This window comes from Rhinoderma darwinii, chromosome 4 (assembly GCF_050947455.1).
Source record: "Rhinoderma darwinii isolate aRhiDar2 chromosome 4, aRhiDar2.hap1, whole genome shotgun sequence".
NCBI lineage: Eukaryota > Metazoa > Chordata > Amphibia > Anura > Rhinodermatidae > Rhinoderma > Rhinoderma darwinii.
Genome location: NC_134690.1, coordinates 314331513 through 314403601, shown reverse-complemented (window position 1 = coordinate 314403601; position 72089 = coordinate 314331513).

Below are 72089 nucleotides of genomic sequence, written 5' to 3'. Positions count from 1 at the left end.
AGACATAGCAGACGTGCCGCATGATGGGCACGTGTGTAACACTCCTCCTCCTTGCTGTACACAGCACGTGCCGGCAGAGAGGAGAAGGTCCGCGGGAGGAGCGGTCGAGCGACGAGAAGTGATGAGACGCACGAGGTACTTTCCTGCCTTAACTCGGTTGGCCGAAGCTGCTGTGACTGGGACTCGGGGTATACTGCAAGGGGGGTTCTGGGCATTTTACTGACAGCAAAGGGCTTTATGGGGCTGGAATAATCACATCACTATAATGGAAGGATAGGGGGGGGGATCTAAGCGTCTGACTTACTGCAGAGGGCTCTATAGAAGGGGATTCTGCCCCCCCTTTAGTGCAGTCAGTCAGATGCTCAGACCCCCCTAACCTTGCAGTATAGTAACTAGTCAGGGCTCTATGGGGGGGGGATAATTCCCCCCTATAGAGCCCTCTGCTGTCAGTAAAACGCCCAGACCCTCCCTTGCTGTATGCTCCCAGCCACCCCAGCGTTGGCCGACCCCTTTTAAATTAGTAGGGGCAGTAATCTGAGCACTGTATAAGGGCCTGTTCACATCAGCGTTGGCTTTCCGTTCCGGGGTTCCGTCTGAGGTTTCTGTCGGGTGAACGGAAAGTCAAACTGAAACTACAGCTTCCGTTTCCGTCACCATTAGTGCAGTCGACTGCGCTATTGATTCCATCGTAAAAATGGAAACCTGCCGGAATGGTGACGAACGGAAACCATTAGCAATGTTTCCGTCACCATTGATATCAATGGTGACGGAAACGGAAGCTGCGGTTTCAGTTTGACTTTCAGTTGCGGGGTTCTCCTGACAGAAACCTCAGACAGAACCCCGGAACGGAAAGCCAACGCTGATATGAACAGGCCCTAATCCTTCCCCCTAAAAATGCACCCGCTAATTCAAATATATATATATATATATTTATATATATATATATATATATATATATAATGTATATAGCGCTGAATCCTGTATCCGTCAGGTCAGCGGTACTGACTGATTCAGTGTCAGCAGGTCCTGCAGGATGGAGCTGTTACCGATCACATCTAAGTTCATAACTTAGATGTGATCGATAAGAGGCGACCTAATGGATTTAGGTCTCAGCGCTATATACAGCTGCTCTGTATACAGGATACAAAGCAGCTGTATCTCAAAAAGTAACAATCATTTTCAATAAAAAGTAATTAAAACTTGCAGCAATCGCATTGTGCCACTTCATTTATCATCGACTTTCAGCCGAGTGAGCGGTGTACGGACTCATAGACTTTCTATTGAGCCTGTACACTGCTCCAAGGAAAGCCAAACAGAATTGAAGCGGCACACCGCTCACCCGAGCACTTCTGCTGCTTCGTTTTAGCGACTAGTGGAGGGTCTCAGTGTTCGGACCCCACTGATCAAAACTTCTGACGTCAAAAGTTTTTTAAAAAGTTGTTACACTTTAAAGAGAACCTTTCATCTGCCCATAGATGTGCATTTTAGTGCAGCATGTAATAGGGAGGGCTGCACAAACTCTGGGGCACTTTACATTTTTTTTCCTACCCTCCTTCCTTATTTGGATATCAGTGCCGTAATATTTGGTGCCCGATATTTAAATAACCCCATGAACTGCCAATGGGGCGGTAATTGGCAAGGGGGCATGTAACATCGCTGTGACACTGTCCAATCCGCTACGGACAATGTCAACAGCAAGAGCTGGAGAAAGGAGAGCATGTGCGCGTGCACGCTCTCACTCTTCAGCTCTTGGCAGGCAAGTACAAGACTGTGATCTCTCGCGAGAGATCAGTCTTGTCGTTCTTGTCTGCCGAGAGCTAAAGAGTGAGAGCGTGCGTGCGCGCACAGCTCCGATACCATGAAACAGAAGAAGAAGAACGCACTCTCTCTCCAGCTCTTGCTGTGACGCTGTCCATAGCTTATTGGACAGTGTCACAGCGATGTTACACGCCCCCTTGCCAATTACCTCCCTATTGACAGTTCATGGGAGTTATTTAAATATCGGGCGCCAAATATTACAGCACCGATATCTAAATAACGAAGGAGGCTAGGAAAAAAAAGTAAAGTGCCCCAGAGTTTGTGCAACCCTGACCATTATATGCTGCACTCAGCTGCACATGTATGGGGAGGTGAAAGGTTCTCTTTAAAAGAATGGTGTTATAATTTTTTTGTTTTATTTCATATGTTTTATTTTATGGGCCTAATTTTTCTAATTATATTAATATATTCCCCAACGTATCTATTTATTCATATGTTTGTACTTTTGTGGGGGCAGCCATTATTAGTTTTATTTTTCATACTGCTAATTTTTGTTTTGCAGTATCCGCTGGACCATTTGGACTACGTCGTATATTCGTTGAACTACTTCGCTGATTTAAGCTTTTTTTCTATAAAGTGGTTAAAGTGGATGTTGTGGAAGAGTTGTTATTTTAATACAATAAATTTCTTTATGATTTTTTAATACTTCATTACCGCCTTAGTAATGTCATCTGTCTGATTGAAAGCGTCCATTACTAAGAAGAGGCTTAGTGTTAGCCAGTAATAAGGCTAGCGCTAACCCCCTATTATTACCCCGGTACCCACCGCCACCAGGAGTACCGGGAAGAGCTGGGTACGATCCAGCACCCAACCGTCTGAAGGGAAGGGCAGGTTCTGGGGTGGTCGCTGGCTCGTAATATCAGGCTCGGAATGGCCAAAAACCGTGGCCCTTCCCACCCTGGTAATGATAGGCTGCTGGTGCTTTATTGCATCTGGCTGGTTATGAAAAATGGAGGGGATCTCACGTAATTTTTTTTTTATTATTCATTTTTTTTAAATGACGTGGGGTTCCCACTATTTTTTATAACCAGCCAGATACAATAAAGCAGCTGCAGCCTAGCATTACCAGGGTGGGAAGGGCCACTGTTTTTGTCTCTTCCCAGCTTGGTAAAACCAGCCTGTGGCCACCCTGCTGCCTTACCGTCGCTTCAGATGGTTGGGTACTGGATCGTACCCAGCTCTTCCCGGTACTCCTGGTGGCGATGAGTAACGGGGTAATAATAGGGGGTTAGCGCTAGCCTTATTACTGGCTAACACTAAGCCCCTTCTTAGGAATGGACGCTCTCAATCAGACAGCGGCCATTACTAAGGCCATAATAAAGTATTAAAAAAAACAGACATAAGAAATTTATTTTTTTATTGAAATCTAAACTCCCCCATGCAACCCCCTTTCACCATTTTTTATTTTTTTTTAAAAAGTAGATCATCGAAGTAGTCCAATGAATTTACGACGTAGTCCAAACGGTCCAGCAGAACCTACCAAAAAAAAGTTAGCAGTATAAAATTGAAAAAATTTAAATTTGCCACAATAGAAACTAGAGGTCAAGGAGAAATAATTCCCCTTCCTGTCAACTGAAAAGTCATCTGCCAGAGGGAAAAATGTTTCCCCATGGCGGAGTACAAGAAAGTCTAATTCCCTGGTCAGGCTTTCTTGTATTCCACCATCAAGAAACATTTTTTCCTCCTGGCGGATGATTTTTCCATTGACAGGTAGGGAAGAGTTCTTCTGCAGCGATGTTAGGGGGGGCAAACTCACCAATTGCCCAGTGCCCCCAGAATGGGCCGCTACTTTTGTGCCAGTGCTATGTGCTTAGCCCGCAGACTAAAATTTGCCAGCCAACCCCTAGCCATTGGCTCCCTGCTAGGCCGTTTGCTCTTGTAGGCCACAGCCTGGCATAGACCTGAGGCCTACAAGAGATCGGGAGCATGCTGATGACGTCAACTGCCCGGCACGATGATATCACTGCATCATGCCGTCCACGACGGGCCACTGAATTCAGTTAAAAATCATAAGTCTATTAGGTAATAAAAAGGGGGCAAAAAAAGGGGCATACAAAAGGGGACATCCTTATTGTGGGGGCATAAAGCAGGCATTTTTACTGAGTGGGGGTATAAAGAGGCAAAATTACTGCGGGGGGCATTATTACTGAGTGTGGCAGAAAAAGTGGCATTAGTACTGAATGGGGGCATAAAAGGCCGCATTACTAGTGGAGACATTATTTCTGTGGGGACATAAAGGGGATATTAGTACTGAGTGGGAATTCTATTACTGGGTGAGGGCCTTAAAAGTGGCTCTATCACTGAGTAAGGTATAAAGGGGACACTAACACTGTGTAGGGGAACAAAAGTAGCACTTACTGTGTGGGGCCTTTGGGGGAACAAAAAGGTGTGTGTACTATTACTGTGTGGGGCACCTAGTATAGTATGTATAGGAAGTTTGTGTAGAGGTAGGGAATAGTTAGGGAGTGCGCTAGAAAAGCAAGGAGCCAAAGATATCTGTGTCATATTCTGCAGGGCTTAGGAAATCGTGTCCGGGAGAAGTTGTCATTGTGGTCTTGGATGGATGAAGAAGAAAAGGTGAAAGTGTGAGACTTCAATCTGAGAAGACGTCGCACGTGAGTCACTCAATATAACTATACTGTAATCACTTATATGGTCTGCAGATTTCCTGTGTATAACTGGCATCTACCTTTATATGGTCACTGTATGGTGGTAATATTGGTCTATATATCGTGTGTTTTATTCACCAACAGTATCGTGTTTTTTTCTGACACTGTGTTGTAGTAATATGTGATCTTGGTTTTTTCAGTATCAATATGGGGCTATTATTCAGTCACTATATGGTTATGGTGTGGCGGTATTATTCAGTAACTGTATGGGGGTATTATTCAGTCACTATGTGGTTATGGAGTGGTGGTATTATTCAGTAACAGTATGGGGGTGTTATTCAGTCACTATGTGGTTATGGAGTGGCGGTATTATTCAGTAACAGTATGCTGGTATTATTCAGTCGCTATGTGGTAGTAATATGTTCTCATGGAGTGGAGGTATTATTCATTAACACTATGGTGGATTCACTGGTGTAATATATGAGTAAAATCTAACATTTATTTATAACTCTCTAAAAACAGGGGTACAATCACCACTGTGAAAAAGCCCCACCGTGTGTATAAAAATTTATTAAATAATAAACACTGAGTTCTAATTCAATTGTGAACCTCCTATAGCTCAGTGTTCAACAAGAATATCAATACAGAATCAGCATTTGAAAAATGGGCATAACAATAGTCTTGACCCTAATTCACACTAGAGTCCGTGATAACCGCACCGGAAGCTCCTAGTGTTGAGGTATACAAACAATTCTAGTGTTCCCAATGCTAAAAAATTCCTATTCACAACCGACCCTACGCGTTTCAATACTCATCATCAGGGGTCTGTAGCTTGGTCACTCTGGCCGGGATGCCAGCGATATTTAGTTCAGCAGCAGGTACTCTGCTGTACTCCACGGAAGCATGCTCGCATAGATGTCAGCGGCATGCTTCATTCTGGGACTCTGAGTTATTTAAAGCATCTGACTCCTCCCCCTGTCCTCGGCACCGCCAATCGAAACAGCCAATCACACTCACCAATCGAATTCATGACACCTGTCCATGTGACTCCCGGCCATCAGCTGACAGCCAGGAACCAACATCGACCGCATCAAAAGCCGAACGCGCAGGCGCAGTAGAGGCCACAATCGAGTTGCCCATGCTGCCAGGAACTCACCACGGCAAAGAAGGAGTATATCGATATTTAAAGTTTGGGTAAGTGTTGCGGATCAGCTCAAAACCCGCAGCTGGACTGCCATTGATAAAACAACTGCACTGATAATACATATTGTGTAGATAAATGAATGTCTACCCCACTATAAAGTGTCATTATAACACCTACTGAATAAGGAACCATAGCCAGACTGCCCACATGATGATCATTGATAATTAAGAGACCACCTGTCATGTTATACCATCTTAAAGGATAATCCCACAGCACTGTTCAAAAAGGAGCTTTTGGGCATTTTGGGTGATGCAAAAAGCAGGTCCTTGATCAGTGCTAGTGAATTTAATTTCCTATTTCCACAATTTCCCATCATGGCATGTTTTTATAGCCTGCCCAAAATCCACAAAGGGTACCCCCCCTTACGTGGTAGACCCATTGTTTCAGGCATAAACAATCTAACTCAAAATGTAAGCACTTATATTGATTAGGTGCTGCGTCCGTTTGTACTGGGTTTAACATCATATGTACGTGATACCATGGATGTTTTGAAACAAATTGAAGGTATCACTTTGGAACGCAGTACCTTTCTGGCTAGTCTGGATGTAGAGGCATTGTATTCCTCCATTCCACACAAACTTGGCTGTGAAGCAGTAGAGTACTTCTTGAGATCTAGAGGTACTCAATTTGTGGCTCATAACCAGCTAGTTCTGCAGTTATTACATTTTGTGCTGGAGAAAAATGTATTTATCTTTGAAGACAGGATTTTTCACCAGCAATGTGGTACTGCAATGGGGAGTCCAACTGCTCCCACCTATGCAAATTTATTTCTTGGCTGGTGGGAGGAGACAATTGTTTTTGGGGAGAGTTTTTCCAAGTGGACTTCGTCAATAGGGATCTGGATCAGATATATTGATGACGTGCTGCTGTTCTGGAATTCAACAGTGGAAGAATTCAATAGTTTTGTGGCTGCCCTTAACCAGAACGATCTAGGGCTAAGGTTCACATGTGAAATTAGCAATCAGGAACTGTCTTTCTTAGACCTTAAAATTACAAAAACATCAGAGGGTACAATCCGTACTCAAGTACATCGTAAAGAAACAGCAACCAACAGTTTCCTGCAATGGAACAGTTGTCATCCTTATCCCCTTAAACGCGGTATTCCCAAGGGTCAGTTCATGAGAGTACGCCGGAATTGCAGCTCCATGGACGACTTCGAGAGACAGGCTCAGGAACTTACAACCAGATTGAAGGATAGAGGTTTCCCTAAGGGAGTAATCAGAAAGGCCTATGTGGGAGCGAGAGATGCGGACAGGCAGAGTCTTCTTGCTCCTAGACAACGAAGGGAAGAGAGAGTTACGAGACTTATAGGCACTTATGATTCTAAACAATGTGAAATTATGCAGATCCTGAAGAGGTATTGGCGTATTCTTAGTACTGATGTAGATTTGATAGATCAGATTACGCAATGGCCTTCAGTCACATTCCGGAGAGGGAAAAACATCAGGGACAAAGTTATGCATAGTTGTTTTGATCCCATTGTACCTAAAGGAACATGGCTGGACAGACAAATACCAGGCACACACAGATGTGGCAGGTGCAAGGCTTGTGATTTTATTCAAAGAGGTGACAAGTTTAGAAGTGTCGTTACGCAATTGGAATATGACATTCGTGATTTTGTCAATTGTAAAACAGCAGGGTTGGTATATCTGATAACATGTCCATGTCCACTGAATTATGTGGGAAAAACGGTGCGGCAGTTTCGGCGCCGGATCAGAGAACATGTTGGTGACATTGCGAATTCTAGAGATACTCCTATATCCAAACATGTACACGCTACACATCAGGGTCGTGCAGAATGTCTTAAATTTCAAGCAATTGAACTCATTAGGCCTCCCAAACGGGGAGGTGACTGGGATAACCTCATACTACGAAAGGAAGCCCAGTGGATCTATAGATTGGCGTGCACACAACCAGGGGGTTTAAATGAGCAGACAAACTATGCATGTTTTATTTAAACATTCATTTAAACATGCATTTCCATGGCCAGTTATCCCTTCGGGATAGCAAGAGACCCACATGGTTGTCATGACAGGTGGTCTCTTAATTATCAATGATCATCATGTGGGCAGTCTGGCTATGGTTCCTTATTCAGTAGGTGTTATAATGACACTTTATAGTGGGGTAGACATTCATTTATCTACACAATATGTATTATCAGTGCAGTTGTTTTATCAATGGCAGTCCAGCTGCGGGTTTTGAGCTGATCCGCAACACTTACCCAAACTTTAAATATCGATATACTCCTTCTTTGCAGTGGTGAGTTCCTGGCAGCATGGGCGACTCGATTGTGGCCTCTACTGCGCCTGCGCGTTCGGCTTTTGATGCGGTCGATGTTGGTTCCTGGCTGTCAGCTGATGGCCGGGAGTCACATGGACAGGTGTCACGAATTCGATTGGTGAGTGTGATTGGCTGTTTCGATTGGCGGTGCCGAGGACAGGGGGAGGAGTCAGATGCTTTAAATAACTCAGAGTCCCAGAATGAAGCATGCCGCTGACATCTATGCGAGCATGCTTCCGTGGAGTACAGCAGAATACCTGCTGCTGAACTAAATATCGCTGGTATCCCGGCCAGAGTGACCAAGCTACAGACCCCTGATGATGAGTATTGAAACGCGTAGGGTCGGTTGTGATTAGGAATTTTTTAGCATTGGGAACACTAGCATTGTTTGTATACCTCAACACTAGGAGCTTCCGGTGCGGTTATCACGGACTCTAGTGTGAATTAGGGTCAAGACTATTGTTATGCCCATTTTTCAAATGCTGATTCCGTATTGATATTCTTGTTGAACACTGAGCTATAGGAGGTTCACAATTGAATTAGAACTCAGTGTTTATTATTTAATACATTTTTATACACACGGTGGGGCTTTTTCACAGTGGTGATTGTACCCCTGTTTTTAGAGAGTTATAAATAAATGTTATATTTTACTCATATATTACACCAGTGAATCCTTTAAAATATTTATGTTGTGGGAGCACAATTGAATACATCTTTGAAATACAGTGAATTATATTAACACTATGGTGGTATTATTCAGACACTATGTGGTGGTAATATGCAGTCATGGTGTGGGAGTATTATTAAGCCACTATGTGGTTATGGTGTGGGGGTATTATTCAGTAACAGTATGGGGTATTATTGGTAATGTTGGTCTTGCAATCTCTGTAAATTACTGTGGTGTGGGCCGTGGGGAAGTGTGAGTGTGGCAGCAGATGATCAGGCTAAGAGACAGTCTGCAGAGTGGCATGTGATGTACTTTGACATGTAGGTGATATTTACGTGTGGGCTGTGGGCCCATAACTTGTGTTCAGCCCAGGGCCTAAGATCATATAAATCCACCACTGGCATCAAGCCAGCACAAGCAAACCACAACAATACAGAAGGTAGAGAAAATAAACCAGCCCAGGACGTGCCGCTTCAAAACAGCGCTAAGCGCGACCCGTCGTGGACTGGCCTGAATGTAATTGCAGAGAGTAACGCCGCAAATGAGACTGGCTGCCGAGGAAAGATATGGGACTGTGCAGTGCAGACTGTACTATTTGCACTGCACTGATTGGTAGTAAGAAGAATTCTTTAAATCTTTTCTATACTTCAAACAGCACTTTACCAAATAAACATCAAATGTTTTTAAAAAATGTATATATTGCGTGTTTGATGTGTAAAGCTAGTAATGAGAAAACTCAGATAGATTTGGGGAGGCACATTTTTATAGTTCGCCTCAGGCAGCAGAGGGGCTAGGTTCACCCCTGCTCCCTGGGTCTGCACATCTGCATATTTTTTCTTTCCTGACTTATGTAAGCCATAACTTATTTTCTTTTTTCATAAACATAATTCTATGAGGGCTGTTTTTTGCAGGATGAGCGGTAGTTTTTATTGGTACCATTTTGGGTACATGCGACTTTTTGATAACTTTTTATTCCATTCTTTGGGAGGCAAAGTGATAAAAAAAAGCAATTCTTGCATAGTCTTTAGTTTTTTAATGCGCCAATCTCTGTTATGTATAAATTGAATGTTAACTGTATTCTGCGGGTCAGTACGATTATAATCAAATCCATTTAATTTTTATATGTTTTAATACTTTTACACAATAAAATAAAAAAATAAATCATGTCTTTGGGTACCCATAACTTTTTTAAGAGCTATAACTTTTTGGCTTTCCTGGTCCTCCTATGCAGCAGCACAGAAACAAATGGGTTAACTTCCAACTGCTGGTAGGACAGGAGACTAGAAACAATCAAATTCTTAATTAGGCAGACTATATCCTGGAATCTAAAACACACCTCCTTGAGTTTTTTTTCCTACCGTTGGTACTGGCAGGTGATGTTGTGTTTTACTTGGTTGAAGGTATTTTTTTCCTTCCCAGGTTCCTTTTTTTCTGAATAAGCAGGTTTAAAATTATTCCTGGCTTCCGGTCAGCAACAAACAACATCTGGATCGTTTTTTTTCCTCTAGTTTTTTTAGACACTTCTGGGACCCAGCTTCTGTTCTTTGGCAACACGATTGGTAGCATTTTCATGTGGGAGATTTGCAGCCGGGCTTTGCATCTCAGCCCAGGCTAATCTTCCTGTTCCGCTGGCTGCCGCGTAATTGGTCAGCTCTGTGCTAGGGGCGGAGCTGTGTGTGATGTCGGGCGTCCCGCCACAAGCTTAGTTCGGTAGCGTCTTGGGTGCCGCCATCTATTTGGTGTCAGCGACCAGATTGGCTGCTGCTCTGTTCCGGTCAGCAAGGGGGCGGAGCTACAGACAGCGTATGTTCCCTGCTCTCTGCAGGGAAGAAATAGACTATGATTGAAACATTCTCTAGTCTCCCAGATATTAGAGGAGGTTGGTAGCTCCTCTATTCCTTGGAATAGGATTACATTTTCCCTATGTGGTTTCTGGAAAAGGGAGTCAGCTTCCAGGGGGATCTTCCCACTGGGAGTGTTTTTTCCCCCTTGGAGTATTTAAGGCTTCAGTTTGAGGTCTATTGCTGCCTGTGAAGATCTTTTTTCCTCATAGGCTGCAGGGTTGTCTGATTGCCCTTCTAATGTAAGTTTGCAAAGGAGACGTGGTCCCATTTTCTGCATTCAATTCTTTTTTATCAGATGTCCAGTCGAGGTTCAGAAGACTCAAGGAGATATGAGCAGAGAAATGGAAAATCATCTTTTAAGAGAAGGAACTTAATCTGCAGCGACTGTAATACTCCATTACCTGATGGTTGCTATGAGAAATGATGTAGAGACTGTCTACAAAAGGAAGGCGGGACTACAACCGCAATGTCGCGAAAGATGAATGCTTTCATAAAAGAATGTGTGGCCGATTCTGTGAGAGAGCTAGGAGCCTCACAATCCCAATCATCATCTAATCGGATGTTCAACCCTAGAACTCCTAGAGTAGACGCGTCTGTGTTATCCTATGGGTACCTACAGGTATTGGATGAGGTGTGCATGTCAGCCTCAGAGGGAGAGGATGATTCGATGGAGGCTCTGTTCCCTTTAGTAGAACAGATAAACAGACTGATTCGGGCAGTCAGGGCAGATGAACTGGAGGATTAGAGAGTTATCCACCCGTACCCTAGTGTCTGTAGAGGATGGGGCAAGCTTTAGAGGGCCCCTTGATTGTAAAGCCAACTCAGCCTTTAGGAAGTTCTATGATTCAGGAGTGGCACAGTCTAAGGTAGCGATTGCCAGTTCAGCAGTAATTAAAAGCCTTAAGAGTTGAATAGCGCAGCTGCAAGATGACATACAAGACGATGTACAGAGGGAAGATCTCTTGAGGGCTTTCAGGTACATGTCTTTAGCCCCGGACTTTCTTAGTGATGCCTCTGGCAAATTGATAAAATTAACGGCCAGAAATATGGCTTTGTCTGTGGCAGGGTCATACGGCTCAAACCTTGGATTGAGGACTTGAAGTCCAAGAACGCATTATGCGCGATGGAATATAAGCCTGGGAGGCTTTTTGGAGAGGAACTAGACTAACTCACGGATAGACTCTTGTATAAGAAGGGGAGGTCTCTCCCATTCTTTTCAGAGGCCAAGAAGAAGATTCACTCGCAGAGGTTCCTCATCAGCGGCAGGTTCTAGGAAAAACGAACATTTTTGTTTTGAAGAAAGGGGCCCGATTTCCCAGAGGGGAACTTTTCGAAGGTCTCGAGGAAGATCGAATCAATCTTCATCTTCCTATGGATTCTGATGCCAGTCTCCCAACAGTGGGTGGGGGGGGGGGGGCGGGGAAGACTTCTAGCCTTTGCCTAAGTCTGGTGGGATCAAGTGTCACGTTGGGTACGTGGACCCACTAGGCCTTACTGCCTTGACAGTATGGCAGCTGGCAAACAGGACACAGGTTACAGTCTATAGTTCGTGTGGTAGCTCAGACAGTAGCAAGACAGGCTCGGCTGGGACTTAGGCAGCAGGCAGGCACCAGGCGTGGAGTAGCAGGATAGGCGTAGTACTCAGCACAGCATGACTCCAACTCAATATGGCACTTGACCAGGATAGCACAGGATACAGGTTACAGGTAGCAGGAACGGGAAACACAGGGAACTGGAAAACAGTTAGCCTAGTCTGTCTATGCATATGGTCTCCTAACGACAACAAAGCTCAGGCAAGGCAGGAGGGGGCTGAGCCCTTCTTGTAGTAAAGGGTGCTCTGGGAGCAATCAGCTCAACCTCACACCTCTGTGCGCTTTAGTTCCTTAAGCCTGGACTAAGCTTGTGAGCGCACCCTGGTGGTCACTGTGGAACTGGACGGCCGCATGTGCAGACATCTCTGGAGAGAAGGGCGTCGACCGGATGGAAGGAGTTCGTGGTCAGCGACCACGGACGTTACATCAAGGCTTGGATCCCTGGATAGTGGGGGTCGTTTCACAAAGCTACACAATAGATTTTCAATTCCCTCCTCAACCAAGGTTTCAGGGTACTTATTTTTCCTCAGATTGCCAGGCAAAGGTGGTTTCTCAAAATCTCTATCAGCGAATTCATCCACAAATTTGTATTGGATGAAGTCCCACAAGTTTCAAGACTAAAAAAGAGAAAAGGAGACACGGCGCCACATAGTGCAGGTAAAATGAGAGATGTTCGGAGAGCAACTAAATTATTAGAAAATGCTTACCTTAATTGTAGATACTGGCAGGTATCACAATAAGGAAGGTGTAAGAACCATCGCTGCTGCCTGGTCCACAGATACAACAAAACTACGTTTGTTGTCAAAAGTGATGAACAACCAAATTCGTGACACGTGACACGCAAGGGGATACGCAGTGAGAAGAAAAGCAAGGGTTATAGGTTATACTCGCATCGACAGAATGCAGATGTGGACAAGATTCAAATCAAAAGTACACAGAGCCGAAACCAAAATAGGTAAGTAATTTAAATTATTTTGTTTATTTGGGAAATATATAAATATATAGGAAAGACCTAATGTAAAGAGAAAAAAACAAAAAACCCAAAAGGGGAACTAATTGAAGGGCAAAGGTGTGACAACACAATATATATATATATATATATATATATATATATATATATAAAATCATAAAAATGAATACAATATAAACATGTATGAGAAAAATTTATCAAATAGAAGTTTAAAGAGTCTATAGCAATAGATCGATTTATAAAAAATAATTAAACATATATAGTAAAAAATGAAAATATATAGATATAGTGAAAGAAATCATTCCAGAGTAGACTCTGTCAGGTCATTGAGACCATTGGGATGCAAGGTCACCAGCTTATATATCCAATAATTTTCCCTCGGGTGGCGTGGCCAGCAGTCGATGGCGCCGGTCGCATAAGGAAAGAGCTCCGTGCCCTGCTACACATCACCCGCAGCCTACAGCAATAACAGGTGCCCACATATGGGGAAAAGAAGACCCCAAGGGTCTGGACTTACCCCTCCAGCGTCGCATCAGGTCGCTCCTGCTCCACCAACGTTGGACGGCTATTTTCTTCGGCAGCAGACCACACCGCTCCCTCAGCTCCAGCGGCGGCCATCTTTATCAGCCTCGTGCCGGCAGACAGGAGAGATGTCCTTGCAGGGGGACGGCGCAGCTCCCCACTCGCAGGGTAAGCAGAATAGCCAGACGGCTAGAATACACCCTCCCAGCTCCCCCATACTGCCCTCTGTCCCATCCTGTGAACAGCAGAGAGCTGGACCTTCTTTGAATGGGACGATGGCGGCCATGCCACGTGGTGCACACTCACAGCCAGGGGACCCAGTACTTCTGCCGCTTGACCCACCAATGTCACAGCTCTCCACACAAACGGCCCTTCAAGTTTGGCCTGCACCTAAACCCCAACGGTCCACAATCCAGCAACCGGGGATGGGAGATGACCTGGGGGACACACCATCCTTGACCCCATATGCCTGTGTATGCCTCAGATTCAGACCTGGAGGTTTCTGTTTCACTACCCTCAGATGTGCCTCCTATGTGGAGGGAATGTTTTTCACAATTGCCCACTAAAGAGGACTTTAAGAGTATGATGCAAGAGGTGAAGGCAGCTTTTCGCTCAGAATTGGCGGTGGTTTCTCAACATATACAGCAAATTGCTACCAGGGTGGAGGCCCTGGAAGATGACCACGATGACACTAGACGCCATGTTTCTATGACACAATCCTCGGTGTCCTCTCAACTAGCGTCCATTAGAGATATGCAACTGCATCTGGAGGATTTGGATAACCGGGGACGCCGTCACAATATACGGATAAGGGGTATACCGGAGCCCTCAGGGTCGGAAGACCTTCCCATCGTGTTAGAGACTATCTTTAACGACCTTTTGGGTGCACCCCCGTCTAATCGGATACCGCTTGACAGAGCGCATCGGGCGCTGAAACCGAAATCGATCACATCTCAACCTAGAGATATCATCTGCTGCGTCCAAGATTTCCGTACTAAAGAGGACATTATGCTTAAAGCCAGACAGCGTAAAAATTTGGAGTATGACAGTGCTCCGATTCAGCTATTTCCGGATCTCTCCTGGATTACGCTACAGTAACGGCGTCTGCTTCGTCCGCTACTCGCCACCTTGCGGGATCACAATATTATTTACCGATGGGGGTTCCCGTTCTCCCTTACAGCTCGAAGAGATGGCGTCTCTGCAACCCAGGGATACCCGGGGGATTTGCCTCACTTTTGTGACTCCCTTGGTATACCAATGCCCAAAATGCAGAGTTGGGAGATTCCTTTGCCGCCTTCGTCTCCACCACCAGTTTGGCAATCCGTCAGAAACAAGCGGAGGCTCTCCCCAAGACGACCGCCAAGCAGAAGTTCCTCGAGACCTGATCAGAATTGATGGACGCTGCGCTGTTACACGGCACTTCTGTGATATATGTGAAGGAGTCTGGTCACCTATACCAGATGCTCTCTTCACCAGTTGCACTGTTTTAGGCTAAAATGCATTTAGGAATATATTTCTTATTTTACATTGCATCTCTTTATTTCGTTAAAGTAAATTGTGGCAGGGTGCGATTGACCTGGGTTTACTTGGTTCATTCCCCCCTTTTTGTTTTTGGCCTTTGTAATGAAGGGGGTTAGGAAACAGACAAGTGGGCCCTAACCTACCCGCCACTCAGTCCCTGCCTACTTGCAATGACCCGCCCTAGGCAACGGGGTACAACTGGGCGACGGTCCCTATGCTCAATAAGTGCACGACAGACAAACAGACAAGGGTACACAGAAGCAAGGGAAAAGCGGCAGTTGCCCACGGCAACACCGTGAGCAACAAGAGTGGTGAACGAGCCGAGTCAAACCAGGAGTGTACGAGGTACCAAATGCAGAGCAGGAGAGTGGTGAACAAGCCGAGTCAAACCAGTAGTGTACGAGGTACCAAACGCAGAGCAGGAGAGTAGTCAGTAAGCCAGGGTCAGTATGAAGCAGGGTCAAAAAGTACAAGAAGCAGCAGCAGGGCCAGGAAACCACACGAGAAGAATCACAAGCAAGGAGGAACAGGAAAGGCAGGTATAAATAGACAGAGGGCGGGAGCTAGCTCCGTCTGGCCAGGCTGTGATAGGCTCTCCCACTCCTAAGCCTGCCATCCTGAGTGGTGGAAGATGGAGTCAGTCTCACAGACATAGAAGCAGGTGCAGACTGATTACCTGTGGGCGTGGATACAGAAGCTGTGCCTGGCAGATCCTTAACACCTTTACGTATTGATATGTACTTTTGTACCAGGTTCTCTGACTGCTGAGACCCGACCTCCTCTTTTGATAGGGGTAATATTTTTGCAGTTCTCCCTCTGTTTTTAGAGAGAGTTGCAAAGGGTAATATTGTATTACCAGCTTTTACTTGCTTTAATACCACCCGCGCCAGGGTATAGTATTCTCCCTGGTAGTACATTCTGTTTTTGATTGAAGTACACTGATCTCATGCATTTTTCTTTGTTCTTACTGCAGATATGTGTTTTGTTTCCCTGGTACGTCTCTATCCCAGTGTCTCTCCCTTCCCTCTTACTTTCGTCCGAGATAACAACTGAGACGATATGGCGTCTTCCACAAACCTCCACGGTACAAGGACATTACAGAACACTGCTTGCTCTGAGACCGGACTGTGACCGGCCCCGACGTAACTGTGAGCTGTACACATCCGCACTTTCCACATCCTTCTTTGCTCTCTCATACATCTTTGATCATGGTTAAATTTGTCACACTTAATGTCAAGGGCCTCAACTCCAATGTGAAGAGACGCTTGCTTCTCAGGGAGCTGAAATCGCTTGGAGCAGAGGTCGCTTTTCTGCAGGAAACACACTTAGATTCCACCGGATCTTTTCAATTCGCTCAAGGGGCGTATCCTGCTGTGTATTCTGCCTCATCAGGTCGTAAGAGGGAGGGGGTGACCATTCTGATAGCCGCAGCCTGTCCCATACAGGTTCACACCTCACATTTAGATCCGAGAGGCAGGTATGTTATCTTGGAGGGGACCTTGTGTGGCCAGCCCATTGTTTTATGTAACGTCTACTCCCCTAATACTGTGCAGATTCCATTCCTATGCAGACTCCTCTCAAAGCTCCAAAAGCTTCCTAGGGGTGCATGGCTGGTTGGGGAGATTTTAATATCCCGTTCTCCACGACCATGGACAGGGCTTCTCTTACACACGCTACTCTGCCCCCCCACCCTTGCAGGACTTTCTACTCGCTTCAGGCAACTGATTAGGGAACATCATCTCTATGACCTGTGGCGGGTGGAGCATCCGGGTAATAGGTCCTATACTTTCTTCTCCCATACGCATAACACTCACACGCGCTTAGATTACTTCTTTGGTAATGTTCCTGCCCTCCGTTTGCTTCAAATGTTGGTTATAGACCCCATCTCCTGGTCAGATCATGCGCCAGTCTCTGTGACTTTGCAAATAGGGAAACCATCCACGAGAATATGTCATTGGCGCCTAAACGAAACTCTGATTAAGTCTCCTGCTCTTAGGGATAGCCTGGCGAGGCACATGCGTGAATTTTATGCACTTAATGAGGGTTCGGTCCCTTCTATATCCACTCTCTGGGAGGCGCATAAGGCGGTGATGAGGGAGCAGTGCATCGTTATGGGTTCTAGACTGAAAAGAGACTCTAGGGCCAAACGGGTGGCTCTCCTTCTGACAATTGCTAAACTGGAGAGGGAAAAGGGGACTAAACCGGCGGTGCCGACATTACGGAAATTGATAGAGGCTAGAGCACAACTTAAGGATTTGGCTATGAAGGGGGTAGAAAAGTCACTCTTATACATGAAAAGAAAATATTATGACAAAGGCAATAAGGCGCATTCGCTTCTGGCCAGGCTATTGTGGGATCAGGCGACTGCTCGTACGCCACAGGCGGTTAGGGATAACGCGGGCATCCTCCAGCATCATCCAGACACAATAGCCACACTCTTCCACGACTATTATAAATCCCTATATCATTTACCGACTACCTTACCACCTGATCCAGCCCGCTGGCGGGAAACGCTTCAAGCCTATCTTTCTTCCTGTACTCTCCCTAGACTGAAAGATGAGGAGCTTTCTTCTTTGAATGCCCCGATCTCTGCAGATGAATTGTCTGATATACTGAAGGACCTCCCTGGTGGTAAAACCCCTGGGCCAGGCGGCTTCACGTATGAGTCTTATAAAACATTTGCAGAGATCCTGGCTCCAAAGATGGCTTCGTTATTTATCGACTTCCTGCAGGGTTCTCCCATCCCTCAAACGTTTCTGCATTCTCACATCACGCTGATCCCTAAACCGGGTAAGGACCACGCAGATTGCTCCAATTACAGACCCATTGCTCTTTTGAACTCTGATCTCAAAATTTTCACTCGTCTTCTTGCAAATAGACTCAATGTTTGGCTCCCATCTTTGATCCATAAAGATCAAGTGGGCTTTGTGCCTCTTAGACAATGGGGAGATAACACACGAAGGACCCTTGATCTCATTGATGCCCACCAAAAGCAAAAGGAATCAGCGATCCTTCTTAGCCTGGACGCAGAGAAGGCGTTTGGTTTGATCGCTTGGGATGGTCATTTATGTTTGAAACTCTAAAATCATTTGGGATTTCGGGTCCTTTGTTGAAGGCGCTGCGTGGTCTTTACTCTACCCCAACAGCGGCAATTAAACTTCCGCACTCCACCTCTCCCCCGTTTCAAATCTGGAATGGTACACATCAGGGGTGCCCCCTGTCCCCGCTCCTGTTTGTGCTCTGCATTGAACCCCTAGCAGCTCAAATATATAAATCCATCGATATAGAGGGGGTCAAGATACAAGATAAAGAGTTTAAGGTCTCCTTGTTTGCGGATGACGTCCTCTTGACTATCACTAAACCTCATACCTCCCTTCCTACCCTTACTACTGTTCTCCGTAGGTATGGGCGGCTCTCAGGGTATAAAACTAATACATCTAAAACAGAAGCGCTCCCTCTCAATGTCCCACACTTGGAGCTCATGCTCCTCAAACAAAACTACACCTACAACTGGAAGGAAACTGTAGCGTCCATGGCCGCGGGCCGTCGGGCTCACTCACTCCCGACGCCCACGGCCATGGATCTGTGAGCACTGGTCCCCATCTCCCTCCTAGGAGACACCAGCTCTCACTTCCGCTCCGTTCGGCTGTGTCCCGTAGGGTGCGCGCGCACGCTCGCGCCCGGCCTTAAAGGGCCAGTGTGCGCAATAAGGAAATCGTCATCATCATCAACTGCCACGATTTCCTGGCCTATAAGAAGGCCCCTGGCCTTCTAATCCTTGCCTGAGCGTTGTTAGTTTTCCCAGTCTGTCTTGCAAATGGTCCCTTAGTGTTTCCCGTTCCTGTTGTTACCCGTGCCTTGTTCCCCGTTCCTGTTTTCCTGTGCTTTGCCTTAGTATCAAGTCGTGCCACGTCCAGAGGAATCTGCCACGTCCAGAGGAATTTGCCACGTCCAGAGGAATCTGCCACGTCCTGTGTCATCTGCCACGTCCAGAGGAATCTGCCACGTCCAGAGGAATCTGCCACATCCTGTGTCATCTGCCACGTCCAGAGGAATCTGCCTCGTCCTGTGTCATCTGCCACGGTCAGAGGAATCTGCCACGTCCAGAGGAATCTGCCACGTTCTGTGTCATCTGCCACGTCCGGAGGAATCCGCTATGTCTTGCGCAACTTGCGGCTTCTGTGTCATCCGCCACGTTTAGCGCCATCTGCTGCACCCATCTCATCTTTGCCAGAGCTGCGGCCACCATCTGGACTATTTAGGTACCCTTGTGCGGGACATTGTATTTCTGTGGTTTCCTATGGTTTGGCCAGCTGCCTTCCCGCTACGGCGGTACGGCCTAGTGGGTCCACTAACCCGCTTCGTGACAGTACGCTCAGGCCATGAACCCCACTGGTCAACCTGAGACTTTGACGACACAAGCCATGCTGGCCGAGATAGAGGATCTCCAGTCACGACAAGACCAGCTCCTCCTGTCGGTGAAACGCTATTGCCCATCGGCTGCTTGCTCCAACCAAAGTCGTCACTGCACCCGTTCCTGCGGTTCCGCCTGCTACACTTCCTGTCTGTACCGGTACCAACCCCCTGTGTTTTTTGCCGCTACCTCCACGCTATGACGGAGATCCGAGGTCCTGCAGGGGATTTTTGAATCAGTGCCTGATCCATCTCAGACTTCATGCCAAGTCCTTCTGTTCGGATGACGTCAGGATCGCCTTCATCATCTCTCTCCTTACTGGCAAAGCCCTGGCATGGGCCAATCATCTGTGGGAACATCAGGGACCAGAGACCCGGGACTTGCAGTGCTTCTTACGGACCTTCCGCTCTATCTTTGAGGAACCTGGAAGAGTTTCTTCGGCTGCTGCATCCCTGCTGACCCTACATCAGGGAGACCTCTCCGTGGGCGAGTATGCCATCCAGTTCCGTATCCTGGCTGCTGAATTGACCTGCAACAACGAGGCTTTGGTGGCTACATTCTGGCAGGGATTGTCTTCAGGGATCAAGGACGAGCTGGCTGCTCGTTATCTGCCATCCACCCTGGACGATCTTATCTTACTCGCCTCCCGTGTCGACATGAGGATCCGGGAACGTTCTGCCATCCACCCTGGACGATCTTATCCTACTCGCCTGAGGATCCGGGAACGTTCCCAAGAGGTTCTCCGGGGGAGAGAACTCCCCAGGCTGGATTCTGCTGTCCCGCAATCCCCCTCAGTCATCCCACCAGAGGATCCGATGCAGGGCAATTATGTCAAATTGTCCACCCAGGAGAGACAATGCAGACGCACTTCTGGACTTTGTCTGTATTGCGGCCATGGAGGCCATATTGTGCGTCTGTGTCCCCAGAAGCCAGAGAGACCCCCTTGCCTAGGATTGGTTGGAGAGACGACCCTAGGTGGAACGGAGCCTAACAGAGCATTCGCTTCCAAATTGACTATTCCTGTGACCCTGGTATCCGGCGAGAGGACACATCAAGTCTCTGCCTATCTTGACTCTGGCTCTGCTGCAAACTTCATCCAGAAAGAGCTGGTGGATCATCTTCAGTTGCCCACAGTTCCCCTGGAGACATCTCTGGTTGTTGCCTCAGTTAATGGACTGCCTCTGCCTGATACCATTATCTTTAAAACCAAGCCGTTGAAGCTCCAGGTTGGAGTACTTCATTCTGAATATATTTCCTTGTTTTGCCCAAGGCCATCAATCCTGTTCTGCTGGGCCTGCCTTGGCTTCAACTACATGCCCCAGTCCTGGACTGGAATTCTGGAGAGGTTCTCCAATGGGGCTCCAAGTGCCATGGTCGTTGTCTGTTGCAGATCCATCCTGTCTAGCCTCCTCTGCCTCAGTCGTTGGCGGGATTGCCTTCCCAATTTGCTCAGTATGCAGATGTTTTCAGCAAAAGGGAGGCTGAGACGCTGCCTCCACATCGGACCTATGACTGTCCCATTGAACTGGTTCTTAATGCCTCTCTCCCCCGTGGACGGGTATATCCTCTCTCCTTGCCTGAGTCTCTATCCATGTCGGCCTATATCAAGGAGAGTCTGGAGAGGGGTTTTATACGAAAATCTTCCTCCTCGGCCGGGGCTGGATTCTTCTTCGTTAAAAAGAAGGATGGATCCCTTCGTCCCTGCATTGACTACAGGGGCCTCAACCTGATCACAGTCAAAAACAAATACCCGCTGCCTCTCATCTCTGAGCTGTTTGATCGCATACGAGGGGCCAAAATTTTTTCTAAGCTAGACCTGCGTGGGGCTTACAATCTAGTCCGGATTCGCCGGGGTGATGAATGGAAGACAGCATTTAACACCCGGGACGGGCACTACGAATACCTAGTGATGCCCTTCGGCCTGTGTAACGCTCCCGCAGTGTTTCAGGAGTTCGTTAACGAAATCTTCCGGGATCTACTCTATGTCTGTGTTGTTGTTTATCTCGATGATATTTTGATTTTCTCCCCAGATCCGACGACTCATCGGAGGCATGTCCGTCAGGTTCTACTACGATTGAGGGAGAATCATTTATACGCCAAGTTGGAGAAGTGCGTCTTTGAGAAGAACTCTCTGCCCTTCCTGGGCTACATCATCTCGGATCAAGGTCTCAAAATGGATCCTGAGAAAGTGAAGGCTGTCCTGGAGTGGCCACGTCCCCAAGGCTTAAGGGCCATACAGCGGTTCCTGGGATTCGCCAATTTCTACCGGCACTTTATTCCTAACTTCTCTTCTCTGACGGCTCCCATCTCGACCCTTACCAAGAAGGGTGTGAACGCCAAAGTGTGGACTCCAGAGGCAGAGTCTGCATTCATTAGCCTCAAGAAATCCTTCACTACAGGCTCGATCCTCCATCATCCTGACATATCTTGGCAGTTCTCACTGGTAGTGGACGCTTCCTCTGTTGGTGCAGGCATAATTCTGTTCCAGAGGAGCTCCAAAGGAAAGGCAGTAGTATGTGGCTACTACTCAAGACTGTTTTCCTCTGCTGAGCGCAATTACTCCATTGGAGATCGGGAGCTGCTGGCCGTCAAGTTGGCTCTGGAGAAGTGGAGACATCTTCTGGAGGGCGCTGCTCACCCCATCCTGATCTTCACCGACCACAAGAATCTTACTTACCTTCAGTCCGCTCAAAGACTTAATCCTCATCAAGCCAGGTGGTCGCTGTTCTTCACCCGTTTTCAGTTTCTGCTCCACTACCGTCCCGCAGACAAGAATGTGAGGGCCGATGCCCTGTCCAGATCGTTTGAGACGGAAGACTCGGTGGAGTCCCTTCAGACCATCATAGACCCGTCCTGCATTGTCACTGCTAATCCTCTGCAGGTTAGAGACATCCCTCCTGGGAGGACTTTTGTTCGGTTGGCAGACAGGAGAAGAATTCTCCGCTGGTGACATAGTTCTAAACTTGCTGGGCATGCTGGTGTCCGTAAAAGCCGAGACCTGATCACTTTTGGTGGCCCACGCTACCTAAAGATGTTCTGGACTTTGTCTCTTCTTGCACGGTGTGTGCCTCTAACAAAGTGACTCACTCCAAGCCTGCCGGCCTGCTTCAACCTCTGCCTGTACCCAATGCCCCCTGGCAGCACATTGCGATGGACTTCGTCACTGACCTTCCCCCCTTAGCAGGATGTAACACTATCTGGGTGGTGGTGGACCGGTTCTCTAAGATGGCTCATTTAATCCCGCTGACCGGCCTACCTTCTGCTCCTTGTCTGGCGAGTTTCTTCATTCTACACATCTTTCGCTTGCATGGCTTGCCTCTTCACATCGTGTCAGATCGGGTGTTCAGTTTACCTCTAAGTTCTGGAGAGCCCTCTGTAAACTCCTGGATGTGAGTTTGGACTTTTCCTCTACCTATCTCCTCCAGTCCAATGGGCAAGTTGAGAGGATCAACCAGATCATGGAAAATTATCTCCGCCACTTCATCTCTTCACAGCACGATAACTGGGTATAGCTTCTTCCATGGGCCGAGTTTTCTTACAACATTACAACAACCACACAAGTGAGTCCACCACTTCTACTTCAACATCCCAGAGTCCCTCTTCCTGTATCAACTTCATCTCAGGTACCCGCTGCTGACTCTTCATATGGGGACTTCCTGCAAATCTGGCAACAGACCCGGTCCTCTATTTTGCTGGCGGTAGATCGCATGAAGCGAAAGGCAGATACTAAGAGCAGAGAGCCGCCTCAGTATCTTCCTGGGACTAAAGTCTGGCTGTCCTCTCGGAACATTCGCTTGAGGGTGCCTTCATACAAGTTTGCTCCCAGGTTACTTGGTCCTTTCGAGATCCTGCAACTAATCAACCCTGTCTCCTATAAGCTGCGGCTGCCTCCTACCCTCAGAATCCCTAACTCCTTCCATGCGTCCCTCCTGAAGCAGTGGTCCTGAACCGCTACAGCAAGACTTCTAGTTCCACAGTTGCTTCCAGCAGTCCTTCTGATGTATTCGAGGTAAAGGAGATCCTGGACTGCAAAAGGGTAGGAGGAAGGACTTTCTATTTGGTGGACTGGAGAGGGTTTGGTCCTGAGGAGAGGTCCTGGGAGCCAGAAGAGAACCTCAGCGCTCCTGCTCTTATTAAAAAGTTCCTCTCTCACTCTGGCCCCAAGAAGAGGGGGCGTAATAGGGGGGATACTGTAGCGTCCATGGCCGCGGGCCATCGGGTTTACTCACCACCCGACGCCCGCAGCCATGGATCTGTGAGCGCTTGTCTCCGTCTCCCTCCTAGGAGACGCCAGCGCTCACTTCCGCTCCATTCAACTGTGTCCAGTAGGGTGCGCGCGCACGCTTGCGTCCGGCCTTAAAGGGCCAGTGTGCGCAAATAGGAAATCGTCATCATCATCAACTGCCACGATTTCCTGGTCTATAAGAAGGCCCCTGGCCTTCTAATCCTTGCCTGAGCGTTGTTAGTTTTCCCAGTCTGTATTGCAAATGGTCCCTTAGTGTTTCCCGTTCCTGTTGTTACCCGTGCCTTGTTCCCCGTTCCTGTTTCCCGTGCTTTGCCTTAGTATCAAGCCGTGCCATGTCCTGTGTCATCTGCCACGTCCTGTGTCATCTGCCACGTCCTGTGTCATCTGCCACGTCCTGTGTCATCTGCCATGTCCGGAGGAATCCGCCACGTCCGGAGGAATCCGCCACGTCTGGCGCAACTTTCGGCTCCTGTGTCACCATCTGCTGCACCCATCTCATCTGTGCCAGAGCTTCGGTCACCGTCTGGACTATCCAGGTACCCTTGTGCGGGACATTGTATTTCTGGGGTTTCCTGTGGTTTGGCCAGCTGCCTTCCTGCTACGGCGGTACGGCCTAGTGGGTCCACTAACCCGCTTCGTGACACAGTATGGGGGTAAAATTCAGTTATTATGTGGTTATGGTGTGGAGGTATTATTCACTAACAGTATGGGGGTATTATTCAGTCATGTAGTTATCCAGTAACAGTATGTATATATATATATATATATATATATATATATATATATATATATATATATATATATTGTAGCAGTGCAGCTACTGGACAGTGCAGAAACTCAGGTTTTAAGCAACCAGGGAGCATGTACAGCAGCGAGGGTTTTCTCTGCCGTTGCTTGGGTGTAGAGCCTGGAATAGGGCCTGGTTTGCTGGAGTGTGAAGGAGAAGGGCGGGCTTCCACTCCATACAGACAGTCCATGTCTTGGGCTGTCTGATGAGCTTAGTTAGGCTTCACCTGAGACGGCTCTTTAATTCAGGTGCGTACAGTTCACACAGGGCTCTCAGTCTGGGGAAGACCGGCATGCTAGCCTGTGAGAGTCACCACGTTGTGAGGTAAAGCTGTGAAGGTTTTGAGGTGCTGGGCACAAGGCTCAGTGTCTTGTAGTGAGGGACACTGAATGTGTTAGTTAGAGTCTGGACGGCCTAGGGTTTATTTTTTATGTTTATTGTTGTAACACTGATTGCTGTGGTGAAGACAATAAAGCTAGCTGCGGCTGATTTAAACCTTTTATTCAAGGAGTTGGAGTGAACTTGCTATGTGTGCCAACCATCTCACCCTGGAGATGGTGATCCTGTGAGCTAAGTGGTCCCCAGGTTGTCACATATGGCGGAGAATTGCTTTGGGCAATAAAATGGCACAAGAAGTATGCAGTGAAATTTAAAGGGCCAGAAGCCAAATTAAAGAGAGTGTTTTTCCATTGCAATGGGTCTTATGGGTCTCAAACAAATGGTGCAGATGAATGCAGAGCTGCAGGAAACAAATGCCAAACAGAGGGAGGATAACCAAAGGGTCCTGGCACAGTTGGAAGCAGATAGAGAGGCTCTAAGGGCACCAGTGCTGTCCAGGGATACTCAGCCTTCCAGGCCAAGTGGATGCTTTTCAACGCCAGCTGCATTGACGCCGGGTACGCCGGAGGTGGTGCAGACAGCTTGCAGAGAAGAGCACGGAGCGTGCATACCTGTTATACAAGCTGTGAGGACCGTTGCTAAGGGCAATCACCCGGACTCATGGTGGGAATGTTTGCGAGCGGATTATGTGAATTTAAAAGGTATTCCCAAGCAATGTGGGGCAGCTGTTAAAAAGCCAAGTGTGCTGAATTCCCCAGATGTGGTTGCTAGGAGCAACCAAGCCCGACAGCATGTGGTGGCTGTTGTTCAGCAAAAGGAGCACTGTTGGAGATGCCATCGAGCAGATGGATGTGCTCCTGATTGTTCTCTGGTCAGGAGGCCAGAGATAGCGCAAGAGAAGACACTTGAAGTGTTGGTTGGTGGGATTCCACTACTGGTCAGTCTGGATCTTCGCCAATAGTTCTCGAGGGTGCATCCGGACATTTTGCTGTTCGTCAAGAAGGATCCTGAGATGGGTGAGACCGTTCTGATTGACTTTGAAACTGATGTTGGGACTGTGCATCACAGACTTATAAAATGTCAGGAACTTGATGAGGAGTTTGTACTGGGAAGGGACTTCCCTCACTTTTGGCAGTTGTGGGAGAGAGGCAATATCTCCGATAAGCATTGTTACTATTACAGGGAAAAGTTCTCTGCAGGGTGTCCTGCTCCACTGAAAAAAAGGGAAAATGCACCAGTTGTAATGATGTCAAGTGATAATGTGATTCCGGAAATGCCTGCTAAAAATGACGCACATGTATTTGATGCACAGCGTTTATGTGATGACACTAGTGAAATGTCAAAAATTGTGCCTAACATGTCTTTAAGCCATGAGTATGTCACACAGCCTGAGCAGGTTAATGTATTGTGTGAACAGGCTGTTAAAGAAACAGCAGCCGAGACAGAAGAGGGGATTAGTTCAAGTGTGCCCCTTGAGGCTGTAGTTGAGAAAGTCGAGCGTGTCACATGTGATGTGCGTACTGTTGCTGATGGTAATCCAGAGGATGTGTCCTTGGAAACAGATGTGCCAGTTGTATTTGAGATTTCCCTGGAGGTTGGGATTGTTGATGGTGGTAACCTGGAGTACAGCCCTGCCATACCTAGTGATGGTGATGAAAATGTTCCTGGTGCAATAGAGGTGACTGCAGCACCTTTAGAAATGTTGCCCCCTACAGGTCATTCCTATGCTGTAGAAACTGAGACTGATGTAACACTCACTCATTCCATGGGGATGGGGGAAGCACAGAAGGTAGACTTCAAGTCGTGTTCAGTGGAGGCTACTATAGTGTATGCTTCTGTCCCTGATATTACATGTGATGTAAAACAGGTTACTAATGGCTCAAGTGTGCCCCTAGAGTTCATGTTTCAGAATAACAAGACTGTTGCAGGTGATGTGTGCACTGTTCCTAATGGCAACCAGCTGTATACTGCTGTGATGTGTGAGTTGAGTGGTGATAAACTCTACAGGTCTGAGAATGTGGTTGGGGTCACCTCAGAGTCAGCTGAATCCAGCAGCAGTGATCCACCTTTTTATTTGAGCGACCACATCAGTGTGAATGTAGCCCTAAGTGATGCACATGAGTTCCTGGACAGTGGAGTCAGTGAGGTGTGTGCGCTGGTGGCTGTGGCCTCGGTCACTAATGAACCGCCTAGTAGTGAACCAGATGTACATGAAAACATTACCCTAGAGGTTGGGGCTGTCAATGCTACCAATGAGGACACTACTGCCATGTATAGTGTGAGAAGGGTTACTACTTCGCCCTTAGAAGTTCTGCCCCCTGCAGGTCTTTCACATGTAGACGTTGAGACCCATGTAGCGCCCACACTAGCCCAGGAGGTAATGGGAGCAATAGAGGGGATCTTCCAGGCTGGTTTAATGGATACTAATGCAGAGTGTGCTTTAGCCATGTAAGCTGCATGTGACACAAGACAGGTTGCTAAGGACAACAAGTGGTGCTATACCACTAAGCAGGATGCGGGCCCTAACGCTGCTGCAGAGACGGCCACTACCGGGTCTGATAGAAGTAACCAGAGGGGTCGGGTCAGTGCGGTGAAAAATTGTCTCTGGACGGACAGTCTGAGCATTTAAGTGCTGAGATAAAAAACTCCAACTGTTACTGTAGAAGTGACCCTAAGTGTAATTATGTGCCAATGTAGGAGCTTTGACCTTGGAGGGAGGTTGAAATGTGATCAGTCCTACGGCCTTTATCAAAGGGGGGGATATGTAGCAGTGCAGCTACTGGACAGTGCAGAAACTCAGGTTTTAAGCAACCAGGGAGCATGTACAGCAGAGAGGGTTTTCTCTGCTGTTGCTTGGGTGTAAAGCCTGGAATAGGGCCTGGTTTGCTGGAGTGTGAAGAAGGGCGGGCTTCCACTCCATACAGACAGTCCATGTCTTGGGCTGTCTGATGAGCTTAGTTAGGTTTCACCTGAGACGGCTCTTTAATTCAGGTGCGTACAGTTCACACAGGGCTCTCAGTCTGGAGAAGACTGGCATGCTAGCCTGTGAGAGTCACCACCTTGTGAGGTAAAGCTGTGAAGGTTTTGAGGTGCTGGGCACAAGGCTCAGTGTCTTGTAGTGAGGGACACTGAATGTGTTAGTTAGAGGCTGGACGGCCTAGGGTTTATTTTGTATGTTTATTGTTGTAAAACTGATTGCTGTGGTGAAGACAATAAAGCTAGCTGTGGCTGGTTTTAACCTTTTATTCAAGGAATTGGAGTGAACTTTCTATGTGTGCAAACCATCTCACCCAGGAGATGGCGATCCTGTGAGCTAAGTGGTCCCCAGGATGTCACAATATATATATATATATATATATATATATATATAAATATATATATATATATATTAATTAATTTGTCGGGATCCGGGTGCAGGGTGGATCAGATAGCACGCAAAACAGTTCTAGAGGTAGGCACGTCTTAGCTGTGACAGTTTATTTGCAAATAAAGTTTAACAAACTTTCACTCTTTACAGCAGAAATCAACATTTCATCCTTACGTCAGGTATTAAATCGTAACAAAGAAATACAGGTTTCTCTCACACAGAGATGGCCACGACAGTCCAGTCTTTGGTTAGAGTCTCAAACAGGAGTCCTTTTTCCTCTCAGGAGCATTTAGCACACATAGCTCTGCATTCTCAGAGCAGAGTGAGAGACAGCACCCCGCAGCTCACACACACATGAGCAGCCTAATTAAATAGAGCAACCTAGGTGGGATGTACCCGCTCTCAACAATTAACCCCTTCGGCCCCTGACACTCCCCACCTTGCTCCAGACCCGGGGACTGGACACTTGAAGCCCAAGTACAGTACACTCTGGTAAGCGCATCTGCGTTTTGGTGATCCTTACCAGGTCTATGTACAACAGTAAATTTAAAGTCCTGAAGGGATAAGAACCACCTGGTGATTCTTGCATTATTTTCTTTGTTTTGAGACATCCAGGTCAGAGCAGCATGGTCAGAAACAAATCTGAATGACCTACCAACAGGTAATACCTCAAGGCATCTAATGCCCACTTTATAGCAAGACTTCTCCACTATTGAATAATTTTTCTCTGCTGGGGTTAATTTACGACTTAGATAGATGACTGGGTGTTCTTCTCTGCCAACCACTTGTGACATTACTGCACCTAAACCTACATCTGAGGCATCAGTCTGCACCAAAAGTCTTTGTTGAAGTTTGGGGCTATTAAGACCAGTTGCTGACACAAAGCAGATTTTAATATTTGAAAGGCACTTTCCGCATTTGAGCTCCATTGTACACTGGTGAACGTACTCCCTTTTGTGAGGTCAGTCAATAACGTTGCCAGAGTTGCAAAATTGGGTATAAATCTCCGATAGTACCCCACCATGCCCAGGAATGCTATTGCCTGTTTCTTGGTGCAAGGGCGGGGCCAACTCTGGATAGCATCTATTTTGTTCAATTAAGGTTTGATTACCTACAACTAGCTGTCCTCCCTGTAATGCTTTTTACCCTCGCCAAGGTGACACAATAAAGTTAAGAAGATATGCAAACGGGTGAGTGCCGCATTTTCATTTCTTTCATCTATATTAGGGTATGTTCACACGGCCTATTTACGGACGTAAATCGGGCGTTTTTGCCCCGAATTACGCCCGAAAATAGCGCCTCAATAGCGCTGACAAACATCTGCCCATTGAAAGCAATGGGCAGACGTTTGTCTGTTCACACGAGGCGTATATTTACGCGCCGCTGTCAAATGACGGCGCGTAACTAGACGCCCGCGTCAAAGAAGTGACCTGTCACTTCTTTGGCCGTAATTGGAGCCGTTATTCATTGACTCCAATGAATAGCAGCGCTAATTACGGCCGTAATGGACGCGGCGTTCAAGCGCCTGCACATGCCGGTACGGCTGAAATTACGGGGATGTTTTCAGGCTGAAACATCCCCGTAATTTCAGCCGTAACGGACGCCCTCGTGTGAACATACCCTTATACTACAAGACAGTCTGTTTTTATGCTGAGCACCGCCCGAAGTTTGCTTAAATGAGGAAACCCTGACTCCACTTGCATCTATCTGCCTGTTCCATGCTGTGAAGATTGAGAGTGGTGCCGACTTCTTTCTACTGTGCAAGGTTTGATTACTCCTCTCCCCACAATATAGCCCAGATATCGGGCATCCTGTAGGCCAATAGCACACTTCTATGGATTGACTGTGAACACCGCCTTTCTGACAGAATCAAGAACAGCCTGTACTTTACTCAGATGACTTGCCCAGTCTGTACTGAAAATGACAATGACATCTAGATATGCTGCAGAAAATTCCCTATGGGGTTTCAGTATCCTATCCATGGCCCTCTGGAACGTAGCTGGAGCTCCATCCAAACCAAAGGGCATTTTGTTATATTGGAAAAAATCTTCAGGGGTAGAGAAAACAGTTTTCTCTTTTGGCATCCTTATATAGAGGTATCTGCCAATACCCTTTTGTTAAATCAAGGGTTGTGATATACCTTGCTGGACCCAACTTCTCGATTAACTCATCTACCTGAGGCATTGGGTAAGCATCAGATTTGGAGACCTCATTCAATTTTCTGAAATCATTACAAAAACGCCAGGTACCATCGGGTTTGGGCACTAACACAATGGGACTACACCATCCACTTGTGGACTCTTCAATGATCTAACATTTTTTTTAACTTCGGCAACTATCACCTCTCTGCGGGCCTCAGGAATTCTGTAAGGCTTGAGATAGAACCCCATGTCCGGGTCAGTCAGAGTCTCATGTTCAATTACATCAGTAACCCCTGGCAACCCAGAAAAACATCCCTGTTTCCTTGTAAAAACTATTTTACTTCCGGTTTCTGATGGTATGAGAGAGCATCCGCTACATTAACCTTTTTAATTTTTTCATTAGGGTCCTTCTGATGTATTTGGGTTGCAGCTAACGACTCCCTATTTTTCCAGGGTTTTAGAAGATTTACATGGTACACCTGACATTGCTTCTGTTTAGAGGATTAGTACACCTTATAGTTAATTACCCCCACTTTCTCCACTATCTCAAAAGGCCCTTGCCACTTGGCAAGAAATTTACGTAAAAGGAAAGTGAGGCAGCACTACCAAATTCGTGAAAAAAATTATCCTTTTATTCCACGTGTGTTGAGGTTTGAAAGCTGTCATACTCATCCAATGATTGCTTCCATCCCTTTCAGCCAGATGTTAAGTGTTAATAGGATCATACAGGATCCTTCCATGTTCGAAATCAGGCTGAGAGATATGTCCCAGAAATTTAAAAACTGTGGATATCCTAATTAAGAACAACCCTTAATAGTCACAGAATTGAAATTGAACAACAAAAGAGGAAGAAGTTCCAGAGGGATTTGGAAGACTACAACAACCAAAGAGTTTACAGATGGCATGAAGGTTATCCAGGCAGCAGACAAGCACGGAGAGGGGCATATATTTCATCAGGATCGTCGTACTCAGGATCAGGAGGCGAAGGACAGGAATACCATCAACAGAGAGCCTATGGGAACCGTTTTTTAGGCCAGCGACGGGGCAGACGCCCAAGAAGAGGACGAGGAGAGGCGGAAAGCAGTCAGGACGACATCAATCGGATGATGGAGACGAGATCGCAAGTATGACCTCAACATCACAATCACTGATTGTTAATATCTCGTCGAAAACCCTAAGTCCAGCCCAGTTACTCCTCCTCCAGAAGGGCCTTTCCTTCTGTCCAACCTACAGGTACGATTTGTTCCAGCTTGATATGGATCTAAATCGTTTTTTCAGATCCCTACGCCTACGGATTTACTTTTCCAATATGGAAGAGCCCCGTAGGAACGAAGGGTCAACTGTTAACCCTTCTGAGGGCCCTGCAATTACCTCTCGAGACTTTGGATTGAGGAATAAGAGCTTCTTCAACCCTCCAAAGAACTCACCTGCGTTGGAGACATTTATTAATCTGATCCACAGAGATGTGGACAGATTTAATCATGACTTTAGACTAGGCCAGTTTAAAAGTCAGGCCAATTTGAATAACTTGGATAGACAAGCACTATCCTCCCTTACTGGGGACAAGGATTTAATCATAAAACCTGCCGACAAGGGTGGGGCCATTGTGGTGATGGACAGGTGTTCGTATGTAAGGGAGATACATAGACAGTTACAGGATACTTCAGTCTATCTACCCGTGAATCAGGACCCTACTAACAAAATCGCATTAAAAATTAAGAACACCCTAGAGAAACATATGGCCCTTGGTACAATAGATCAGGAGACGGTAGTATATTTGACCAATAAATATCCGGTCATACCAGTGTTCTATATACTTCCAAAAATACACAAAGGCCTCGATAATCCTCCTGGACGGCCGATAGTGGCCTCCACAGACTCACTTTTCACACCCCTGTCAAAATTCATGGAGAAACTCCTGACCCCACTTGTCAAGAATACAAGGTCATTTTTATTGGATACATCCAGTTTCCTAGAGACTATCCACACACTTGGTACCTTAACCCCAGATGTCATTTTGGTGACACTGGATGTTTGCAGCCTCTATACTTCAATCGTACATACAAAAGGGTTAATTGCAGTCGAGGAGATTCTCACTAGGGCTGGAAAGGACAGTAAGATCATAGACTTGGGACTTGACCTCCTAACCATTATCTTGACTGACAATTACTTTCTATTTGAAGACACATACTACATCCAAAAAAGAGGCACAGCTATGGGATCCAATGTGGCACCACCATATGCTAACTGCTACATGGCTCACTTCGAGGAAAACTATATATACCCTACGACTATGTTTGACGAACACATAATACTGTGGTCCAGATACATAGATGACATATTCTGCTTATGGCAGGGCACTGAAGAAGCTTTGCTTAAATTTATTAGTACCTCAATAGCATCTGGCCTGAACTAAAATTCACATTGAATTTCAACAGATCCAGAATTAGTTTTCTGGACACAATGGTCATCAAGGATGACAACGGCCATCTTAGCACTGATCTATTTACAAAAGAAACGGACCGTAACAGCCTCCTACATTATGACAGTTGCCACCCTATAGCAACTAAGAAATCTCTCCCTAAATCCCAATATACACGCATATCCAGGATAGTTGACAATGCTGACAACAGGACTAATCGCATGGCCAGTATGACTCGGAAATTTAGGGATAGAGGTTATCCAAGCCAGATACTGAGGGAAGCAGAATTGATGACTACCAATAGGAACAGAGTCAAACCTAAGTGTATACCTTTTGTGCATACCTACCACCCTTGTGCCTATAAGGTACATCACATTATTAGAAAGCACTGGCCACTGCTTAAAGAAGCGTACCCAAAGGTTCTAGAGTTTCAGACCCTGTTTCTTCCATGTTCCAAGAGACCCAAGAACCTCAGAGATAGGTTAGTGAGAGCGGACATAGGATCAGTGATTAGACCATCTAGACAAACCTTCCTCAATACCCCAAGAAAAGGGACTTTTCCATGTCGATCCTGTTTACAATGCTCCCACATAATCAAAGGTGACACAATACAACATCCTCAGACCGGTGAACGCATACCAATAAAGGACTACTTCACATGCAACACGAACTTTGTCATCTACTTGATAAAGTGCCCATGCGGACTAGCGTATGTGGGCGAAACAACGCAGCGCATTCGTGATAGAATTAGTCAACATAAGAGTAACATCCGATGCAGTAAGACCCTACTACCAATCCCAGCCCATTTTTTATCCAAAACACACAACATCTCTCAGCTACAATTTCAGGTCATTGAGCACATATCAGCCCCACGAAGAGGAGGGGACAGGATAAGGACACTTAAACGCAGAGAGGCGTATTGGATTCACAGACTACAAACACTGGAACCGAGGGGGCTGAATAGGGAATATGAAGTAAGCAGTTTCCTGTGAGCATGTTTAATAATCATCATTTAACGTGACTAATGTCTCTTTTCACAGACACGCTGACTTAACACTAGGCATGATGCCCAACTACATGCGGTACAAAGATTTGTTCTTTTGAGTTTAAACTGTGAACCGATCACTCTGTTGCTATGAGATTCCTACGAAGTAACTACATACCTGAATACACCATTGTGCCTGGGATGAGAATGTCGTCCACTCACAGTTCCTGGTTGATGATGACTATTATTTTTGCGGTTCTTTATACCACAATTCTGCTTTGAGTTATGTAAAGATTTAATTTGTCCTTATTTATGTCTCGTTTTGATTTCATTTTTATTTATTTATTTTTTCACACATGGATATGATGCTAATAATACCTATATATGACAATAATATATATGTTCTGTATACCTGTAGTGCCCGACGAAGGTCGTTTGACCGAAACGTTACGTTGCACGCACCAAACCCTTGGCATCTATCGTAATAATAAAAATTTCAAGAAACTTGATTTTGACGTCTGTGTGCCGAATACTTCTTCCAATATTGTACTTTATGTTAGTGAAAAAATTTGGTTAATAAATTCAATATTTATTTGTAAAAAGATTTGGAGAAAATGTGCAAAAATTAGCATTTTTTTCTACATTTAAATGTATCTGCTTGTAAAACAGATAGTAATACCACACAAAATAGTTACTAATTAAAATTTCCCATATGTCTACTTTAGTTTGGCATCATTTTTTGAATATTCTTTTATTTTTCTAGGACGTTACAAGACTTACAACTTTAGCAGCGATTTCTCATATTTTCAATTTTTTTTCAAAAGGACCAGTTCAGTTCTGAAGTGGCTTTGAGGGCCTTATATATTAGAAAGTCCCCATAAATCACCCCATTTTGAAAACTGCACCCCTCAAAGTATTCAAAACAGCATTCAGAAAGTGTTTTAACCCTTTAGGCGTTTCACAGGAATTAAAGCAATGTAGAGGTGAAAGTTACAAATTTCATTTTTTTTTTTACAAAATTCATTTGTAATAAAAAAATTTCTATACCACAGAAGGTTTCACCCGAGAAATGTAACTTATTATTTATTGCACAGATTCTGCAGTTTTTAGAAATATCTCACATGTGGCCCTAGTTTGCTAATTTACAGAAACACCGGCCTCAGAAGCAAAAGAGCACCTAGTGTATTTTGGGGCCTCCTTTTTTTTTTAGCATATATTTTAGGTACCATGTCAGGTTTGAAGAGGTCTTGTGGGGCCAAAACAATATAAACCCCCAAAAGTTACCTCATTTTTTAAACTACACCCCTCAGGGAATTTATCTCGGGGTATAGTTACCATTTTGAACCCACAGTCTTTTTGCTAAATTTATTTGAATTAGTATGTGAAGATGAAAATCTACTTTTTTTCTGAAAAAACGTAGAAATTTTTAATTTTTTCAAGCAATAAAAGGGAAAAAACACCCCAACATATGTAAAGCAATTTCTCCCGATTATAGCAATACCCCATATGTGGTAATAAACTGCTGTTTGGACCCACAGCAGGACTCAGAAGGGAAGGAGCACCATTTGGATTTTGAAATTCTGATTGTGTTGGAATAGTTTTCAGTGCCGTGTCGCGTTTGAAATGCACTGGAGGGAACAAAATAGTGGAAACCCCCGGAAAGTGACCCCATTTTGGAAACTACACTCATCAAGGAATTTTTCTAGGGGTAAAGTTAGCATTTTGACCCCACAGTTGTTTTGCTGAATTCATTGGAATTATTCTGTAAAGGTAAAAATCTACTTTTTTTCAGAAAAAAAGGTAGCCAATTTTAATTTTTACAAGGAATAAAGGAAAGAAAGCACCCCAACATTTGTAAAACAATTTCTCCCGATTACGGAAATATGCCATATGTGGTAATAAACTGCTGTTTGGACCCACAGCAAGGCTCAGAAGGGAAGGAGCGCTATTTGGCTTTTGGAGCTCAAATTTAGCTGAATTGGTTTTTGGGTGCCATGTCGCGTTTGCAAAGCCCCTGAGAGGCCAAAACAGTGGAAACCCCCCAAAAGTGGAAATTATACCACTTAAAGAATCTATCTAGGGATATAGTGGGCATTTAGACCCCACAAGTCTTTTGCAGGATTTATTAGAATTAGGCCGTGAAAATGAATATCAACATTTTTTCCACTAAAATGTTGCATTTTTTTCAATTTCACAAAGGATAAAGGGGGAAAAAACTGGCCAACATTTGTAAAGCAATTTCTCCCGAGTACGGCAATACCCCACGTGTGGTCATAAATGTTTTTTTCATTAGAAAGTAATTAACCCTTTCTGGACTGATCCATTTTTTTCTTTTCCTTTTTTAGTTTTTTTCCTCCCCGCGTTCCATAAGAGCCATAACTTTTTATTTTTCAGTCAATAGAGCGGTATGAGGGCTTATTTATTGACGGACGAGCGGTCGTTTTTATTGGTACCATTTTTTGGTACATACAACTTTTTGAGCACTTTTTATTAAATTTTTAGGTAGAGCGAAGGTGACCAAAAAACAGCGATTTTGTCGTTTTTCAATTCTTTATTTTTCACGTGAGACGCTCCATACATCACCCCCCACACTAAGACATGCTATGTCGTGGTGCGCAAAGGGGTTAAGGTGCAGCAGATGGTGCAGAGTGAAAATTACAATTTTCCACTCCTATGCCATTTTAGTGCACTACATGTTATGCCCAGTTTGTGCCACTGAAGACAAATACCTCATAAAATATTAACCGGGTTCTCCCGGGTATAGCGATGCCATATCTGTGGACGTAAACTGGTGTTTAGGCACGCTGCAGGGCTCAGAAGACAGGGAGCGCCATTTGGCTTTTGGGGCGCAGATGTAGCTTGGTAGTTGTTCTGTTTGGGCTTTTACTGGTGTTTCAGTTTTATAATGTGGGGGCATATATTATCTGTGCGGGGTACATCAGGGCATAATAAGAGGGTACAATAATGCAGTAAATAAATAATAATCCGCAGATTTGTGGCCGGTGTTGCACTGATAAATGGCGCCCGATCTTATCTGCTTTTGGAACACTCTGCACATTTTGCATCGCCATAGAGCCAGAACTTTTTTTATTTTTTGTCTCCACCGGAACTGTGTGAGGGTTTATTCGTTGCGGGACAATCTGTAGTTTTCATTGGTACCATTTTGGGGTACCAGAAATTTTTTTGATCACATTTTATTCCATTTTTTGGCAAGCAAGGTGACCAAAAACCATCAATTCTGACAATGTTTTTTATTCTTTTTTCTATGGCCTTCACCCTAGGCTATAAATGGCCATTTTACTTTATTCTGCGGGTCGATATGATTACGGCGATACCATATGTATATAGTTTTTTTATGTTTTGCAGCGTTTGTGCAATAAAATCACTTATTTATAAAATAAATTTTTTGTGTCACCATATTCTGAGAGCCATAACTTTTTTATTTTTCAGTCAAAAAAGCGGTGTAAGGGCTTGTTTTTTGCGGGATGGGTTGTAGTTTGTATTGGTACCATTTTGGCATACATGCGACTTTTTGGTCACTTTTTATTGTATATTTTGGGAGGGTTGTTAACCAAAAAATTGTGATTCGGGCACTGTTTTTCGTTTATTTTTTCGCGGTGTTCACCGTGTGGGAAAAATAATACTACAGTTTTATAGATGGGGTCGTTACGAACGCGGTGATATGATACCAAATATGTGTACTTTTTTTAACGTGTTAATTTTCCTATAATAAAAGACTTATTATAGGAAAAAAAGCATTCTTTGTTTATGTCACTTCTAACTTTTATTTTTACACTTTTTAAAAACATTTTTATTATCTTTTTTTTACTTGTCCCACTAGGGGACACTTAGACTTGCAGCTCTGATCGCTGCTAGAACACATTACACTACCTACGTAGTGTAATGTGTTCTAACTATCATTGTGACGTAACTGTCACTCTGACAGGAAGCATCGGAGGACCGGCCGGAGGGTGCTCCTCCGAGGCCTCCGTACATGGCAGCCCGGAGGCCATTTTCTGGCCTCTGGTTGCCGTGATAAGGATCGCCAGCCCCCGCAAATGCATGTGGGGGGCTGCCGATGCGCTGTAAACCTCTTCAATGTGGTGATCGCAATCGACCACCGCATCGAAGGGGTTAATTGCCGATTTCAGCGGCGACAGGCCGCTGATCGGCAACGGGGAGAGCAGGGCAGACGCCCTGCACAGTTAACCGCTGCTGCGGTGTAACACTGCGCGGCGGTTAACTGTTAAAGCGCGGACGTAACTGCACGCCCAGGTGCGCGAAGTTACTGTTCACCTGGACGTGCATTTACGCCAAGGTGCGGGAAGGGGTTAAGAATATATATATTTGTTCATATTATGAATATTTGAGACTACTCTCAAATTTTACCTCTAGGATCGGCTGAATACGCATATACACTGTTCCTGGGGGGAAAAAAAAAAAGACGTGGAATAAAAGGATAATTTTTTCACAAATTTGGTAGTGCTGCCTCACTTTCCTTTTACTTGTATTGAAGGGTCATTGGACTGTAACCTAAGAGGCTTGCACCCAACTTATATCTCTTTGCCCAGTGCTGCTGATCTATACTTGGCAAGAAATTTACTTTCCACTGTGGGAACTAATACCAACACTCTGTCTCCTGGGCTGAATTCTCTGACATCAGCATTCCTATTGTACAGCCTACTTTGGGACTCCTGCGCTTTCTGCAGATGTTCCTTTACAATAGGCATTACATTTGACATTTGCTCTTGCATATGGATTATATTCTCACCCACACTTTTAAAGGGGGTAGTTTCTTGTTCCCAGGCCTCCTTAACAATATCCAGCAATCCCCGGGGGCATCTACCATAAACTAATTCAAAGGGTGAAAACCCAGTGGAGGCTTGAGGCAGCTCTCTTATAGCAAATAACAGAAATGGTAGTAAATAATCCCAGTCCCGTCCATCTTTTGCCACAACTTTCCTTAACATGCCTTTTAAGGTCTTGTTAAATCTCTCAACCAGACCATCTGTTTTCGTGTGGTAGACAGATTTGCGGAGATGTTTAATATTAACATTTTACACCATTCCTTCATTACCCTTGCCATGAATGGTATTCCTTGGTCAGTAAGTATCTCTTTAGGGAGACCAGTTCTCGTGAACATATGGAATAACTTGCGAGCAATAGTTTTTGAGGTGTTCCTTAAAGGGATAGCCTCCGTATACCTGGTAGCGTAATCTAGAACCACAAGTATAGATTGTTGTCCTCTAGAAGATCGAACTAAAGGGCCTACCAGGTCCATGGCTATGCATTCAAATGGTACTTCAATAATTGGGAGCGGCACCAGAGGGCTCTGAAAATGAGACATGGGAGTGATTATTTGACAGGTGGGACATGATTCACAGAATTATTTTACTTCTGTGTACACCACAGGCCAGTAGAATATTTGTAAAACCCGCTCCTGGGTCTTATCGGCTCCAAGGTGTCCCCCTAGTGCATGTGTATGGGCCAGGTCTGAAACCTGCCATCTGCATGACTGGGGCACAAGCAGCTACTCTACCACTTCATCGCGTATCTTGGTTACTCTATATAACAGATCACCATTGAACGAAAAATGAGGGAAATGGGCATCAGCTTCCTGCTGTTGTGGTAGACCATTCAAGATCGTTATTTGGTCTATAGCATTCTTTAAAGTAGGATCTTTTATCTGAGCCGTACCAAAGTTATCATGTGACACTCCTAAATCAGAGAGGTTCTGCTCAGAGGAATTATCCACAATATCCTCACCAGCAAACACAGCTAGTGGTGACTGACTGCTCATCAGGGTATACAATTTCTAGAGTTTCAGGTAGACTACTGGTAATGTTTGCAGGTTCACCAGTATTCACCAACACAACAACCACGTGGTTACTATTGACTCAAGAAAGAGAGCTCGTGCCATGTTCCCAAAGTTGCCAGAACAAGACAGAGTCCCGACCTATAATTAGTTCATGCCACCGGTTTTCTACAACCCCTACTTCTTGGTCATGAATACCACAGGGGGTTTCCAAGGTTATCTTGGTAATGGGGTACTGTTTGGTGTCATATGCAAATCACTCTCACATGCTTGCGGGGAGCACAAACTTCGTGGGGAACATTTGCATTAAGTAAGGTAACTAGACTACCAGAATCCAGTAAGGCAACTACTTCCTGGCCATTTATGGCCACCAGATATTCTTGGGAACCTGCTGTAACTCCGAGTTTCGCAGGGTGAGCACACAACAATCGCCGCTGAGCCATACCGCAATCCATTGGCTCTGCCTCTGTGGGGCAGTGGACTGCTAAATGCCCAGGTAGGTGACACCTCCAGCATAGACGATCAGTTGCTCCCCGGGTTCGTGGTCTATTAGACTTTGGCGCATCCTGTCCTTGTGGCCGGACACTGAGATATTGCCCAGAAAATCGATCTCCCTCATGTGCTGGTTCATCTGGACTTCTCTTTGTAGAAATAGGGGAAGCATGGGTGCGTCGCACAAACTGCTGCGCTTTTGGTTCAGGGCCAAGAAAACCTTTAGTAGTAGTGTAACACTCCACAAGGGAAACACGCATAGTGGTCCAGTACTATCTTATCCACAATGTCAGAGGGACTCAAAGTTTCTGGTTGGAGCCACTTGCGCACTAGTTGTAAAAGATCAAACATCTGAGAACGTGGCGATTTGCTTTTTTTAAACTGCCAGTCATGGACTCTGTGAGCCTGTACAGCTAAGGTGACCCCTAGGCGAGCCATTATCTCTGCTTTAAATAAGCCATATGTAAAGGATCTGCCAGGCACAGCTTCGGGGTTAACTCCCATAATTAATCAGTCAGCACCTGAATCTACATCCCTGAGACTGACTCCAGCTTCCACCACTCAGGCTGGCAGGCTTAGGAGTGGGCGAGCCTATCGCAACCTGGCCAGACTCAGCTAGCTCCCACCCTCGGTCTATTTAAGCCTGCCCTTCCTGTCCCTCGGTGCTTGTGATTCTTTTTGTGTGGTTTCCTGGCCCAGCTACAGCTCCTTCTATTTTGATCCTGCTCCATACAGACCCTGGCTTACTGACTACTCTTCTGCTCTTCGTTTGGTACCTCGCACACTCCTGGCTTGACTCGGCTCGTTCACCACTCTGGTTGCTCACGGTGTTGCCGTGGGCAACTGCCCCTTTCCCTTGCTTGTATTCCCTTGTATGTTTGTCGTGTTTGTCGTGCACTTACTGAGCGCAGGGACCGCCGCCCAGTTGTACTCCGTCGCCTAGGGCGGGTCGTTGCAAGTAGGCAGGGACAGAGTGGTGGGTAGACTAGGGCTCACTTGTCCGTTTCCCTACCCCCCGTCATTACACCATAGTTCTTAGCTTGTTCCAAATTTAGATCAAAATATGCCTTTTATGGCTCACCAGTTAAATAGGGTGCCAGAACCTCTGCCCATTCACCGAGTGGGAGTTTTTCTCTTTCAGCAAGTCTCTCAAACACAGTGAGGTAGGCCTTTACATCATCATCAGATGTCATCTTTTGTAAAGCACGTTGCACAGCGTTCCTCCCTATTAGAGACACAGGAGGCCTTTCTTTCCTTCTCTCTGGGTGATATACTGTATAACAGTTTTTCTAAGCACAGCAACTTCTTCCAACAATAGGCGGTTGGTTTCTTGTTGTGCCGCTGTTGCTTGCTTCTGCTGCACGTTCGCCTGCATGAGTTGCTTAACAAGGTCCTCCATCACGCTTGACTGGCTTTGTAGGTTAGTTCCATCCTTCAGCCAGGACATAGCTTGCCAGGACAGTAGCTTGCAGATTTCAAAACAGGCAAGTTTTCATGCCTTTGTCCCTAGCAACACCGCCCGTATTCTCCACCAATTGTCCAGGACCGGGGTGCAGGGGGGGGGGGGTCAGATAGCAGGCAAAACAGTTCCAGAGTTAGGCAAACCTTAGCTGTGACAGTTTATTTGCAAATAAAATATAACAAAGTTTCACTCTTTACAGCAGAGATCAACATTTCAGCCTTAGGCCCTGTTCACACTGAGTTTTTGAAAATTCTGCCTGGAAAAATCAGCCCCGGTTTTTTTTAAGTGGTTTTGCACCACACTCATTTTTTGCCGCGATATTTGACGCGTTTTTTTTTTAGCTGTCTCTTCAACAGAAAGATGGAATAACTGCAAGCGTTTTTTGCAGAATAAAAGCATAAAAAACAGCGTAAAAAATGGTGTAAGAAATCGCGTAAAAAAAAAACGTTTATTTCCGTCTCCCATTGATTTCAATGGGGTTTTTGAGGAGGAAAATTCCTCAAGATAGGGCAGGTTGCTTCTTTTTCCGGCGAGCGTTTCTTATTTGCTCGCGGTAAAAAAACGCCTCCACCTCCCATTGAAATTAATGGGAGTCAATTTCGGCCGTTTTTGACGCATCTTTTGCAACGGTTTCCGCGGCAAAAACCGCAGCAAAAAACTCTGTGTCAACAGGGCCTTACTACAGGTATTAAACCGTAACAAAGAAATACGGGTTTCCCTCGCCCAGAGATGGCCACGACAGTCCAGTCTTTGGTTAGAGTCTCAAACAGGAGTCCTTTCTCCTCTCAGGAGCATTCAGCACATATAGCTCTGCATTCTCAGTGAAGAGTGAGAGACAGCACCCAGCAGCTCATACACATGAGTAGCCACACCTAAATAAATAGAGCAACCTAGGTGGGATGTACCTGCTTTCAACAATTAACCCCTTCGGCTCGTGACAAAATATATATATATAAATTTTAGTATGAGAGGGGGGACATATGCTTTGGGGCTTGCAGTTCTCTACACAACGCCTTCCAGGGGTGGGATCCAGCCGGTTTGCCCCGGTTCCCCCAAACCGGTTATTAAAATTACAGCCGTTTCGCAGAACCAGGGTGAAGCGGGAAACCGGAACCAAACCGGTCCCCTGCACTCAATTGTATCTGCGTCCTTAGGACGCATATACAATTGAATTGACTAGCGCTGCCCTGGCGAGGCACATTACGCCTTGTAAAGTGGTAATATTACATCCCTGTCCCGCGAGTCCATGCCTCTTTTAATACACGACAATATCTTGCTGGCCCTTGAAGGAGCTGATTGACATTGCATGCTGTTATTTAGTTTACGATTTACAAGTACACCCAGATCCTTCTCAACAAGTGACTCCCCCAGTGTAGCTCCCCCTAGGACATATGATGCATGCAGGTTGTTCGTACCCAGGTGCATAACTTTACATTTATCTACATTAAACTTCATTTGCCAAGTGGACGCCCAAATACTCAGTTTGTTTAAATCCGCTTGCAATTCACGAAGATCTTCCATAGACTGAACATAACTACATAGCTTGGTGTCATTTGCAAAATAGAAATAGTGCTATTAAACCCATCCTCTATATCATTAACCCCTTCCCGGCATTTGTCGTAAGTATACGACATGGAAAGCCAGTGCTTCCCGCAAAATGTCATATACTTACGACAAATGTTTGGCACCGGCTCAGAAGCTGAGTTGGTGCCATAATCGCCGGATCTCAGCTGTATCTGACAGCTGACATCCGGCTGTAATGGCAGGGACCAAAATTAGCTTTAATCCCCGCCATTAATCCCTTCAATGCAGCGTTCAAACGTGATCGCTACATTTAAGCTGTTTGCAGCTCATCGGAACCCCAGCAATGAAACTTCCGGGGTTCCGGTGGCTCCAATGGCAACTGGAGGCCTAATACTGGCCTCCCGGTCTGCCTAGCATGGAAGCCGGTCAAGATCCGCCCAGCGGCAGAGCCTGATAATCTACCGTAGCCGCCGGCAAGATGGCGCCGGCTCAGGAGCTGATCCGGCGTCATCAGCGGTGGATGTCGGCTGTATGGCTTGCTGCCAGTGAATAACTGACAGATCTAATACATTGCACTACGTAGGTAGTGCAATATATTATAAAAAAAAAATCTGACAGTTGGACCTTCAAGTCCCCTAGTGAGACTTGAGAAAAAGCGTAAAAAAAAGTATAAAAAAGTTTAAAAAAAAGGTGAAAAAAATAAAAGCTTGAAAACAATAAAAGTTTCAAGTAATAAAATAAAACACAATCCCCCTTTTACACTTATCAAGTCCTTTGTTATTGAAAAGTAATAATAAACCATACGTATTTGGTATCGCCGCGACCGTAATGACCTGAGGTATCAAAATATTATATTATTTATTGCACGCTGTGAACAACGTAAAAAAAAACGTAAAAAACGTTACCAGAGTTTCTGTTTTTTGGCCCTATAAATATTGGAATAAAAAGTGATCAAAAAGTCGCACATATCCAAAAATGGTACCTATAAAAACTATAGCTCGTCTCGCAAAAAACAAGCCCTAATACAGCTCCGTCGACAAAAAAATTCAAAAGTTATGGTTCTCACAACTTGGCGACAGAAAAAATACATTCTTTTTACAAAAGTAGTTTTATTGTGCAAAAAGTTGTAAAACATAAAAAAGTGCTATAAATTAGGTATCGCCGGAATTGTACTGACCTGCAGAATAAAGTTAACATGTAATTTATAACGCGTGTTGAACGCTGTATAAAAAAAACTAAAAAAACTATGCAAGAATTGCGTTTTTTTGTTTACCTGGCATCCCAAAAAATAGGATAAAAGGTGATCAAAAAGTTGCATGTACCCCAAAATGGTACCAATAACTACAGCTCGTCCCACAACAAACCAGCTCTCATACCACTATGTCTATGAAAAATTTTAATTAGTTAAGGCTCTAATAAGTAAGGAAATAAAAAATAGGCAGTTGTGCCGACCCGAGGGGAACATTTCTGCTGTTTCAAGAGGCGATTTATCAAGGACCTAAAATTAGGGAACCAGGAAGGGGGAGAGCCCAAACATATCTGCTGGAAGCGACGGTGCCCGTATTATACCAGGACAACACTTTCCCAGCAAAGTTCCCCAAACTGCAAAGGTGCGGAGTGTGGACCAAAAAGGGGATAAGAAAGGACATTTATCAGTGTGACACCAGCCTGTGCAGAAAGGATTGCTTCACAGCGTAACACACATCTATGGATCATTTTATTATTTTTTTTACCCCATTATTATACCACCTGACTATGCCCCTGATATACTCTGCCCAACTTACATGTACCCCCACATTGTAAATGGAAACACCAGCAATAATCAAACAAATCTACTACCAAGCAAAATCCGCTCTCCAAAAGCCAAATGGCGCTCCCTCCGCTCTGAACCCTACAATGTGCCCAAACAGCAGTTTCCTTACACATACATGGCATCGTCATACCTGGGAGAACCCTTTTAACAATTTTTGGGGTGTGTGTCTCCAGCGTCATAAGCTGGAAATGACAAATTTGCCACTGAATGGTATATCTAGGGAAAAATATAAATTTTTAATTTGCACCATCTGCAGTGCAATCATTTATGGAAAAAACCTGTGATGTGAAAATGCTCACTACACCCCTTAATAAATGCCTTGAGGGGTGCAGTTTCCATAATGGGGTCACTTCTCAGGGGTTTATTTTTATTATTTCACATCAGAGCCTCTGCAGTTGTGAACCAATACTTTGTAAATCGCCAAATTAGGCCTCAATTTTGCATGGTACGCTTTCACTCCTGAGCCTGGTCGAATGTCCAGGCAAAAGATTAGTGCCCCATGTAGGGTATTTCTAAAACCAGGAAACCCAGCATAATAATTAGAGAGCTGTCTTGTTATGGTGGGACAAGCTGGGCACCACATATTGGCATATCTATGGAAAATAAATCCCATTTTCACTCTGCAACATCGAGTGCACACTAATTTCTACAAAACACCTGCAGGGTTAAAATGCTTACTACACCCCTAGGTAAATGCATTGAGGGGTGTAGTTTCCAAAATTGGGTCACTTGTGGGGGGTTTACACTGTTTTTGGCCCACAGGCGACCAGAAACCAATCCAGCAACATCTGCACTCCAAATGGCGGTCCTTCCCTTCTGAGCCCTGCCGTGTGCCAAAACAGCAGTTTATGACCACATATGGGGTATTGCCGTACTCGGGAGAAATTGCTTTACAAATGTTGGGTTCTTTTTTCCTTTATTTGTTGAGAAAATGAAAAAAGTTGCGCTAAAGCTACGTCTTATTGTTTTTATTTTCACTGCCCAATTCTAAGAAATTCTATGAAACATCTGTGGGGTAAAAAATGCTTACTACACCCCTAGATGAATTCCTCAAGAGGTGTAGTCTCCTAAATAGTGTCACTTTTTGGGCGTTTCCACTGTTTTGTCCCCTCAGGGGCTTTGTAAATGTGACATGGCCTCCGCAAACCATTCTTGCTAAATGTGAACTCCGAAAGCCAAATAGCGCACTTTCCCTTCTAAGCCCTGCCGTGTGTCCAAACAGCCGTTTATTACCATGTGGGGTATTTTTTTACTCTGGAGAAATTGCTTTACAAATTTTGCAGTGCTTTTTCTCCTTTAGTCCATTAGTAAAAAAAATCGCTAAACCTACATGTTCTTTGAAAAAAATGTCGATTTTAATTTTCACGGCCTACTTCCAATAATTTCTGTAAAAAACCTATGGGGTCAAAATGATCACTATACTCCTAGATAATTTCATTGAGGTGTGTAGTTTCCCAAATGGGGTCACTTTTGGGGGATTTTCACTGTTTTGGCACCGCAAGAGCCCTTCAAACCTGACATGGTGCCTAAAATATATTCTAACAAAAATAAGGCTCCAAAATCCTCTAGGTGCTCCTTTGCTTCTGAGGCCGGTGCGTCATTCCAGTAGCACGCTACGGCCACATGTGGGATATTTCCTAAAACTGCAGAAACTGGGCAACAAATATTGAGTTGCATTTCTCTGGTAAAACCTTCTGTGTTATAAAAAAAATTGTATTAAAAATTTATTTCTGCAAAAAAATATGAAATTTGTAAATTTCACCTCTACTTTGCTTTAATTCCTGTGAAATGTGTAAAGGGTTAAGAAACTTTCTAAATGCTGTTTTGAATACTTTGAGGGGTGAAGTTTTTAAAATGGGGTGACTTTTTGTTGGGTTTCACTTCACAACTGAACTGACCCTGTAAAAATAGCCTTTTGACATTTTCTTGAAAATGTGAGAAATTGCTGCTTAAGTTCTAAGCCTTGTAATTAGAGATGAGCGAACTTATGAAAAGTTCGGTTCGGCTGGTTCGCCGAATTTCATGAAATAGTTCGATTCGCACCAAACTAGTTCTGACCGAACCTGTAATACAAGAAAGCCCCTAAAAATCGTGTATAACACTGTTTAAAAGCCCTATAAGCACTGTATAACACTCTTAGGTCACCCATGAGTGTATCCAAGTACTTTTGAGCTGTCTTTAAGGCAAAGTTAGTGTCAAAGTTACGCCAACATGTATGGCTATAGGAAAACGGATGGGACACGGTGATAACTAACAGAAACCACTGCACTTGTGCATGTTGTATGCTTAATGCATTGTTAAATAAGGTACAAAAATTAACCATTTTAGGCGGCTGATGCCTGCCAGGGTTCATACATATAAGGTGGTAAAAGAAAAAGCAATGGCTTTTGACAAGCCCTCCAAAAATTTACCCTTTTTAGTGGCAGATGCCTGCCGGGGTTCATCCATACATGGATGTAAAAGCAACAAGCAATGGCTTTTCACAAGCCCTCCAAAAATGTACCCTTTTTATTGGCAGATGCCTGCCGGGTTCATCCATACATGGATGTAAAAGCAACAAGCAATGGCTTTTGACAAGCCCTCCAAAAATTTAGCCTTTTTATTGGCAGATGCCTGTCGGGGTTCATCCATACATGGATGTAAAAGCAACAAGCAATGGCTTTTGACAAGCCCTCCAAAAATTTACCCTTTTTATTGGCAGATGCCTGTCGGGGTTCATCCATACATGGATATAAAAGCAACAAGCAACGGCTTTTCACAAGCCCTCCAAAAATGTACCCTTTTTATTGGCAGATGCCTGCCGGGTTTCACCCATACATAATTGTAAAAGCAACAAGCAATGGCTTTTCACAAGCCCTCCAAAAATTTAGCCTTTTTATTGGCAGATGCCTGCCGGGGTTCATCCATACATGGATGTAAAAGCAACAAGGAATGGCTTTTGAGTGCAAGCCCTCCAAATATGTACCCTTTTTATTGGCAGATGCCTGCCGGGGTTCACCTATACATAATTGTAAAAGCAACAAGCAATGGCTTTTGACAAGCCCTCCAAAAATGTACCATTTTTATTGGCAGATGCCTGCCGGGGTTCATCCATACATGGATGTAAAAGCAACAAGGAATGGCTTTTGAGTGCAAGCCCTCCAAAAATGTACCCTTTTTATTGGCAGATGCCTGCCGGGGTTCATCCATACATGGATGTAAAAGCAACAAGCAACGGACAGCAAGGGTGGTAGTAGTAGTAGCAGCACATTAAAAGGCACTGGACAGTCACAGGACAAAGCCCTGTGGTGGGGCAGGCCTGCTTGCAGCAGACGGCACTGGGGGTGGATTGGTGGTGGTTGACTGGTAGCAGTGGTGGTGGTGGACTACTGACAGCACGGGTGGTGGTGGTAGTAGTAGCTGCATCAACAGCACAGCAGCACATTAAAAAAGAGTGGACAGGACAAAGCCCTGTGGTTGTTTTTCTGAGACTTGTCAGAGGTACTGCGGATGGTGCTGTGCTGTGTATGAGGACCGGCGTCGGTTACTAGGCAGACACAGACAACTTGGAAGATCAAGCCAAGGCTTCCTTTGGAACAAAACATAAGGAAAAAAAACTGTGGCAGAATTTTACAATCCCCAAGATAAAAAGAGGACATTAAAAAAAGACTGTGGTGGGGTAGGCCTGCTTGTAGCAGACGGCAGTGGAGGTGTATTGGTGGTAGTAGAGGTAGCCAACGGACAGCAAGGGTGGTGGTAGTAGTAGTAGTAGCAGCACATTAAAAGAGACTGGACAGTCACAGGACAAAGCCCTGTGGTGGGGCAGGCCTCAGGCCTGCTTGCAGCAGACGGCAGTGGAGGTGTATTGGTGGTAGTAGAGGTAGCCAACAGATAGCAAGGGTGGTAGTAGTAGTAGCAGCACATTAAAAGACACTGGATAGTCACAGGACAAAGCCCTGTGGTGGGGCAGGCCTGCTTGTAGCAGACGGCACTGGGGGTGGATTGGTGGTAGAATTAGTAGCAGCATCAACAGCGGCACATTAAAAAAAGAGTGGACAGGACAGAATCATGTAGTAGCAGGCGGAAGCGGCAGCAGCAGCAGCAATGTCAGATCTAATCAGTGGCATCAGGCACAGGGGTTTTAAAATCCTCACCGATCCACGCTTGATTCATTTTCAGAAACGTGAGATTTTCCAAGCTGTTGGCGGACAATCTTGTTCGCTTAGGGGTGACGAAGCCCTGCTGAATACCCTCTCTGACGCTACACTGGAGGGTGGACAAGACAGTACACCCATGGCAAACTGGGCCAGTTCTTGCCAATGAACCAATCTGCTGACGCAGAAGTCCGTGGGGTCTGGGATCAGGATTTCTGACGGAGAAAGGGCACAGTCCAGGTACGAGTGAACCTGTTTTTTTAGGTGCTGGACCTGGTGATGGTGAACATGCCTTTGGTGACTACGATGTGTGTCAGGTCGGGGTATTGGATGTAAAAATGTTGTCATCATATTTTCCAAACTGAATTGGCTGCTGCTGCCGCCTATTGCAGAGGTAGCTCTGCCAGAGGCGGTGGAACGATGAGACAGTGGGGAGCGGAGAGTGGCCCCCCGGTCAGACATGCTTGCAGCAGGTTTTTGCCGTTTGAAAGCCGTGACAAGCTGGCTGCATAGCTTCTCTCGATAATAAACCAATTTTGCCTCCCTCTCGGAAGGCGCAAAAAACTCCCCCATTCTGGCTTTATACCGAGGGTCTTAAAGTGTGGCTATCCAGTACTCATCTCTTTGCTTCATGCTAACAATACAACAGTCAGCGCGCAAGTAACGAAGCATACAGCTCGCCATCCTGGCCAGCATTTCAGAGGGCCCGGTTGGTTCCATCTCCGCCCCATTATGCCATGGTAGTCCATCATCAAGGTCGTCGTCAGACTCGTCACCACCATCACTGTCATGTTGTGTGGCTGCCTCGTCCCCTATCCCTTCCTGTGATTCCATCTCCAAATCCAGCTCCTCTTCAGGTCCTGTTTCCTCATCCTCCTCCTCCTCCTCAACATCCATAGCCAGATGTGATCCTTCCTCCATCCTTTGCTGAATCATCGCTGTGAGCGTTTGCTCCATAATGAATATCAGCGGCATAACATCGTTCATTCCGCTAGCGTCACGGCTCACAAATCGTGTGGCCTCTTCAAAGGGCCTCAAAACACGACATGCGTCTCTAACCAGCTGCCAGTGCCTGAGCTCGAAATTACACTGGCTACAAACGCTGCCCGTCTGCTGCATCAGGAAATCATTCACGGCTTTCCGCTGTTTGTACAGACGGTCCAACATGTGCAGGGTTGAATTCCAGCGTGTTGGAACGTCGCAAATCAGGCTGTGTTCTGGGAGATTGTTTTGACGCTGCAAGTCCAGGAGGGCGTGCTTAAATGCATACGAACGTCTAAAGTGAACGCAAACCCTCCTGGACATGGCCAGCACACCCTTCAAACCAACATATGACTTTAAGAAGCGTGTTATGACCAGATTGATCACATGTGCCATGCAAGGAGCGTGTGTCAGGTGACCTAGACGCAGTGCAGCCACAACGTTCTTCCCATTATCAGAGACAACATTGCCCAGTGTGAGTTCCAGAGGAGACAGCCAGCGTGCGATTTCCTCCTTGATGCACAGCAGCAGCTCCTGCCCTGTGTGGCTCTTCTCGCCCAGGCTCAGCAGGTGTAAGACAGCGTTGTGGCGCTTCACCTTGCACCTTTGTAAAGAGGAGGGAGGAGGAGTGGAAGATACGCTGTGTCCTGTCGGGGACTGGAAGACCTCCATTGAGGAGGGCGAGGAGGAGGAGGAGTAGAAGGAGGAGGATGGTAGGCGCCTGGTGTCCGGAGTTGAACCAGAAAGATACAAGCGTGGAGGTGGTAATGCCTGGCATTGCTGCGGTGGTGCATCGGACTGCAAAATATTGACCCAGTGGGCCGTGAAAGACATGTACTGTCCCTGCCCATAGTTGCTGCTCCACGTGTCGACGGTGGCATGTACCCTGCTGCACACTGATAATTGCAAAGACTGGCCCACCTTTTCCTCCACGTGCTTGTGCAAGGCAGGGACAGCTGTTTTGGAGTAGTAATGGCGGCTAGGTATTCGCCACCTAGGCTGAGCGCACGCCATCAATTGCTTGAAGCCGGCGGAGTCGACCAGGTGGTACGGCAGCGACTGCACCACCAACAGCTTAGCCAGGTGTGAATTAAGCCGCACGACAAGTGGATGACTGGGTATATATTGTTGCTTATTGGGCAACGATTCCGTAATGGATAACTGACGGTAGGAGGAGCACTAGATGACAGTGATGATGATGATGACAATGACATGGTGGATAAGGCCTGGCTACTACTTAGATGACAGGGACTCGGAGCAGCAGCAGCAGCATCAGAGGGGTCTTCATTAGATGTACATGATGGTGGGGCATGTCGATTGTCCCACATGGCCTTGTGATGCCGCTCCATGTGTTTACGTAGAGCGGTAGTTCCTACATTGCTGCCCTGCCCACGCCTTACTTTTTTCTTGCAGATACGGCACTGTGCCATGTTTTCGTCCTCCGGGAAGGTACAGAAAAATTGCCACACGGCAGAGTACCGTAAAGAGGTAGTACCACGTCGTCCACCACCACCACCACCCGAGCTTGCCCCTTGTCTGGCAGGCTTTTTTCAGGAGCCTACACCAGTAGCATCAGTGTCGCCGTCACCGGCTCCTGAGCTGACCCTACCGCTGCAACGTTTTGAAGATTGACTTCTGCCCCTACCTCGGCTTGGCTGTTTATCACTGCCAGTGCCGCCACTACTACCCTACTCCTCTGACGCCGTCATCACCTCGTCACCTGGTTCCCACGTCCTGTCTAAAACAACATCATCATAGCCCTCCTCATCATCCCCACCACTTCTGTCACTGTGTTGTGAATGTGATGTGACATCATGGCGGGCTCCATGCCCCCCCTCATTACTGCGTCTGCCTCCACGGCTACCACCAACACCCCCACTACCACAGCTATGCGTTTCGGACATCACTTCCACCTCCACCACCGCCGCAACACACTCTGTTGGCTGACTCGCGGAAAACAAATCATCATCACTATGTTGTTCAGTATCTTCCTTCGCACCCGAGGAGATGTCTCTTACGACTTTCAGGAAAGATGGCTTCCCGCTAGGAAGGGGGAGTGAAGACATAGATGATGGAATGAAAACGCTAGAAATACCCATATTACTACCGTCACTGTGCCAAGGAACTGTAGAGGATCTGGAATCCAACGAAACCTGGCTTGAAGCCAGATCGTCAGAGTCTTCCTGCTGAGATGACCGCGAGCCAGCCAACCAGTCCACAATGGCCGTATTGTCTAAAGTAACCCGCCCACCGGAGGAGATGGACAATTTTGGCTTGCTGATACTGCTACTACTACCAGCAGGCACATGGCTGCTGCTACTAGTGGAACTGGGCACATGTCTTGTGCCACAAATTCTGGTACTGGGTCTGGCACCAACAGATGCAACATTTAGACTGGAAGAGGACATGGCATGGGTGTTTTTTCCTCTACCCCGTCCTTTCACAACCTTTTTTTTACCAGACATTTCACTGCTGTGCTGGAGTGCAGCAAGTTGAATCAAAACCCCGGGGATGAGCCCCTTCTAAAAGCGTATTTCCTAGAACAAAAAAATATTAGCTCCTATGTGTAGAAATTTTTCCTTCCCTTTTCCCTTCCCTTGGTTGAACTTGATGGACATGTGTCTTTTTTCAGCCGTACTAACTATGTAACTATGTAACTATGTAACTATGTATTCACACACTGGCTTGGCAAATGGCAATGAGAATTTCTATCAGCTACTGTGCACTGACTCAGGGAATGCTGGCGCCCTGGGCGAACTTGTAGTACTACAAAGGCTGCCTCAGCTGCCTGTATTGCAAGTTGGATGCAACGGGGATGAGCCCCTTCTAAAAGCGTATTCACACACTGGCTTGGCAAATGGCAATAAATGAGAATTTCTATCAGCCACTGTGCACTGACTCCGGGAATGCTGGGCGTTGTAGTACTACAAAGGCTGCCTCAGCTGCCTGTATTGCAAGTTGGATGCAACGGGGATGAGCCCCTTCTAAAAGTGTATTCACACACTGGCTTGGCAAATGGCAATGAATGAGAATTTCTATCAGCCACTGTGCACTGCCTCAGGGAATGCTGGCCCTGGGCGTTTAGTACTACAAAGGCTGCCTCAGCTGCCTGTATTGCAAGTTGGATGCAATAGGGATAAGCCCCTTCTAAAAGCTTGTTCACACACTGGCTTGGCAAATGGCAATGAATGAGAATTTCTATCAGCCACGCCCCGGTGCACTCAGGGAATGCTGGGCGTTGTAGTACTACAAAGGCTGCCTGTATTGCAAGTTGGATTGTTATGTTAACCCATGCAACGGGGATGAGCCCCTTCTAAAAGCTTATTCACACACTGGCTTGGCAAATGGCAATGAATGAGAATTTCTATCAGCCACGCCGCGGTGCACTCAGGGAATGCTGGGCGTTGTAGTACTACAAAGGCTGCCTGTATTGCAAGTTGGATTGTTATGTTAACAGGGATGAGCCCCTTCTAAAAGCTTATTCACACACTGGCTTGGCAAATGGTAATGAATGAGAATTTCTATCAGCCACGCCGCGGTGCACTCGGAATGCTGGGCGTTGTAGTACTACAAAGGCTGCCTGTATTGCAAGTTGGATTGTTATGTTAACAGGGATGAGCCCCTTATAAAAGCTTATTGACACACTGGCTTGGCAAATGGAGAATTTGTATTGCAATTTGGATGTTGATTGTTGAGAGTAGAGTAGACCCCCGCTGTAGTGGATGAGCCACTTCGATTGCTGGATTCCTGGCTTTTAGATTCCTAAAGCTTTCCCTAACTGCACAGAGATGCTATCCCTACAGCTACTGTCTGTAAAATGGCCGCTGAGCTCCGTGCATAGACTTTTATTGCACGCTTGAGCCCGCCCCTATGCTGCCTCCCGATTGGCTGGGAGAGCCGTTTGCAAGGCATTATGGGGTAGCCTGATGTCAGGTGATATTGTGAAATCCTCCATTTTACATCTAACATGTGGCAGGCGCCAAAATGTAGCCGGGTTCAGTCAAAACGGGTTCGGCCGAACCCGGTGAAGTTCGGATTCGCTGCGAACCGAACTTTTCCCGATGTTCGGACCGAAACCGGGTTCGGTTGTCCCGGTTCGCTCATCTCTACTTATAATGTCCTAGAAAAATAAAAGGATGTTCAAAAAACTATGCCAATCTAAAGTAGACATATGGGGGATGTTAGTTAGCCACAATTTTGTGTGGTATAACTGCCTGTCTTACAAGCAAATACATTTAAATTGATAAAAATGCTAATTTTTGCAATTTTTCCACAATTAAATACAGAATATATCGAGCAAATTTTGCCAGTAACTTAAAGTGCAATGTGTCACGAGAAAACAATCTCGGAATCACTTGGATAGGTGAAAGCATTCCAACGTTATTACCACATAAAGTGAAAAATGTCAGATTTGAAAAATAAGGCTTTATCAGGAAGGTCAAAAGTGGCTAAAGAGGGAAGTGGTTAATAAATAAGTTGAATAATAGTGGTCCCAGCACTGAACCCTGTGGTACACCACTTATAACCGGGGACCATTCAGAGTAGGAATCATTTACCACAACTCTCTGGATACGGTCCTTGAGTCAATTGTCAATCCAATTACAAAGTATGCTTTCTAAATCTATAGTGCTTAATTTACCCATTAGACGTCTATGAGGGACAGTGTCAAATTCCTTTGCAAAGTACAAAAACACTATATCCACAGCGGCCCCTCTGTCTAGGCTTCTGCTCACCTCTTCATAAAAACAAATCAGGTTGGTTTGACAGCTTCTGTCCTTAGTAAATCCGTGCTGGCTGTCACTTATAATACTATTTATTGTAACATAATTCTGTATATAGTCCCTCAATAGCCCCTCAAACATTTTCCCCACAATGGATGTTAAAGGGAATGTGTTGCCAGAAAAACATGTTTTTTTTTTTTTAATTAAACATTTAGTGTGTAGGTGATTAAACATTGTTCAAATTTTTTTTATTTTTTTCACGAGTCAGGAAATATTATAAATTAGATTCTAATTTATAATATTTCCCATTGCTGGTCACTAGATGGAGCTATTCCCAAAATTGCAGCATTGCATGTGGTAAAGCAACCACATTGCTTTATGCTGCAAAATTGGGTAAAAAGCCCTCGCTCTAGTGAGCTCTCAGCATCCCCCCCTCCTTTATCCTGGCTAGTGCCGGGATAAACGAGGGGTTTGAACGGTCTAACCTCCTACACTGTGTGTCGCCATTTTTTGAGCTAACACACAGTGTAGTAGGTTTACATACAGTAGTAAACGTACACAAACACGAACATACATTGAAATCTCTTACCTGCTCCTGCCGCCGCGGCTCCCTCCGGCCCGTCCGCTCCGTCTGCTGCCGCTGGTCCAAGTGCACAAGTCCGGAAGCCGCGACCGGAAGTAGTAATCTTACTGTCCGGCCGCGACTTCCGGTCCACAGGAAAATGGCGCCGGACGGCGCCAATTTCAAATTGGACTGTGTGGGTGCGGTGCATGCGCAGTTCCCACACAGACGGCGTACACAGAAGTGGATGGGACGGGAGCCGTTCGCAGTCCCTATGGGACTGTGGCTGCCGTATTCCATGTCTGTATGTGTCGTTAATCGACACATACAGAAATGGAACAAAAAATGGCAGCCCTCATAGGGAAGAAAAAGTGTAAAAATAAGAAAAAGTAAAACACAAACACACAAATAAATATAAACTTTTTTAATAAAGCACTAACATCTTTAACATATGAAAAAAAAATTTGTGATGACACTGTTCCTTTAAGATTACTGGTCTATAATTACCAGGGGTAGACCTAGAGCCCTTTTTGAAAATAGGCACCACATTTGCCCTGCGCCAGTCCCTTGGCACTATACCAGTCACTAGAGAATCTCTAAATATTATGAAGAGGGGGACAGAAATATCTGAACTAAGCTACTTAGGAACTCTAGGGTGTAACCCATCTGGTCACGGGGCCTTGTGTACATTTATTTTGTTTAATTTAGCTTGGACCATATCTACATTCATCCAGTTCAGTATATCAACTGATATATTAACAGCACTGGCACCACATACATCAGCTGCTCTTTCTTCTGTTGTATAAACAGAGCTGAAGAACCCATTTAGTAACTCTGCCTTCTCTTGAGCCCGTGTGACCAACTCCCCATTACCATTATCTAGGGGTCCTACATGTTCAGACCTTGGCTTTTTTGCATTTATATACTTGAAGAATTTTTGGGGATTTGTTTTACTATCCTTGGCCACCTGCCTTTCTTTTTGTATTTTTGCTGATTTTCTTACCTTTTTACAAATGTTATTAAGCTCTTTATAATTTACAAAGGCTACACTGTACCCTCAGATTTGTATTTTTCAAATGCCCTTTTTTTGTCATGTATTGCCCTTTTTACAGAAGGTGTAAGCCATATGGGGTTTAATTTTAGTTGTTTATACTTGTTACCTATAGGAATAAATTTTGCACTATAATTACCCAAAGTAGATTTAAAAATCTCCCATTTATCATTTGTACCAATATTTGACATTAGTTCTTCCCACTCTATATCCTGAATTGCAAGCCTCATCCTGGGGAAATTGGCCTTCTTAAAATTAAGTGTTTTTAGCTCTCCCAGCCTGTGTATGTTTTTTACAGTATAGGTAAAATGTAACTATATTGTGATCACTGTTACCGAGGTTTTCACGAACATTGACATTCCCAACAAGATCTGCATTATTAGAAATTACCAGATCTAACAGAGCTTCTTCTCTAGTCGGGTCTTCCACAAACTGGCCCATAACATTTTCCTGCAACAGGTTGAGGAAATGTCTCCCCTTTGCAGTTGAAGCCAAACCATGACACCAATTAATATCCCGGAAATTAAAATCTCCCATTATCACTACTGCACCAGCCTGTGCAGCCCGCTCCATCTGTTTATATAGCTGACCTTCCATCTCCTCAGTTATATTGGGGGGTCTATAGATTACACCAAAAGTAATTTTTTTCGTGATTACCTCCCTTTCTAGTTCCACCCACAAGGTTTCAACCTCCTCACATATTACATGTCTCCTGGGTTTATATATTGTATACACTATGTGGATCACTGAATGTGCTTTTATGGTTGCAGTTACTCCAAGCCTTACTCCTGATACTTTAAAAACACATATATATGTTTATTTATTATCCAACTATTGACAACTGTGTGGCCTCAATTGCTTCACACTGTGGTAATCATCTTTGATTTTAATGTGTGTGTTTTTTATATCTGAATATGTTATAAGTCACCACTAATGTCACCCGTAGTCATGGACATTTTCTAATATATGCCCTAGCCCCATATAATATATTATATATGACCTACTGATATCTATTTAGTTTCTTTATAGAGGGGTATTTAGGTTGTCCTCCATATTGGTTAAGAATAGTCTGACCCCTCTCTAACCTAACTACCCCTTTATTTTCTACATTGACCTCCCTCCTCAGCCTTAGTTTAAATACTCCGCCACCCCAGCTAGAATTCTCTCCCCCAGCATAGCAGACCCCCTTCCATTTAGGCGCAAATTATCTGCAGAATACAGTTTGTACCCCAATGAAAAGTCAGCCCTGTACTCTAGGAACCCAAAGCTTCTCCTCTACACCAAGACTTAAGCCATGCATTTAACTCGCTGAGCTCCCGCTGTCTTTCCTGTGATGCCCATTCCTGAGAATACTACTTTGAAAGTCCTTCTCTTCAGCTTGTAGCCTGGTTCTTTAAAATTATTCTTAAGGCTCCTCCACCTACCACTTATTCTGTCATTGGTACCCACATGGACCACTACAGCTGGATCATCACCAGCTCCTCCCAGCAATTTGTCCACCCGTTCCACCACATGCCGAACCCTGGCACCAGGGAGACAGCAAACTTTTCAGTTGAGGCGGTCTTGGCGACAAATTATTCTATCCGTCTTCCTGATTATAGAATGCCCTACAACTATCAATTGTCTTTCCCTACCTGCATTACCATCCCACCGATTACTAGCTGGGCTGTTCTCCCGGCTGTTAGGGAGATCAGTATCCACTAGGGCTGCCATTTCTGAGACCGACACCCTCACATCATCACCCAAGTTGGCAATTTTGCTTGGAATATCAGAAACAGGATTGACCTTCCTTTTCTTGGACTCCTTTTTACTACACCTAACTACATTAACCCAGCTACTTGCCTGATACTGCTCACCCATGTCTTCACCCTCCAGTTCTACCCCACTAACTGCGTGCTCCGTGAGCAGCATGCCCTGCTCAAGATTGTCTATCGTCCTCAGTGTTGCATTCTGCTTCTCCAGATCTCTAATGCGAGCTTCCAGGTGACCAACATTCTCACATCTGCCACAGAGGTATTCACCCTGGAACTCCGGCTCAAGTCATGCATACATATGGCAGACTGTGCACTGAAGAAAACCTCCGATCTTGCTGTCCATTTTCCCAGTTACAAAAAAACAGTGAACAATTGAAAAAGTAAAAGAAGAGTACTTACTGGGGCTTTAACTCCTTTTTTTTAAGGAGGCTCTGTCACCACATTATAAGTGCCCCATTGTGTACATAATGTACATAATGGGGTGGGCGCTGTAATATAGATTACAGCAGTGTTTTTTATTTAGAAAAACGATCATTTTTGACCTATGACCTATTTTAGCTTTATGCTAATGAGTTTCTTAATGGACAACTGGGCGTGTTTTACTTTTTGACCAAGTAGACGTGATGTCTATTCAGAATACTGAGATTTTTGTAGCGTCTGTGTGATATTTACAGCAAGGCAAGCGTAATCTCGCTGTAAATATCACACAGACACTACAGAAGTGTCAGGATTCTGAATAGACATCACGTCCTGGCTGGAGGTAATGTATATTCACTGTCAGGACACTTGAGTAACGTTATAGTGTGTTTATGTGGCTGCACATAGCGATATAGGTATATCGCTATGTGCTCTGTAAATGAATGGGGAGAAGTGTATGACGCTGATTGGTCAGCGTCATACACTTCTCTCCACAACGCCCACTTGGTCAAAAAGTAAAACACGCCCAGTTGTCCATTAAGAAAGTCATTAGCATAAAGCTAAAATAGGTCATAACTCCGTCAAAAATGATCGTTTTTCTAAATAAAAAACACTGCTGTCATCTACATTACAGCGCCGATCACATTATGTACAAGATAGGTCACTTATAATGTGGTGACAGAGCCTCTTTAACTCCGGTTTTATAACTCCACTTATATCACAAGCTACTTAATTCACCAAGCTCAGAACAGAGCCAGCCCCAAGCTCAGAACAGAGACAACAGAGTTGACTCTGGACTTGATATAACACAGTGGACCAACACCAGCAGATGACATGGTTCCCCAAATCATCACTGACTGTGGAAATTTCACACTGGGCTACAAGCAACTTGGATTGACTGCCTCTCAATTCTTCCTCCAGAGTCTGGGACCTTGATTCCCAAATGAAATGCAACATTTACTTTCATCTGAAAACAGGACTTTGGACTACTGTGCAACAGTGTTGGTCCACTGTGTTATATCAAGTCCAGAGTCAACGCAGCCATTTACCAGAAAATTTTAGAGCACTTCATTCTTCCCTCTGCTGACAAACTTTATGGAGATGCTGATTTTATTTTCCAGCAGGACTTGGCACCTGCGCACACTGCCAAATTTACCAATTCCTGGTTTATTAACCACAGTATCACTGTGCTTGATTTGCCAGCCAACTCGCCTGACCTAAACCCTATAGAGAATCTATGGCGTATTGTCAAGAGGAAGATGAGTGTCACAAAGGATGGGTGGACCCACTGGGCCGTAACGCCTTGGCGGTAAGGCAGCTGGCCAACAGGGAGCAGGTGAGGGTCTATAGTTGTATAGGTACCTGTGGCAGCTCAGACAGAAGCAGGGCAGTCTCGGCTGGGACCTGGTAGCAGGAGGACGTCAGGCGAGGTGAAGCAGGTCAGACGTGGATGCAGCACGGCATGACTTTGGCACAGCACAGTGCTAGACCAGGAAGGTATGGATTGCTAGGCACAGGAACTGGAAACAGGTATAGGTACAGGGATTGGAACAGGAAACACACTAGGAGGCCAACACATAGACAAACTAGGGAACACAAAAATGCTCTGGCATAGAACTAGGGGACTGGACCCCTCTTATAGTCCAGGGTACTCACGGGTCAAAGTTCATCAACGAGGTCCGGTGCGCGCGCTGCCCCATGGGATCTGGCTGAGGTGAGTGGACATGAGAGCTGGCGTCTCCTGAGGAGGAGGCTGGGGCCAGCGCTTGCCGACTCGTGGCTGCGGCTGTCAGGGGCAGGTTGGATCTGACAGCCCGCAGCCACGGACATTACAGTATCCCCCCTCTTATGCCCCCTCTTCTTGGGACAAGAGCGAGAGAGAAACTTCTTCAGAAGAGTAGGGGCATTGAGGTTCTCCTCTGGCTCCCAGGACCTCTCCTCAGGGCCAAACACCCTCCTATTCACCAAATAAAAAGTCTTTCCTCTCACTCTCTTGGTGTCCAAGATCTCCTTGACCTCAAAGATGTCTGAAGGGCCGCTGGAGGCAACCGCAGGGCTGGGAGTCTTGAAATAGCGGTTCAGGATCACTGGTTTCAGGAGGGAGACATGGAAGGAGTTGGGAATCCTGAGGGTAGGAGGCAGCCGAAGCTTGTAGGCGACAGGGTTGATCTGCTGCAGGACCTCAAATGGTTTGAGGAACCTGGGGGCAAATTTACATGACTGCACCCTCAGTCGGATATTCCTGGACGACAGCCAGACCTTAATGCCAGGAAGAAACCGAGGAGGCTCTCTTCTCTTTGTGTCAGCCTTCCGTTTCATGCGGTCCACTGCCATTAGGATGGAGGATCGAGTCTGCTGCCACATCTGCAAATAGTCTCTAAACATGGAGTTAGGTAGTTCGGAAGTATCAGGCATCGGGAGAGGAATTCGTGGGTGCTGGCCATAGACAATGCAGAACGTTATATCCAATCCGAAAAAGCAACATGAATCTACATACCCCAATAAAGAGCATATCGGAAGTAAGATATATATATATAGCTCTACGGGTTGATTCCAGGGTGTTATACCCAAACAGCATACCAATTGAGTAGATAAGACCAAAAAAGAGACAATAGATGCTGAGAGACAATAGAATAATGAAAAAATACAAAAATACTTTATTGACATGAAATACACCATATGATGATAAAAGAATCCATGAGCCAACAGTAAAAACACGGATACTCGACTGAATATTTCCTTAAATGCGTACAAACGGTACATGAGATAGGTATACTCCCTAGATGGAAATAATTTCACTGAACGTTTTTTTTATATATACATGTATATAATAATGTGGTAATATGATCTGCTTGGACTGATAGATAAAATATATATGTGTATAGATGCAAGCTAATGTAAACTGCATAACCCTACAAGCAGAAATCACAGCCCAAGACAATTAGTAATGTTGATATGACAATCATGGTCAACTGACCTCAGCATTACACATATCACTATGCATACAAGAAAAACAAATAAGTAAAGAATAGAAGTGATACAAGGTAAATTTGCATCAGAGGGGTGAAAGTCTCACATACCCATTATGAATAAACGAGATGAATACAGCCGGGATCCTCCCCAACGCGCGTTTCGGTGCTAATGCCTTAGTCTGGGGGTGGTGTAAGGTTAAGGTCAAAGGGTCTTTATATGGAAATAAACCAATGGACATGAAGTAGTGCAGCTGTTATGTGTGCCGGACAATGAAACTACTCCCCCTGTATGCTTATTGGTCGCTGTCTCCCGGAGGCCGAGGAGACCGCGCCCACATCGACGTCAGCAGAGGCGAGCCCGAGCCGGAAACACGAGACCGAGTCAAAATGACTCGGTCACGTGGATCAAGCAGCAGACACGCCGCAGGTGACGCAGACGGGGGCCGGACGCTGGCCGCCAATGAGAGAGCGACACAGGAAGATCAATCCACAACAAATGGTACGTGGAGCAATGAAAAGAGGTTAATGTTAATGTATGGGAACCTATGTAAAAGCATGAAGTACTTCAAACATGTGGAAACCACAGCATGTATCCAAAATAATAATTGCAAATGGGTATATATGTATATATAATATAAATCAGATGTGCTGTATAAACCCATACCGTATCAACACATATTGACCATAGAAAGATCCCGCAATATAGTAATATAAATACACAAAGACTAACACAATTAGACATATGTGCAACAATGAGGAAGGATATATGTGTGTAATAAAATATGCTTTGATATAACGTGACAGGTCGTAAACAAATTAATATGAGTGTACTGAGAATAAATGAAAGTGTGTTAGAACTGTATATTCCTAGTAGACTCGCTGGTGTGATTATTGTAGGAGAATTCCGCCCAAGGGAACAGCTGCACCCATTCATCATGCTGCTTGGAGATTAAGTGGCGTAGGTAGTTCTCCAAAATCTGGTTGATCCTCTCAACCTGACCATTAGACTGAGGATTGTAGGCAGAGGAAAAGTCCAACCTCACACCAAGAAGTCTGCAGAGGGCTCTCCAGAGCCTCGAGGTAAACTGAACCCCACGATCAGACATCTTATGCTGCGGCAAGCCGTGCAGGCGGATGATGTGTTGGATAAATAACTTGGCCAACTGAGGAGTAGAAGGAAGACCGGTCAGAGGAACGAAGTGGGCCATCTTCAAAAATCGGTCCACCACCACCCAGACAGCACTGCATCCAGCAGAGAGAGGCAGGTCCGTGATAAAGTCCATAGCTATATGCTGCCAGGGAGCATTGGGCACAGGCAATGGCTGGAGCAGACCAGCAGGTCTGGAGTGGGTGGCCTTGTTGGCTGCACATACAGCACAGGAAGAAACGAAGTCCACAATATCGTTTGGCAGTGTGGGCCACCAGAAATGACGAGCAATAAAATCCCGGGTCTTACGTAACCCTACGTGACCTGCCAGTCTAGAGGAGTGTCCCCAGCGGAGGATTCTTCCACGATCAGCCAGGCGCACAAAAGTCCTCCCAGGAGGAATGTCCCCAATTTGCAGGGGATTGACCGAGACAATGCAAGATGGATCGATAATGTTCTGTGGACTCTCAATGTTGTCTTGTGTCTCGAAAGATCTGGACAAGGCATCGGCCCTCACATTCTTGTCGGCCAGGCGATAATGAAGCTCAAACTGAAACCTTGCAAAGAACAGTGACCACCTGGCATGACGAGGGTTCAGCCGTTGGGCCGTCTGGAGGTAGGTCAGATTCTTGTGGTCTGTAAAAATCAAGATCGGGTGAGCTGCGCCCTCTAGTAAATGTCTCCACTCCTCCAGAGCTAATTTGATGGCCAGTAACGCCAAAGCTCCAATTGAGTAGTTGCGTTCTGCGGAAGAGAAGAGCTTGGAAAAGTATCCACATACACTTGACTTGCCCTTGGGACCTCTCTGGAACAGGAGTGCACCAGCATCGACAGAGGATGCGTCCACCTCCAACGAGAACTGCAGACAGACATCCGGATGATGGAGGATAGAGGCTGACGTGAAGGCACTCTTCAGGCTATTGAATGCAGACTCTGCCTCTGGAGTCCATACCTTGGCGTTCATACCCTTCTTAGTAAGGTTAGAGATGGGAGAAGTCAGTGAGGAGAAGTTCGGAATAAACTGCCTGTATAAATTAGCAAATCCCAAAAAGCGCTGTATGGCCCTCAAGCCTTGAGGGTGTGGCCACTCCAGGACAGACTTTACCTTTTCAGGATCCATCTCGAGACCACGATTAGAGACGATGTAGTCCAGGAAGGGTAAAGCATCATTGTCAAATACGCACTTCTCCAACTTGGCGTACAGACGATTCTCCCTTAACCGTAGCATAACCTGACGGACATGTATCTGGTGCGTCATAGGATCTGGGGAGAAAATCAAGATGTCATCAAGGTAGACTACAACACAATCATAGAGGAGGTCACGGAAAATGTCATTCACAAACTCCTGGAAGACTGCGGGAGCATTACACAGGCCGAAGCGCATTACTAGATACTCATAGTGTCCATCACGGGTGTTAAATGCAGTCTTCCATTAATCACGCTGGCGAATCCGGACTAGGTTGTAAGCCCCACGCAGGTCTAGTTTAGAAAAAAAATTTGCACCACGTATACGATCAAACAGTTCAGAGATCAGTGGCAACGGATATTTATTCTTCACCGTGATCTTGTTGAGACCACGGTAGTCGATGCAAGGACGGAGAGAGCCATCTTTCTTTTTGACGAAGAAGAACCCGGCTCCTGTCAGGGAGGAAGACATTCGTATTAAGCTCCTTTTAAAGTTCTCTATCACATAGGAGGACATGAACAGAGTCTCTGGCAAGGGGAGAGGATATACTCTACCACGGAGAAGTCCGAAAAGGCAGCATACTGACCCGGCAATCCTGCCAATGACCGAGGCAGCGAAGGCTGAGCCGAACTAATCCGCACCAGGCAACGACGTTGACACTCAGGGCCCCACTGGAGAACCTCTCCAGAATTCCTGTCCAGGACTGGGTCATGCAGTCGGAGCCAAGGCAGGCCCAGCAACACAGGATATAGAACGACAGAAGTTCGGAGTGAAGGGCTCCCACTTGGAGCCTCAGCGGCTTTGTCACAGCTATAACTGGGTCTGGCAGAGGTAGTCCATTCACTGAGGCAACTGTCAACGGGCTCTCCAGAGGGGTGGTGTACTCCCTCATGGAGGTGTCTCCTTGGCGCAGGTTAATCAAAGAGGCCGCTGCAGATGACACCCGTCCAGGCTCCTCAAACACCATGCGAAAAGTCAGGAGGAAGGCAGAGAAGTCACGGGTGTCTGGTCCTTGTCTCTTCCAGATAGAGTTCGCCCATGCAAGAGCCTTGCCGGTGAGGAGAGAATTGACGAAAGCGACCCTGGCACCATCAGACGAAAATGTCCTAGCATACAGGCTGAAATGGATCTGGCATTGATTAAGAAAACCACGACAGGTACTTGTTTCTCCATCATAGCGGTCAGGAAGTGGAAAAGAAACCCGTGGGTCAATACTGCCAGGAGGTGTAGTAGGAGGAACGGCAGCTTGTGCCTCCTGCCGACGTGCAAGAATGTTCAACGCCTGGAGGAGTTGGTCCTGTCGAGACCGGAGGTCTAGCATATCTTCTCGCATCTACTGTGACGTCGTCATTGTCTTGAATCGACCAGCGGGGTCCATGCCTTGGGTGTACTAGCACGAAGGGTCAGTGGACCCACTGGGCCGTAACGCCTTGGCGGTAAGGCAGCTGGCCAACAGGGAGCAGGTGAGGGGCTATAGTTCTATAGGTACCTGTGGCATCTCAGACAGCAGCAGGGCAAGCTCGGCTGGGACTAGGAAGCAGGTGGACGTCAGGCGAGGTGAAGCACACCAGACGTGGATGCAGCATGGCACGACTTTAGCACAGCACGGTGCTAGACCAGGAAGGTATGGATTGCTAGGAACAGGAACTGGAAACAGGTATAGGTACAGGGACTGGAACAGGAAACACACTAGGAGGCCATCACATAGACAAATTAGGGAACACAACAACGTTCAGGCATAGAACTAGGGGACTGGACCCCTCTTATAGTTTCAGGGTACTAAGGGGTCAAAGTTCATTAACAAGGTCCGGTGCGCGCGCTGCCCCACTGGATCCGGCTGAGGTGATTGGACACGAGCGCTGGCGTCTCCTGAGGAGGAGGCTGGGGCCAGCGCTTGCCGACTCGTGGCTGCGGCTGTCAGGGGGAGGTTGAAGCTGACAGCCCGCAGCCACGGGCATTACAATGAGAGACACCAGACCCAACAATGCAGACGAGCAGAAGGCCGCTATCAAAGCAACCTGGGCTTCCATAACACCTCAGCAGTGCCACAGGCTGATCGCCTCCATTCCACGCCGCATTGATTCAGTAATTCATGCAAAAGGAACCCCAACCAAGTATTGAGTGCATATACTGTACATACTTTTCGGTAGGCCTACATTTCAGTAGTAAATATAATTTTTTAAATTGGGCTTATATCATATTCAAATTTTCTGAGACACTAAATTTTGGATTTTTATTAACTGTTAGCCATAATCATCAACATGAAAATAAAAAAATGCTGGTAAAAGTTTGCTCTGTGTATAATGAATCTATATAATATATGAGTTTCACTTTTTGAATTGAATTACTGAAATAAATTAGCTTTTTGATTGTTTTGTAATTCATTGAGAAGGACTAGTATATACAGCACCAGAACATAGCCCCATACATATATACAGCATCAGAACCAAGCTCATACATATATACAACACCAGAACCAAAATCAGTACATATATACAGCATTGGACCCACGATCAGTACATATATACAAGACCAGAACTAAGCTGAGCATATGAATACATCACCAGAACCAAGCTCAGTACATATATACAGCAACAGAACCAAGCTCAGTACATATATACAGCACCAGAACCAAGCTCAGTACATATATACAGCACCAGAACAAAGCTCAGTACATATATACAGCACCAGAACAAAGCTCAGTACATATATACAGCACGAGAACCAACCTCAGTACATATATACAGCACCAGAACCAAGCTCAGTACATATATACAGCACAAGAACAAAGCTCCGTACATATATACAGCACAAGAACAAACCTCATTACATATATACAGCATCAGAACAAGATCAGTACATATATACACCACCAGAACCAAGCTCAGGGAAGGAGCACCCAGTGGTGAGTGAAAACCAACCAAAACTCCCTCCCCGGACCTCCAAGGCATTATTCATACTTTGTGGGGACAATTGGGGGACATTATACTGGGTTAGAGGCATTAAAGGGGCATTATACAGTGTGTGTGTGTGTGTGTGTGTGTGTGCAATATACTGTGTGGGGGCATTATACACTTATGTGGTATTTTTTTTATGATGTGGTGGGGCACCCACAGAAAATTTCACACAGGGAGCCATCTATCCTAAGGCGGGCCCTAGAACAAAACCTTAGGCTGAATTCACCCACAGCATTTTGCTGCATTTTTGTGCGTTTTTCATGGCATTTTTAATGTCGTTTTAAGTGCGGTGAGATGTTACATTAAAGTCTATTGTAAAATATCAAATGCACTACACAAAAAAATTCTGCGTTTTTGTGTTTTTAAGGCAATTTTGTGGTTAGTGCCTTTGTTTTTTTCTAAATGCAGCATGCTCTGGGGACGGCGTTTTTTTCCCTCATAGGCTTCATTATAGAACTTCAAAAAGCCAGGAAAAAAAAGCATGTACAAAATGACACCACATAAAAAAACGCCACCAAAAACAACACAATACGCATGTTACATTTGGGCATTTTTTAAGTGTTTTTTGATGCAGTTTAAAACACCAGATATTTTCTGTCTGTGAAGAAGGCAAAAGAAAGTGTAAGGCCAAAATCACACATACAGTTTTGATGCAGTTTTTGGCTCAGGTTTTAAATTGGAATTATATCCTCGGAGATGTTTTTAACTATTACATCAGGTGTACACCACCACAAAAGTCAATATTAGTTATAAGTGAAAGGGGAATAGTGGATAGGGAATAGTGATATAATATAAAACTTATACTTTTATTAAATACTCTTAGGGCTTATTCAGATGAACGTGGGGTCCCGTTTTCACGGATCCCCATAGACTTGAGCCTATGATGGGATCCGTGAAAACAAGAAAGTAGGACATGTTCTATTGTTCAACGGACCCTTGACACAGTCCGTTGAAACAATGGCCATGTGACATGGCCCCATTAAAATACATACATCCGTCTGACACTGATGTATTCTATATTTGTCTGAATAAGGCCTTAAAATGTATGTATATCCATGCTTTTTAACTTTTTTCTTTTTGTTTAGTTTTTGTATGGTTTTTTAAAAATAAATAACAACAATAAGTTAGGCCCCATGCACACGAACGTGTTTTTGCGGCCACAAATCCACCGAAATTCCACGGGAGAATTGCGGCCCCATTCATTTCTATGGGGCCATGCACACCACCGTAGTTTTTACGGTCCGTGCATGGCCCGGGAGCCCGCACCGCAGAAAGAACGGACCTGTCTTATTACGGCCGTGTTCTTCGGTCCGGGCTCATTGAAAATAATTGCCGCGGCCATGTGCATGGCCCGTGATTTAGCCCGCAGCCGGCTGACCAGAAAATCATGGCCGTGCACATGGCTACGGTCGTGTGCATGAGGCCTTAGATGGGTTGTTGACTAACCCACAGGACAGAGGCTGGCAGTCCCGACTATTTGTTTGTATTGTTTTCACCAGCCTCACCACAATAATGGTATGTTGACACAGAGTTTTTTGCAGGCAGAAAATCTGCCTCAAAATTCCATTTTCAATGGGAGGCATTTTCGGCTGTTTATTGCTGCGTTTTCAGACGCGGTTTCCCCATGAAAAAACGTGTAAAAAAACTCAGTGTGAACATACCCTAAGGCCTCATGCTCACTTCAGTTATTTTCTTCAGGGTTCTATCTGTTTTTTTAACACATAGCACACTGACACATTCATTTCTATGGGGCTATACACACTTCCGTTGTTTTAACAGAACCATGGTCCGTTCTGACAAAAATAGGACAGGTCCTACTCCTGTCCATTTTTGACGGAACATTCTCGGCGTTTCATTCATTTGGTTCGTTGAAACAACGGGCTGCACACGGAAGCCATCTGTCGTGAAGTCGTGACCCTTGTGGCTTTGTTTTCTGTCCCTAATTAGGCATTGTCCACATGTAATGGAACTTTCTGCAGCAATTCCGCAGAAACTAGGAGGATTTCCGCTGCGGAAAAACCGCACCATTTCCTGTGTTTTGTACTGCAGAAAATGGTGCGGATTTTGCGGCGTTTTCTTTTTTTTTCTTTTTTTACATTTTTAAATTTCACTTTTAAAACTGAATATTACAATACATATTCTAATATTCTAATAATATTATAATACAAGATGACAAAAGCTTTTACCACGTTTTTCTAAATCTCTGAAAAATGCAGCAATTCAGTCCACTATCCGCAGCAGGAATTGACATGCTGTGGTACGACGAATATGCACCGCAGGTCAATTTCTGGTCGGAAATTTTACCCAGTGTGTGGATGAGATTTGTTATATCGCACCCACTTTTCTGCTGCATATTTTCCGTCCACAATTCCGGATGGAAAATACGCAGCTATTCCACCACGTGTGGATAACCTTTATAGTTCTTCTGGGGCGTGGGCGGCGTGATTTCGGTGTCTTTTATTGGTCAGGAACTGATTGACATATCGTTCGGCCAATCAGAAGCGACAGTGCGACTTTAGCATTTCTTATTGGTTATGATCTGAATGACACCTTTTTCAGCCAATCAAAGACCAGTAACGTCACATTTATTGTTGGTGAATCTTATTGATTCTAGCCTGTTTGACATCTCTTTTGGCCAATCACAGGCCGACAACATTCTGTATAGTATTTATTATACTCTGAGGCTGGGTTCACACGACCTATTTTCAGGCGTAATGGAGGCGTTTTACGCCTCGAATTACGCCTGAAAACACGGCTCCAATACATCAGCAAACATCTGCCCATTCATTTCAATGGGTTTGCCGATGTACTGTGCCGATGACCTGTAATTTTACGCGTCGCTGACAAAAGACGGTGCGTAAAATAACAGCCTCATCAAAGAAGTGCAGGACACTTCTTGGGATGTAATTTGAGCCGTTTTTCATTCATTCAAGTGAAAAAATTGTTGTTAAATAATTAAAAAATAAAATAAAATAATAAAATAAAACAATCACTCTTTTTCCCTTGTCAAGTGGATTATTATTAAAAAAAGAAACCATACATATTTGCTATTGCCGCATCTGTAATGTCCTGAACTATAAAAATATGATATTATTTATCCAGCCCAATGAACACCGTAAAAAAAAGGCTGAAAAAAACAATGCTAGAATTGCTGTTTTTTGCTCACCTTGTCTTCCAAAAATTGGAAATAAAAAAGTGATAAAAAGTTGCATGTATCCAAAAATGGTACCTATAAAAAGTGTGGTTCTCACAACATGGCGACAGAAAAAAAATATTTTTAGAAAAGTAATTTTATTGTGCAAAAAGTTGTAAAACATAAATAAGTGCTATAAATTTGGTAACATGTTATTTATAATGCATGATGAATGCTGTATAAAAAAAAAACTAAAAAAACTATGCCAGAACTGCTGTTTTTTGGTCATCTTGCCTCTCAAAAAATAGAATAAAAAGTGATCAAAAAGTCGCAAGTACCCCAAAATGGTACCAATGAACAATATAGCTTATCCCGAAAAAAAAATCAGTCCTCATACCACTATATATGAAAAAATAAAATAAGTTAGTCAGGAAAGGAAAAATATGCAGCTGTGCAGGCCCGAGAGGCAGTTATTATTATTTTGTTTCAAGAGGCAATTATCAAGGCCCTATTATTAGGGAACCAGAAAGGGTAGGGCCCAGACATATCTGCTGGAAGTGAGGTTGCCCGTATTATACCAGGTAAGCACTTTCCAAACAAAATTCCCCAAACTGCAAAGGTGCGGAGTGTGTACCAAAAGGGGGATAAGAAAGGACACCATTCATCAGTGAGACACTGGCTTGTGCATAAAATCATTGCTTCACAGCGTAACACACATCTATGGATTATTTTATTGTTTTTTCACCCCATTATTATACCACCTTGCTATGCCCTGATGTACTCTGTCTAGCTTACATCTGTCCCCACGTTATAAACTCATTTACAAGTAAAACTCCAAACAGAACTACCAAGCTAAATCCACACTACAAAAGCCAAACGATGCTCCCTCCCTTCTGAGCCCTACACTGTTCCCAAACAGCTGTTTAGTTCCACATATATGGTATCGCCATATCCGGGAGAACCCTTTTAAAAATGTTTGGTGTGTACGTAACCAATGGTACCATTCACAACTCAATCATTTATGTGGGGTGAAAATTCTCACTACACCCCTTAATAAATGCCTTGAGGGGTGTACTTTCCAAAATGGGGCCACTTCTCAGGGGTTTCTTTTATTATTTCACATCAGAGCCCTGCAATTGTGAACCAATACATTGTAAGTTGCCAAATTGGGCCTCAATTTCGCATGGTACTCTATCACTGCTGAGCCCTGTCTGATGTCCAGGCAAAAGATTAGGGCCACATGTAGGATGATTCCAATACCGGTAAACACAGCATAATAATTAGAGAGCTGTCTTTTCATGGTGGCACAAGCTGGACACCATATATTGGCATATCTATGGAAAATTTGCAATTTTTACTTTGCAACATCGAGTGCACACTTAACCCCACAGGTGTTTTCCAGGAATAACATGCTCACTACAAAAGTTTAGGATACAGTACCACCTCAGCCAACATTATAGATCAAAGAAGAAAATCATATTAGTTTATATTCAGTCAGTTATTCCGATATGAAAATTCCCAACTTTACAAAGACTTTATAAAGGGAGCCTGTCACCAGCATTTCACCTATTGAACTTTATTTATCCCCGCTGCTATCATAAGTTCATTGCCGTTATCCCATCTCCTAAACTCCTCCTCCGACTGTAAATAACGGTCTGCAAACATTCTACGCTTTTTATCGTAATAATCCGGTGTCCCTTTGTGCGCACACACAAGAAGGGGACATCAATGCACAAGCGCAGGATTTTGTGTGCTGGGGGAATGCGTGGAGCTGTCAATCAAATGTAAGGATGCGGGGTAAACTCGGAAAGACTTGAGGAATGAAGATATGACTCTTCAAATGAAGATTTGACTCTTTTATGCTCATTAGCACTAAAAAACTGAATACTAAAGCTACAGAGCCGACTAAGAAGACAATTATAGGTTATATATAAATGATTTTTCACGCACTACCACCAGGTATTGCTGGTTTAATAGGTGAAATGCTGGTGACAGGTTCCCTTTAAGGGCTTATCTACATGGAATTGCTGAATATTTTCCGTCGAATTGCGGATGAAAAATATTCAGCGGAATAAAGCAGCAGCAAAGTGGGTGTGATTGAACAAATGTCATTCACACGCTGCAGAAAAATTCATTCCAGAAATTCACCTGTGGTGCATCATTTTAGTTCCGCAGCATGTCAATTATTGCTGTGGGAAGTGGACTGATTTCCTGCGTTTTTCTGATGTACTGCGTAATTTG